Source organism: Papio anubis, unplaced genomic scaffold (genome assembly GCF_008728515.1).
Source record: "Papio anubis isolate 15944 unplaced genomic scaffold, Panubis1.0 scaffold130, whole genome shotgun sequence".
Lineage (NCBI taxonomy): Eukaryota > Metazoa > Chordata > Mammalia > Primates > Cercopithecidae > Papio > Papio anubis.
Window position 1 is genome coordinate 75,802 of NW_022161248.1, and position 72,089 is coordinate 147,890.

At 38.7% G+C, this 72,089-nt stretch overlaps 1 long non-coding RNA gene across 1 annotated transcript; it reads right to left on the reverse strand.

Moving 5' to 3' along the window:
• Positions 1–2,868: 2,868 nt before the first annotated feature.
• Positions 2,869–51,778, reverse strand: LOC116272579. Its single transcript, XR_004181228.1, has 3 exons — positions 49,445–51,778; positions 45,873–46,007; positions 2,869–3,483 (listed from the first exon to the last, which is right to left on the reverse strand). It is a non-coding gene; the product is annotated as an uncharacterized LOC116272579 (long non-coding RNA).
• Positions 51,779–72,089: the final 20,311 nt, after the last annotated feature.

Genomic DNA, 72,089 nt, shown 5'->3' on the forward strand with positions numbered 1-72,089 from the left:
TAGCAATGTCACAATCACAACTGTTAGGCCAGATGTAGTATGTTCAGTAGAGAATTTCAACATAGCCTTTGGTCCAAAATCTACTGCTATGGATTTAATGAATGCTTTCTTCTGGATATGCAATAATAGGGAGAATTAAAAGTAGCATGTCATAATATGAAGAGGATATCAGTATATGTTTAGTGTATTGCTGTAAGGCTATAATGTAGTCCAGAGACCTTGATCATCTTGACATTCCACAGAACATCACATTGGTCCACTGTACTGATAATACCATGTTAAGTGGACTGGTGAACTAGAAGTGGAGTGTACACTAGCTGCCCTAGTAAGAAGTATGCATGCCCAAAGTTGGGAGATGGGAAAAAAAGGAGATGTAACAGTCTGCCCCATCAGTGAAGTTTTCAGGTGTCCAGTAGTTAAGGACGTGCCAGGGCATTCATTCTAATGTAAAAGACAAGTTGTTGTACCTCTCACTTTCTGTCATTTGTGATGAGGCACAACACTTGTATCTCATTCTGGATTTTGGAGGAAGCATATGCTATACTTGGGAATCTTTCTGCAACCCATTCATGGGTTGACTCAGAAGACCTCAAACAAGGTCCAGGGCAAAAATAGGGTTTTGCAGCAGCTTTAGACTCAACAAGCTGCAGTTTCAGTGGTGGCTAACGGTTTGGATAGATAAAGATAATGTAGGGAGTTTCTGGAAAGTCATTAAAAATGAGCTGTGGGCAGATCCATAGAGTTCTGGAGAAGGCCATGCCTTCTTCAGCAGAGAATTACGATGTTTGCAAAACAGCTCCTGTCATTTAAGTGTTTCCTACCGGAGACTGCACACGTCATCATGGAGCACCAAGCGCCTCTATGAACTGAGATGCTCTTTATGGTCTGGATATCACCAGGTCCATTGAACCAAGTAGTAGAGCAGCCACAACAGCAAATCACTGTACAATGAAAGGAGTTTATTGGGGACAAGGTTCCAGGATCTCCTAAAGAATGAGTAAATTACAAAATCAGATGGCCCAGATCCCTGTATTAACTACTTAAGTTACATTGATGCCTCTCCCTCACTCATCATACCTTTGACCAATGAGATTTTTTCCACAATTGACTAATGAAGGTCTAAAGGGTTCTTCCAATTCACTAATGAGTCTGAGCAATATGTTGGTGCTAGTTGTAAATGGGCAGCCGCTACATGACAGCACCATGCAGGTTGGACCTGAATTGATGGCGAAGAAAAGGGGTAAAGGGAAACCCTCTAGTGGGCAGAGCTGTGTACAGTAGACTTGCCATAATTTCATATGGAGGAAGAGGCAGCTTGAGGGATAGATATACACTGACCCGAGAGCGGTGGTGAATGGAGGCTTGAGGAGGAGACGGAGAATAACAAGACCAGAGAATCATTGACTACGAGGTCTGGTAAACATACATAATTTATGGCAAAGGAGATGACAAATGGACTCAATTATAGGCTTCACTGGTTTTATCATGTGCACCATCATCCCGAAATCTCTAGATGGGTCTGTGAGAATGGGCACAAATTGTACAGATATTTGGATTTCGTATTAATGCCTACCATAAAAAAAAATCAACTGCAGAAAAATCTATCAACAGCCAGCCAGGTAGTCAGAGTGTTTTATCCTATGGGTACCAATCAGTCTTTTTTTTTTTGTCTTTTCTAGTGATTCTGCAATGGACTAACAGAGTATCCATATGGTAGCAGGAATGGAAGCTTTGTATGGACCCAAATGGGCTCCCTTCATCAAGGATTGTGTAGCTATTGCTACCAATAAAGGCCAATCAACCAGCAGTGATCAACACAGAGCCGCCAGCAATATGACACCATCCTTGGGAAGACCACCAAGACACTCTGTGTCTTATTTATTATTTTAGATCTTTTCCTCTCTGGAGAGGGTAGTGATTTACCTTTGAAGTGACTATTCCTGGTGTGGATTTATCCACAGTGCCTTCACAATCTGAGGGCTTACAGAATATCTAGTCTATTTGCATCAGATCCTATACAACACTGCCTCAGACCAACATACATAATTTATGGCAAAGGAGATGACAAATGGACTCAATCATAGGCTTCACTGGTTTTATCATGTACACCATCATCCCGAAATCTCCAGATCTCCCCACTACTTCTGAATTTGGATGAAGAATTACCCTATAGGACAGGGGTCAGCAAACTATGACCTGTGCCTTGAATCCAGTCTGCTGCTTGTTTTAGTAAAGTTTGACTGGAATACAATCATGCCCATTTATTTATGTATTGTATATATTTGCTTTGGCAGTATAATGTCAGAATTGAGCAGTTATGAAAGGAACTGCATGGACTGCAAATTTACTAAAATTGACTATCCAGCACTTTACAGAAAAAGTTTCTTGACCTCTGATTTAGAACATGAGCTCTTGTTTGCTAAGGGGCTTCCAAAGGGGCTGTGTGATATGACCAAAAGTGTGAAGATGAGTTAATTTTTTGTAGGGCAAACTTTGACTAATGGATACAGGAGATGAGAAAGAGCAAGCAATTCAATTCTCTTTTCTTCCCTCCTTCCCTGAAGTATGCTCCACCTCAGCTTACCTCATAAAGAAAGGTTTAAATAGCTGCTTTAAAGTTTTTACCTGATAATTTCAACATCTGCGTCACCTCAGAGTTCGCATCTTTTTCTTGGGGGGTGGGGGCGGGGAGTCTCGCTCTATTGCCCAGGCTGGAGTGCAGTGGTACGAGTCCCACTCACTGCAACCTCCACCTCCCAGGTTCAAGCGATTCTCCTGCCTCAGTCTCCAGAGTAACTGGGATTACAGGAGTGCGCCATCACGCCAGCTAATTTTTGTATTTTTAGTACAGACAGGGATTCACCATTTTGACCAGGCTGGTCTCAAACTCTTGACCTCAGGTGATCCACCCACGTCGCCTCCCAAAGTGCTGTGATTGCAGGTATCAGTCACCCCGCATGGCCAACGTCTGTCTTTTACTTGAGCACAGGTCAGATTTTCCAGGTTTTAGTATGTCTAGTAATTTGGATTTTGCCTGGACATTTTGTATATTACACTGTGAAGCTCTGGGTCTTATTAAAATCCTCTGGAGAAAATAGATTTTCGGTTTTTGTTTGTTTGTTGTTTTTTAAGCAGATAATAAACCTGTCTTGTCTTCTGTGAACAGTGGTTCCAAAGTCCGTTCCATATTCAAAGTCTATTTGGATGTGCTTCTCACATATGTCACAGAAAGGGTGAGTCTTGGATGTGGTCAGTGAATTATATGGTAGTTCACTTCTCAAAGCTTGTGCTTCTTTGGGTGCACACATGCAGTTTGGGGTGAACCTGGGACTTGTATCAATTCATATGTGGAATTGGGGGATCTCTTTCTCCCATTCTCCTTTTTGCAATATTGTTTCCACTCTTTGGTTCTGTGGGGTGTATTTTTCCAATTCACTGGCTGGAAAGACGAGGTTTCTCTTGAAGTTGTGGCCACTATTACTACTACTCTCATGGAGAAATGAAGAGAACAAAAAGAAAGAAAAATATCAGGAATTTATCTTACATTCTTTGCACCACAGGGACCCATTTTCCTAATTCTTCTATTCAGAGAGATGGATGAATACTTACAGTATCAGGTTATATCTATATCCCTTCACTCCCACCCCAGATTCCTTTTGCATATTTTTCTGTCCAGATCAACTAGAGGCTCATTTGCTTTTTGGAAGAGAGATTACACAGGTCATGGAGGAGGGCACAGAAAGTCTACAGGATGGGAAACGAACTGGGGCGGATTAAATAGTCTTGTTCTGTGGAGTACAACCTGGAAATTCCTCCCAGTTGCCCTGGTATTTCCAAAATGATTAGTGTCTGAATGAAAAATTAGTCAGGGTATGAAACATGTGGATAACAAAATTTTTATTTGACACAATCTTTTCAGAATAACTAACAGACTACTAAGAAGAGAGGAGATCTCCGAAGGATAGCTCAGGTGAACCTGGGGTATCATATGCAATGAAATTGTAGAAATAAAGGCAGTTCCCCACCCTAAAAATGCTGCACAGCTGAGTGATCATTTACAAAGGCCTGAAAAGTAGATTCCCTCTACTCAACCAGAAGTACTTTCTTCTGAGGGCTTGAAATCTGAAATCATGGCCTGTTTTTCAGTTCTCTGCTCTCAGGAGGCCACTGCAAAGAGTTGAGTTCCCCTATGGCCATTGCTGACACTCTCTGCTACAGTCATGGGCATGCCTAGCCTTGGCCTTCTGTCTCACTCACACCTACAGTGAAGTGCAAGCAGAACTCAACGTTGGGTTGAAGAGGGCCAAGGGCATGTGCCTTGCAGCAAGCAGACCCAAACTGTGGCTGTTTACTGTTCAGGGAGGCTTGAGCTAGGCCCCTCTCTTCCTAAGCCCTTATCTGTATTGCCTATAAAGTGGGAATAATGACAGCCATATTGAAGGGCTGTGGGAAAAAACAAGATAGTGCGTAAAACTAAAACTTCCTCACCTCTAACTGATCTCCCCCTCTAGGCTCCAAATAAGACTTGAATTAGACATTATATTATTCAAAAGTGAGATTTATATCCCCAAATGTTAACTAAACTCTGCCTATAAAATATAGCATGGTAAACACGCTTAGATCTCCCTTATTGAACAGATAAGAATGATTAATAATCAACATGCATTATTTATGTAAAATGTAACTGGGTGTTTCAAAAATTGTGAAGCTCACTATCTAAAGTAGGTTAGCATTCCCTGTCTCTACTTTATGATATAAATTGTTGGCATACTAATCTCTTTTTTCATAGGAAAATTCTAAATTGAAAGGACTGGAATTAATTACATCTTACTTTCTTATTCTAAGTATTGGTTTACTTTGTGTTATTCAGTTTTTAAAGTCAAGTCATGACTTTTATACAGTTTTTCTTGTACCATGCATAGAGACCAACATCATGTTTTGCACTTAGCAGGCACCTAATAACTATTGATCAAATTGATTAATGATGAGTGACACACTCTGAGATATGATTTCTCCTTAGACTGAAGTAAGAAGATCCAGTCAATGCAAACATTGACATCAAGAAGGGAGAAAAAAGGAGAAGCTAAAAAGTATTGGTTAATTAATTAATTTGCATATCTCTTAAATTTTGGTCACTTGGAAATTTAAAATTACTGAGCATAATTGTTAATGTGCAATGGAATTTGATCATTGAGATTCCTCAGCTGCATTTATAATTCTACTGTCTTCTAGCTGAGCAGCTCAAGACTAAATCTGTGGTTTACAATTATTAGAGAAATGTAGTATAAGGAGAGTAAATGGCCTTTGAGACAACAAGTCATTTATCACTATGTACATCTTTTAGGTGTACTTTCCTTTATGATAGCACACTGTCAGGGAAGATGATTCTGAAACTTTGTTGAGAAGACAGGGAACATTTGCCAGCAATGAGGGCTATTACTAGGTAGGTGATACGGGAATTGAAAGAAGAGACAGAGAAGGACGTGCATATTCATTGAAGGCCTGCTCTGCTTCAGTAGCTTTAGATGCATTATTTCATGTACTCCTCTCCATAGCAGTACTATGAGACAATAATAAGTGATGTTTATTGAGGGCTTCCTCCAGGCCCACCATTGTATCTTCTGCCTGAGCACCTAGGCTTTCTGACACATTGTCTGAAATCTAGGTAGAAGCTTCCAACCCCCTCCTTTACTCTTGCATGCCATGTGCCTGCAGGCTTAACACCACATAGAAGTCACCAAGCCTGATGGCTTGTGACCTCCAGCAAAGTGTCCTGAGTTGCACCTGAGCCTCTCTGAGCTGAAGCTATACTTGGAGCAGCCAGAATGCAAGGAGCAGCATCCTCAGGCTAAGCAAGACAGCAGTGTCCTGGGCCTGGCCTCTAAAACCATACTTTTCTCTTAAGTTTCTGGCCCTATGATGGAAGGGACTATTCAGAAGACTACTAAAATGTCTTGGGGCATTTTTCCCATTGTCTTAGATATTAGCACTTGACTCTATTTTAGTCATGCTAATCTCTCTAGCAAGTGGTTGCTCCCCAGCCTGCTTGCATTCCTCTCCTGAAAGGGACTTTTCTTTCTCTGGCACTTGGGTACTTTTTAAATGTAACTTCCAACTTTAGGTCTTTTATATGCTCTCACACCTGATCCAAGGCTTTTAGAAGCAGCCAGGCCATATCTTGAACACTTTGCTGCTTAGAAATTTCTTGCACCCAATACCCTAAGTCATCAGTCTTAAGTTCAAACTTCCACAGATCCCTTGGACATGAACAGAATGCAGCTAAGTTTTTTGCTATGGTGTAACATGGGTGACGTTTATTCCAGTTTCCAATAAGTTTCTCATTTCCATCTGAGACCTCCATCTAGCCTTCACTGTCCCTATCTCTATTGCTATTTTGGCCACAACCATGTAACCAGTCTCCAAGAAGTTCCAAACTTTCCCATATCTTTCTGTCTTTTTTGAGCCCTCCAAACTCCTCCAACCTCTGCCCATTCCCCTATTCCAAAGCCATTTCCACATCTTCAAGTATCTTTATGGCAACACCACACTCCTTGGTATTAATACAATTTTTGTTGTTAGTCCATTTTTCCATTGTTTTAAAGGAATACCTGAGGCTGGGTAATTTATAAAGACTAGAGGTTTAATTGGCTTATGGTTCTGCAGAGTATATAGGAGGCATAGTGCTGGCATCTGCTCAGCTTCTGGTGAGGCTATAACCAGTACTCCCATCTTTCTAAAAGATAGTTTAATTATTTTTTCTCTCTCTTTTCTCTTTCCTCCTATCCCCCACTTCCTACTGAGATAATATGGTTTGGATCTGTGTCCTCACCCAAATCTCATGTCAAATTATAATCCCTAATGTTGGAAGTGGGGCCTGGTGGGTGGTGACTGGATCATGGGGATGGATTCTTCATGAATAATTTATTATAGCACCATTCCCTTGGTGCTGTCCTCATGATAAAATTCTCACAAGACCTGGTTGTTTAAAAGTGTGTAGAACTTCCCCCCGCCATTCTTGCTCCTGCTCCTGCCATATGAGACACCTTGCTTTCCCTTTGTCTTCTGCCATGATTGGAAGCTTCCTATGGCCTTCCTAGAAGCCCAAGCCACTATGCTTCCTATACAGCCTATAGAATAGTGAGGCAATCAAACCTCTTTTCTTTATAAATTTCCCAGTCTCAGATATTTCTTTATAGTAGTACAAGAATGGGTAAATACAGAAAATTGGTACCAAGGAATGGGGCATTGCTATGAAGATATCTAAAAATGTGGAAGCAGCTTTGGAACTGGGTAACAGGCAGAGGTTGGAAGACTGTGGAAGGCTCAGAAGAAGAGAGAAAGATGAGGGAAATTTTGGAATTTCTTAGAGACTGCTTGAGTAGTTATGACCAAAATGCTGGCAGTTCTATGGACAGAGAAGGCCAGGCTGATGAGGTCTCAGATGGAGATGAGGAACTTATTGGGGACTGGAGCAAAGGTGACATGTGTTATGCCTTAGCAAAGAACTTGGCTGCATTGTGCCCCTACCCTAAAATCTGTGGAACTTTGAACTTGAAAATAATGACTTAACGGTATCTGGTGGAAGAAATTTATAAGCAGCAAAGCATTCAAGAAGTGACCTGGCTGATTCTAACAACTATGTTCATCTGTATGAGCAAATAAATGACCTAAAGTTGGAACTTATATTTAAAGGAGAAGCAGAGCATAAAAGTTTGAAAAATTTGCAGCCTGGCCATGTGGTAGAAAGAAAAGTCCATTTTCAGGGGAGAAATTCAAGCAGGCTGCAGAAATATGTATAATTAAAAAGGAGCCAAAAGCTAATAACCAAGATAATGAAAAGGGCTTGAAGACATTTAAGACCTTAAGACCTTCACGGCAGCACCTCTCATCATAGGCGCAGAGTTCTAGGAGGACAGAATGCTTTCTTGGGCCAGGCCCAGAGCCCCACTGCCCTGTGCATCCTCAGGACACTGCTCCCTGAATCCTGATTTTTCCAGCTGTGGCTCAAAGAGGCCCAGGTACAGTTTGGAGAACAGGTTAATACATGAGCTCTTTAGAAATGCAATCATAACTTTTTACCTCTTCTTTACCAGACAGCCTGCAGGAGAAGCTCATTATGCTTAGAAACTCCAGGGCAGAACTTTCTCCCACCAGGAGATTGCCTCAAGAAACAGTCAATTTACAACCCAAAGTATGCCTGCTATGAAACTTTCTTCCACCTGGAGAGTTTTGGCCACTTTTACAACCTAGTTCTGCCCACAAAGATGCCAGCAGTGGCTAGCTCGATCACCCAGTGGGATACAGCATCAAAATGAGTTCATGATCCCCCACCTGCATTTCCCTCCTCTGAGTGCCATTTGTGCCATATGCCTTTTAAAATACCTGCTTTCTGCTCCAAAAGCAAAAGTGTATAATTTTTCCCCTAAGCTAGCTTTGGAACAAAAAGGCACTTTCTTTATACTAGACTTTTCTTTTGTTAATTGGGTGAGAACTCACTTATTACCATGAGGAGGGCATCAAACAATTCATGAAGGATCAGCCCCCATGACCGAAACACTTCCCACCAGGCCCTATCTCTAACACTGGAAACTACATTTCAACATGAGATTTGGAGGGGACAAGTATCCAAGCCACATCACTATTTTATTAAGTTCTAAAATTAAAATTTATGATTTACTTTATTACTTTGTTATTAGTGGGCACTCAAGTTGTTTTCATGTCTTTGCTCTTATAGTGAATGCTAAAATAACCCCTCACATGTATCATGTGTCTTTAAATCTAAGTACTAGTGTACCTGTTGAATGTATTGTTGGGTCAAAGAGTAAAGGCAGGCACTTATAATTCTAGGGGACACTGCCATGTTGACCTCCGTGTGTGTGAATTTGTCCTCTCACTAGCAGAGTTTAAGGGTGCCTGTCTTTACATAGCCTCGCTGACACTTTTTATTGAACTTTTGGATCTTTGTCAATCTGATAGATGAAAAATTGATGTCAGGTATTTTTAGTTGTATGTCTTATAATTAACGAGGTCGAGCATCTTTTTATATGTTTGAGAAAAATTTATACTAAATATTTCCTTTCTAGTGCATTATCATTTGTATTCTGTTCATTTTCTACTTGTGCTTTTTTATATGTTAGGGAGTTAGTGTCTTGTGATTTGAGTTGCAAAAAGCTTTTCCTAGTTTGTCTTTTAGCTTTTGACCTTAAGCACAGCATATTTCCCATGGAGAAATTTTTCTACTTTTTTTTTAAGAGTCAAATTTACTAGTCGTTTCTTTGATCACTTCCAAATTTGAGTCCTAATTAGAGAGACTGTCACAACTCTAATATTATGAGATAATTCTCCCATGTTTTCATTTAGAACTCTTCTGTTGTCTTTTTTTTTTTTTTTTTTTCATTTAAACCTTTGATCCTCTTGGAGACAATCCCACTGTTTGGATTGAAGCATACATCCAATTTTATATATATCTCTAGATAGATCTCCAATTTTGCCAGTATCATTTATTGAATCATTTCATGATTGACTTAAGATAAGTTTTTAATCATATACTGTATTGAAATATCTATATATGTCTGTATATATGTCTTTTTTGGATTTTTTAGTCTACTCCTTCAGCCTACTCATATATTATTACCATACTGTTTTAATAATAGAGGATTTTTAATATGTTTTAATGTCTACTATGGCTAATTCCCTGTGTCTCACCATTGGTTTTTTTTTTTTTCAGAGTATTTCTGGTTATTCTGATTTATGTTTCCATGTGACTTCAGAATGACACTATCTAGTTTTTGTTAAAATAGGCTTTTGGGTATTTTCCTTGGGACTGCATCACAACTATAAATGAACATGAAAAATTCACATCATTGTCATGCTATGTGTTTGTATTTCCATTTTTAAAAAGTTGTTTTAGGCTTCAGAATTATTATAAACATTTTATTATGAGTCCTACATATTTTTATTCACTTAATTCCTGTCTTGGTTGCTATAGTGATGTGGTCTTTTCTTACATTATATCATCTATGTGATTATTGCATATATGTGCATATGTATGGGTACGTATGAAAGCTAATGTTTCTATCTATTATTTCTATACCCCTAATACTTTTCTGAATTCTTATTGATTGTAATAGCTTTTCAGTTAGTTTTCTTGTTTTCCAAGTATGCAGTCATAGCCTCTGTAAATAATATTTTTTCCTTTCTCTTTTCTACTCTTTTCATAACTCTAAGAATTGTGATTCCTTTCTCTTCCCCAATTGTGTTGTCTGTGACATGTCAAGTTCTATTTCTGACTACAATGGGACTATTTTAGTGCTTCCCATTAAAGATAATGCTAGTTTTGGGGTTATGACTGAATTACTTGATGTTGCTATAGATTTGATTTGTCTAACATTATTTTATTGCAATTTTAAAAAATTAAGAATGAATGTTGTATTTTGTCTGGTGACATCATTTAATACATTTCCCCCCATGCTTATATAATCTCAAACACAGAGGGTTTGTCATTGACTTATAGAAATTGTTTTGTGTTATATACACTTACCTTTATCTTATTGCTCACTATATAATACTTTGTGGATTATTTTCCAAATTAGATCTAGCTCATTGTTTTAATGGCTGCATAATAGTCCATGGTTTGGATGTAGGCCATTTATTCAGCCATTCCGCTAGGATAAGCATTCATTTTTTTTTCATTTTTTCCCTCTTCTATAAACAAATCTGAAGTAATTATCCTTGTATTGTAGTTTTATGTGATTGGCCCTTTTATTTCTAAGGACTATATTCCCAGGGATGGGAGTGCTGAACTGAAGGTTGTGTATAATTTTATTTTAATAGCCACTTTGCTATACTGTTCAAAATCCCACAGCTGGAACTGGCACTCAGTGAGCATTCTCTAACTCCAAAGCTCATTAAACCAAACTGCTGCCCAAATCAGAACCATGGTTAAAGCAAATCATATAAAATCACTGTGCTCATAGTGAGGTTCCTGCTACGCTTCACCTAGTGGACAGCGTATAAACATCAGATTACAGATTATTGCCTAACAAGAATCTTCACCTCACAAGCATTTGTCTCTGTGAATCTTTGAAGTTAGGTAGGCCTTGGTTTCTGCAATCTTGGACAAGCTATTTTGTCTTTCTGCGAATCCGTTCTCTCATCTGATAAATGGGAATAAAAATAGTGCCAACTTTGCACAGTTGCATCTAAGGTCTATTGCCTCTAAAGCCCAGAGCAAGGTATCTGGAACAAATTTTCTTACAATACATAAAATAGCAATTCATTTGAAGTTACCAGGCTCAGGTAAAATTTTTGCTATTACTTTGAAGTTGTCCAGGGTCCAGGCTGACAGGATGTCGGGGATAGAAAGTTAGCTGTCGCAGGGCACCTGGACCCTTGGTCCTGAAGAGGCCTTCACAGCTGTGACCAGGGTGAGCATCCACAGGCTAGAGGGGCCACACAGCACTCTCCTCAGGGCAGCCTCTGCCAATTCATGATTCACAATGGCCAGAAAACCAGTGCGGAAGGTTGAGAAGAAGGGCTGAGTGGGTAAGGGAAAAGGGGGAGGGGGTTTGGTGGTGAAGAAAAGAGGACAGTAGGGAAGGGGAGGAGACGGAAGAGGAGGAGAGGAGGGCAGAGGGGAGAGGGGAGGAGAGGGGAGGGGAGGGGAGGGGAGGGGAGGGGAGGGGAAGGGAGGGCCAAAGGCATTGTGTTAGTTTCCTATTGCTCCTTTGACAAATTACCACAAACCTAGTGGCTTGAAACAGCACAAATTTATTATAGTACATTTCTGGAGGTTGGAAGTTTAAAATCAGTCTTTTTGGGCTAAAGTAACATGTTGACAGGGCTGGTTCCTTTTGGAGGCTCAAGAAGTGAACCTATTTTCTTGCCTTTTCCTGCTTCTAGAGGCTGCCCATATTTCTTGGCTCATGGCCCCTCCCTCCATCTTCACAGTGCATCACTCCAACCTTTGGTTGTATTGTCACATTACATTTTCCTTCGGCGATTCTCTTTCCTCCCTCTTTGAAGACCCTTGTGATTTCATTGAATCCACTTGAATAATCCAAGATAACTCTAACATCAAGGCCTGAGTCCTTAATCACATCTATGAAGTCCCTTTTGCCACTTAGGTAACATATTCACACGTTCAGCAGATCAGGACACGGGCATCTTTTGAGGGGCACATCACTCTGTCTACCACAGACATGATGTGTGTAACCTGTGGCACCAATGCATCCCCTTTCTGCTCTTTGGAGGTCATCTTAACACTGAAGGTACCTGGTTTGTTCATCTGCCTTCTTTCTGCTTCCCTAAGAACCTCCTTCTTGCTTAGTTGCGTCCTGCTCTCCTGCTCACAGAGAAAAGACAGGATCTATTTTATTGCACACGGGATGGGAAAAGTATATATTAGACTTGGTAGTTTTTACTGGTCATGCCTGTACTAGAGGAAGAGTATGCTTCGTAAGCCAAAGGGCTGAAAACTGTGGTCAACAGAATTTACCACCTGCTATACTTCAGGGCTGTCTTCTTGGCTGCATCTGATGATTCCTAAGACATTGATTGGACTTCCTGTTTTGTCTCACTCGATTCCCACCATCTTTCTCCTTGTGTGATTGTTTCTTATCTCTGTCGTGACGTGGCCTTTTCTCTGTGCATTTGTATCCCCAGTGTCTCTCTCTGTATGTCCTAATCTCTTATAAGGACACCAGCCAGATTGGATTACAGCCCACACAAAAGGCCTCATTTTGACTTAATCACCCTGTTAAAGACCCTACCTCCAATATAGTCACATTCTAAGGTACTGGGAGTTAAGGCTTCAGCATATGAATTTTAGTGGACAGGCGGGGGTGCTGCTGTGGGGAGCACAAGTCAGTGTATAATAACTTTCATGGACCTTTCTCCTCCCCTGCTTAAAGTCAGGCCACATGCAATGCATGCCAACCCTGGTATCTTTAACTACCACCTGCCTCCATCTCTCCTGGTTGCCCAGTGGAACCATGGACAACCCAGCTGAGGTCAGCTGCAAAACACAAGGACCTAGTAAAATCAAATTAGGTAAACCCATAGGACTTATTCATCAGGCTAAGCCATTGTAGGTCTTGAATAATATAATTTGGCATTTGTTAGTATAACATTTTGGTTCCTGCAAAGATAAGTCCCACCTTCTTAAAGTAAGTATAAACACTTTAAAACACAAGTAACAGCCTAAGATCTAAAGGATACATAATGGCAGAAGGTCCCATGATTTCGACCCCCATAGGGCAGCTACATCAGGTGACAGTTCTAGAGAACTGAGACCCTGCCTTCCAGCCTCGGGCTGCAGTCAACAATGTAGTAAAGGGAAGTCTCAGAACCACTTTGCAGTTCAGGGTGTCCACCAGTAGAAGAGGGATAACCACATTTTGCAGATAGTATAAAGTAAAAGCTTGGGAAGTTCTTGGGATCTGAAGTAAATGTGTAACCATAATATTTCATTAAAAGCATGTTATTGTTGCCCAGATTTTATCCTGTGTTAGTCGTGTCTCAATCCACACAGTGCCAAGTGCCTTGCTATTGTAACAGAGAAAGCCTAGAAGGCAATCATTCTTGTGAGCCCCTAATGCTAGAAGTGGCCACATATAAGTCCTGGGTCATTTTTATTTTCAACTCCTTAAAACAGAAACATTAAGGAGGCCAGAAAAAGGGAGATAAAAATAAAACAAAGCTTTTCAAATCATAAAAGAAAAGGAACTTGGGTTTTGAGTGTGTTTCTAGAAGAACAAAAACAAGGCATAGATTCATTGAATCTGCCTCAAGTATTTCCTGTAGTGCAATAAAGCAACCCCAGGTGTGACCCCCAGATGCAGGTACTGCGAGCTGAGAAGCTCCGAGGCAAGGGAGGGAGGGCATCTGTCTCCATAACAATCTACAGACTTTAAACACACAGAGAGAGCTGTGCAGTTACCCTGAGGCAGTGGGGTGGGTGGGGAGGGTAGAGTTAGTGCCCATGCCCTGTCCTTCACCTGAAGGAGTGTGGCTTCTCTGTGGCTCTCTGTGTTTTGGAACTTGTTTGAGTCATTGAGATCAGCTGGGTGCAAGTGAGTTTTGTTTTTGTTTTACTGGGGAGAGAAAAGATTAGAGTGGGAAAAGGGAGAAAAGGAGTGCCAGAGAAAGATCGCTCATGGCCCAGCCCTCGACACATGTTGAAAACATCTTATAGGCTGATTTTAATTAGAACTCTTTATCTGGAGGGAGAAACTGAATAGTTTCCAAAAACCATAACCTTTTTTAAATGACATTCTTTTCATGAGCCTTTCCCAAACAAGTTTCTATGCATTTACTATCAGTCTAAAGACATTTCCTGTTTCCCCTTTTCTCAGTTTAAATTTTGGCATTTTCGTATTTTCTTCATTCCTGTTTCCCATGGCCCTTTACTATGCAAAAAGGGTGTGTACCTGTGCATATGTGCAAGAAATGAAGGAAAATTAATAAACTAGCAAGAGAATTGGAGTGCAAGTTATGAAAAAAGAGTGAAGAGCTAAATTTATATAACCTAGAAAAAGAGAAGGCTCTAGAGGAACATGATAAAGTTACACTTCACAGAAGCAATATAAATGAAGGGAGGGAATTATTCACAGTCTCAGAAGATGGCAGGACAGAAGGGCTGGCCCTAAGCCAAGGCGGGGAAATGGAATCATGAAGGATGATAAAGGCGAAGACCCAGAGGGAGCGCCTGCTGTGGGGCCCGCGACCCCACCCTTCCAGTTCATTTCCGACGGACACAGGGATCCAGCAACATCAAGGTCAGCTGAGCAGTTCCACATGGAGCTTTCCCATCCACAGCTCCCTCCTGGTCTGGTAGAATCTCCCGCACTGCTGTGGACAGTGGGGTGAGGGAAAAAGGATATGTTTTTCCCCAACATGGACAAACTTCTTCTGAAAGTAACTTTAAAGAACCAAACTTCCCTTCCTAAACACAGAAATAATTTCAAGCATAACACTCTAGTGACTTGTGTTCCTTTTAAAATTCTATCTTGCTCTGTTTAATTTTTGATCAATTGGAGCTATTTTAATGCTTGTGAAGTCTTTCGTCTGGCCTAAAAATGAGGACGATCCCTTTTACTCTGGGCATAATAGCACAGACATTTGGTGACAGATTAACAGGGCTCCACGCCGTCAATATCTACAGTGCATTGAGTGATGAATAGAAGGCCAGAGGTTGAGGTTTTACTTCTTACTCTGCCATTGTATTTGTTTAGAAGGCTATTAATATACAACAAATTTCCACAAAGGTAACAGCTTAAAACAACACACTTTTATTATCTCCCAGTTTCTACGGGTCAGGAATCTGGGTATGGCTGGGTAGGGTCATCTGCTTCAGAATTTCTCCACTGCTGCCATCGAGGTATTGGCCCAGGGTTTCTTAGAAGGCTGTTAGAAAGGCGTAGGGTGAGCCACAGGCATCTCGTGGTTTGACTGGGGCAGAATTCACTTGCAAGTCATTCAGTGGTTGTTGGCAGGATTCAGTTCCTCTTGGGGTGTTAGACTGAGGACCTCAGTTCCTTGATAGCTGTTGGCCAAAGGCCACCCTCAGTTCCTTGCTTTGTGGGCCTCTCTAACATGAGAGCTTGGTTCATCAAAGTCAGCAAGCCAGGAGGGCAAACGATTGAATAGAGTGTGTCAGCAAGACAGAAGTTATGGTTTTTTCTTTTTTCCTTTTTTTTTTTATTTTCTTGAGACAGAATCTTGCTCTGTCGCCAAGCTGGAATGCAGGGGTGTAATTTCGGCTCACTGCAACCTCTGCCTCCTGGGTTCAAGCAATTCTTCTGCCTCAGCCTCCCACGCAGCTGGGACTACAGGCGCCTGCTACCACACCTGGCTAATTTTTGTATTTTTAGTAGAGATAGGGTGTCACCATATTGGCCAGGCTGGTCTTGAACTCCTGACCTTGTGATCTGCCTGGCTCAGCCTCCCAAAGTGCTGGGATTACACGCGTGAGCCACTGTGCCTGGCCCAGAAGTTACAGTTTTTTATAAGTTGATCTTGGAAGTAGCTTTCCTTTATTTTTGCTGTCTTCTATAAACGTATAGAAGCAAGTCATTAGATCCAGACCCCATAGAAAAAGCAGGAATTACACAGGGAGTGGATAACAGGATGTGGGGACAACTGGAAGCCATTTTAGAAGGCCGCCTACAGCATTAACCAGATAAGTGGCCTTGGGCCTTAGCTCTTTCATGTGTTTAATATAATAATAAAAAGAAAAGTTTAAAGGTGGTTTAACTGATCATGGTGCAAATTTGACGGCCTGCCAGAGACTTGTAGGTCACATTAATTTGTAAAATGAATCACATGTGAGATAATAGGCAGGGTTATGGGGACTCCAGTGAGCTATACCTGTTCTGCTGGACCTATAGTATTCAAAATCAAATCTCTTAAAAATACATGGGCCTATCAAAGGTAATCTCAGTCCAGATTGGACCTGCAGATCACCAGTGTGACACCATTCAAGCTAACATGTTGTTACAGATGATGACACATAGTAGGGACTCTACATATTTTTGTTTCCTTCCATTCTCCTATCAGCTGCATCACTTTCCATTTGGCCAAAGCAAAGTGCACAGGCCGTTCTGTAGGTCATCATTCCCAACTCCTGTGAGGAATCAATGACATTAAGAAGAATGTTTCGTTAAAACTCAGAACTGGTTCTTGCTAAAACAAGTGAATGTTGGTTACCAGAGGGAAGCTAAGCTGGCTCCAGGTTCTTCTAGTCAACACCTAGCCCTACTTATACCCTTCACACCAAAATAAAAAGAATGGCATTCACTAAAGTAGATTATGTTGAGTCAAAGCAATACTTTTTGATAATAGAAATGATGGGCATATAATCATTTCTTCAACTAACATTTCTTGAGCTCCCACTGTGCCACCAAGATGAATAAGATATGGTTCCTCAAATTCTCCCAGTGTCTTGAGGACACATTGACAACATGCTCTGATGACTGCCAGAGAGAAGGGTATGCAGGTGATAAGACCACAGGGGAAGGGACAACAGGGTCTATGTGGGATTAGTTATGGCTTTGCAAAAGATACAGTGATGGGCCTCGCTCTCTCAGGGGTATGATCCATGACTCCCAGTTCTGTTTTTGATGGTCAAAATGTTTTACAATGAGATTATCTCACTAATCCTCCTAACCCGCTGGGACTGCAGGAAGAACACAGGTGCTATATTACTCTGCCTGATAGCCGAATGAGAATCCTATAACATAAAACAGGAGTTCCCCTAAAGACTACTCCAGTGCCTAACAAGATCACTAACAAGGTAGGGGTATAATCCAGTCTATGGCAACAATTGGATTTCTGAGCTCTGCTGAGCCAGAGAGAGGACCTGATTTGAAAAAATATTATTATGATTATTATTATTATTATTTTGGAGATGCAGTCTTGCTCTGTCGCCCAGGCTGGAGTGCAGTGGCACAATCTCAGCTAACTGCAACCTTCGTCTCCTGGGTTCAAGCGATTCTTCTTGGCTCAGCCTCCCAAGTCACTGGGATTACAGGTGCCCACCACCATGCCCAGCTAAGTTTTGTAGGAAATCATATTATACATGGCATTTACACATTGATATTTTGGGATTAGCTATCTACATTATTATCATTGATGTGACTAGTAAAATAAACAATTATAACAACCCTATACTTTGTCTTTGTATAGTGTTTTAAAAACTTCTCACTTGATAGCAGCATAGAAGTCTGAGTTTAGAAAGAAAATGCATCCTATTCTTTCATCAAGCCCTAAATGGCCCGGATTCAAAGTTTTTAGAGAAATCAACTAAATATTATTGAAGTGCCAAGTCCAGGTGAAAGACAAAGTTTTTATGTAGGATGTATAATTATTTAATATTAGGTCTAAGAGATTCACATTTTTTCTTATAGTATGCTATTACAAAAATTAAGAAAACAGTGATTTTTACTCTTTAACTTACCCAAACTGTCCATAATTCAGTTGTTTATTTGCAAAGCTGTACTTTGCCATTAGATATCTGGATATTTCCAAAAAGAGCATTTACATATCAAAAATTACAGAGGAAACTGCTTCAGTTCCCCACTTACTTTATGTCTATCAGTGCATCCAAAGGGCTGTCTTTTTTTGTGATCAGAGAGAAGGAAAAGGTGCATTTACTCATCTGGGAGGTGTATAATCAGTCACTCTCTCCATCAGCCCCCAAAAGCAGTTCAAACAGCATCTATTTAGATTGAAGACCAATTAAATAATTATCAAAAGCATCAAAAAGACAGGAAGGCTAAGACTCAGAGGAGCACATGGAGTCTGGTAAAAAAACATAGTTGCTGTTGTGAATTTTTACCTCACCATTTATTAGAACACGTACTGCCAGTGACCTCTGCATATCAAACAGGTCCATGAGCAGCTTCTTTTGAGTGTATGGACCTCCCTGAGCACAAAAATGTTTCCTGGTTTTTGCAGACTTAGAAGGAGATGCGTTTTTTGTTTTGTTTTGTTTCCAGCTAAGCTGCCAGGCCATTTGGCTTTGCAGAAATGAGCCCTTTGGTTCAGGATTGAGTGAAGCCTGCATTCTGGTCACTATGCATGAGGAGTTTTCTCCTTTGAACCCTGCCCAGCACACCCACTTGGCCAGCCTGATGTGTATCTGTACTCTTCAGAATGTGCCAGTAGAGTGCTAAACTCAGATCCTTGTTTTCCATGGATAATTTGCTTCTTCTCTGACTCCTTTTCATTGTTTCTGCCTTGTTCCAAGAGGCAAACCCAGGAGAAAGTAAACCAGCACCTTCTGAAAATACACCCAAACTGGCTGCCTGGAAGCCATGCACCTGGCTGGTGATCTTCCTAAGGGCTGCCCCCGAGGGCTGGCCATTGTCTTGCTGCTGCCCCTGTACTCAGGCAGGAGTAAGACAATGTGCAGCCGTCCTGCTGCAAACAAGCCCTATGCATTCACCCTTGCTAGAGAAACAAATGTCAGCAAATGGCCTATTCAGAGTGGGTTTGGAACTCATCATCTGTCTCTGAAAACCAGAATCTCTGAGGTGGCCTAACACAAAAGGATGCAAATGACAAAGGGTCAACAGCAGATGCTGAATAATGGAGTGGGAACAAATCGCATTCATGGGCTTCGTGTTTTTTGTGTCTCCTTCAGATGGTGCCTCATTCTTCCCACATCATTTTCAATTTCAACCATTCCTATTTTCATCACCAAGGGAGTCACTTGAGGGGCATCTGGATGGATTTCTGCTTGAGGTTTTCTGCCTTTGGATTGAAGTGGGCCTCTCTGCCCTTCAGTTTTGTTTTGTTTTTTTCTTGCAAAACAGTGACATATGTCTGCAAAAGCTTTGTAACAGCCACTTCCTCCTGCCCTGTGTGGCAGAGATGGCTATATTTTCATGCTGAGTGGAAGTGATACATTGATATAAAGTTTGTAAAGCAATTTAAAATCTGGAATGAAGAAACTATAGGCTTGCCAGAGTTTTTGCTGACATTGAGCTTAAAGATAAACTATTGGATCTATAATTTTTATTAAAACCAGGCCATTCTTTGGTGTCAAAAATCAAGGAGGAAACATGTATACAAATACACACCTACGACTCTCACCTTTCTACAGGTAAGGAGGAAGCAAAGGCTACTAGCAAGGAGCTCCCTCTTCATCTGTGATGTAGAACTCAGATGAGTAGAACTTGAGCAGTTTAAACGAAACAGTAGATATAACAACATTGAAGATAGCCAAACAATCAATACACAAACAGGTGTTCTTCTTTCATGTGTAATGATAATACGGGTCATAACAAAAATAACATTTACGTAACGAAGATTGTGCCAAGGACTATTCTAAGGACCTTATAAGTATTATCTAATTTGATCCTCTTAATTACTATGAGGTAGGTGCTCTAATTATTCTATTCCTCATATGAGGAAATTAAGCAGGCACAAGGAACTTGAATAAATTGCTCAAGGACACAAGATAAGTATGGGGCAGCTGGGGATAGGATCCCAGGAAAACTTGCTCCAAACCCAGCTCACCACCAGAGGACTTCATCAGTTCTAAGTAGTAAAAGGTGCCAACTAACAGAAGACTGAAAATAGCAAGAGCCAGTATGATTACAGGTTTACTTTTCTCTCTAGTAATAAATGTCTGGAAGTAGCAAGTCCAGGGCTGATACAGCAAATCCTATCACAGGAATCAGATTCCCTCTTACCTTTCTGTACCCCTATCCTTGCTTAGTGCCTACCTTCAAACCTTAACTTCACTTTAAGGTACAAAGTACTTTTAGAACCTTGGCCATTGTATCCAATTCCAGGACCTAAGGAGGAGGGAGGAGAAGGGCAAACATGTACCTGAGCTTGGGTCTCTTTCCACTTTAAGGAGAGTTCCTGAAGCCCCACCCAACCACTTCCACTTCCATCTCATCGGCTGGACCTTAGTTGTATGGTCACCCCTATCTACAAGAGAGATTAGGATACACAACTTTTAAGCGGAATACATTGTCACTCTGAATAAAATTAAATTTTCATTTTCTAAAAGAAGAGGAGAGTAGATATCGGTAGGTAGTCTGCAGGGGATACCAAAGACCTCAGTTGGGCTTAACCCAAGATGTGGATACAGCAGTCATAGAGCAAGACAAGTGAGCCTTCATCCTTACTGCCTACTTGACTCCTTCACCGTCTTGTTATCATGGGAGCCAAGGAGCCTATTGGGAATACTTCATACCAGCCTGAAACTGAACTTCAGGCATACACCACCTGGCACGTCACCCAGCCTGGGCAGAGTTAGGTAAACAGATCCTCAGAAGTCTGTTAGAAAATGTCAGGGTTGGGCTGGGTGTGGTGGCTCGTGCCTATAATCCCAGCACTTTGGGAGGCCAAGGTGGGTGAATCACCTGAGGTCAGGAGTTCGAGACCAGCCTGGCCAACATTGTGAAACCCCGTCTCCACTAAAAATACAAAAAATTAGTTGGGCATGGTGATGGGCACCTGTAATCCCAGCTACTCAGGAGGCCAAGGCAGAAGAATTGCTTGAACCCAGGAGGAGGAGGTTGCAATGAGCCAAGATCGCGCCATTGCACTTCAGCCTGTGCAACAAGAGTGAAACTTTGTCTCCAAAAAAATAAATTAATTAAATAAATAAATAAATAAATAAATAAATAAATAAATAAGTCAGGGTCCTTGAGAGAGAATTCACCATGAGGAAGAAAATTTTGCATGTGAGTGTGAGGTAAGCATGACTCTGGGTAAATCTTGGCAGCTGGTATTAAGATCCACCCTGACTCACCTACCTGTGTGTTAGTCCACGCTTTGCATAGAAACTCAAGTGGCTATATTATTAAACTCAGTAACATGTCTGGACATAAACAGTTTTGCCGTGGCACTCCCTCTGAGTGTGACAGAGTGAATAAGGCATTCTTATTATTGTGATTTCATCTGTTGAATTAGTGAGGTGACTTGAGGATTAAGCACATGACAGCCAGGTCTGGTGTGTTGGCTCATGGCCATAATGCCAACACTTTTGGAGGCCAAGGAAAGAGGATCACTTGAGACCAGGAGTTCAAGGTTGCAGTGAGCTATAGTTGCACCACTGCACTATAACCTGGATGACACAGGGACACCCTGTCTCTTAAGAAAAAAAAAAACGGCAGTTAAGGATATCCACAGGATGTCTACCTCATTGCAGCTGACAAGAAAGGCAACATGGTAAAGATAAAAGGGACAGAGGACAATGTTGAGTGACGTATGTAGGATAATCCTGGATACTCTTCCAAGTTACTGGTACGGGGTTCTTTTCATGGGGCTGGAAATTCTGTATGTTGTGGTCTGGATACTAGGGTTTGTAACATTCAGATTTAACTATAATATGATATTTGTTCATAAACATATTGAGAGCTGGGGTTATTTGGGTTACTTTAAGGTCACACAGGTTTCAGCTGAGTTCTGTGGGTAGCTCAAACACTAATCCCTGAGCCGGGAAAACACAACTTGAAACTAACGTAACTTCCTCACTTTCTCTCTTCTAAATTCCCCTGCTCAATTTCATTCAAATGCAAATGGAAAGCTCTCCATAAAAAACACACGAGAAGAGAGAAAAGAAAGAAGAAAAGCAAGACAAGAAGAATACAGTAAAACAAGAAAGAAGGGAAGGATATAGTGAGGGAGATGAAGGAAGAGAGAGAAGAAAAGGTGTGAGGAGGAGGGAAAGAAAGCCAGATTGTTAAACTCTTAATCATTGTTAGTAGAATGAGTGGTGATGGTAATAATAATAAAAATAATGGTGATGTTCGCTTTTATTTTCAGGATGGGAAATTACGTACCTTGGGAGAAGATGGGCTTGTGACAATTGTTAGAAAATACACTCTCATTCTCACACCTCAGTAAGATTGGACTATTTATTAGGCAGTACAGCTTTTACGGTTTTCATTTTGAGAATATTCTACATTAGAGTTATGCTGATGATGAGCATTGTGGCTGAAGAGAGCTAAATCAAGAGAACAGGCTGGGCGTGGTGGCTCACACCTGTAATCCCAACACTTTGGGAGGCCGAGACTGGCGGATCAGAAGGTCAGGAGATCGAGACCATCCTGGCTAACACGGTGAAACCCCGTTTCCACTAAAAATACAAAAAATTAGCCGGGCATGGTAGCGGGCGCCTGTAGTCCCAGCTACTCGGGAGGTTGAGGCAGGAGAATGGGTGAACCCAGGAGGCGGAGCTCGCAGTGAGCCAAGATCGCGCCACTGCACTCCAGCCTGGGTGACAGAGCAAGACTCCGTCTGAAAAAAATAAATAAATAAATAAATAAAAATAAAAAATAAATAAATAAATAAAAGAGAACAGTCCTGGCTCGTAGGTTCCACCTCCTTTCTCTGTGGAGCACTATCCTCCTCCTTGGAGCACTTTCCACAGAGGAGGGAGGTGGGGCCTAAGAGCCAGGACTGTTCTCTTATCCACTACCTTATCCACTTGTCAGTGAATAAGGAGAGCAGTCCTTATCCACTATCCTTCCCTTGCTTAGCTGACAAGGATGATGTGAGGGTTAAATTAGAAGACAATGCGTAAAGCGCTTTATAAACTCAAAAGTTTTGTAAGGATATAAGTTGTTGTATTTAGCAAAGATTTTTAAGACCTAGTACAATCAAGCCAAACTCCTTAAAGTTAGAATTCATCTGACAATCAGTTTTGCTTAAGGATTTTGTAAGCATTGCTGAGCTCTACCAACATAAAGGGACAAAGCTTGATTCCTATATTCTGAGAGAAATGTAGCATTTGGAGAGGCAGAAGGCAGTCTTATGGATTTCAAGCCTGACAAGTGGGTCCCAAAATAATACCCCCTGGCCATGTTAGGATCTATCATTTTAGAGGCTCAACCATATTGTATGGGACACCCCCAAAACATTCATACAGACACACATACACATACATGCATAGATTTGATTTTGAGAATGGAAAATTAAGTTATCTAAATCAAAACTTTAGTTAAAGCAATTTAATTTACAAAAATTCTTTAAAATATCAAACAGGTCATATGATAAAAATGAACTACAGTCTAAGTGAAAAATAGAACTTGGGAAATTAAGAAGAACCTGAATGAGTTTCATACACTATGTTCTCTGACACATTGCAATTAATCTAGAAATCAATAGCAAAAAGAAAATTAGAAAGTCCTTATTAACATACAAACTAGGAAATCTATTTCCAAATAATCTATAGGTCAGAGAACAAATTATAAAAATGAAAATAGAAAATACTTTTAATTGAGCAATGAAAATGACTTTATTGACTTTCTGTAAGGGGACAAATGTAGCAGCATTTGGAGATTTATAATTGTAAATGCTTCTTTTAGAAAAAAATAAAGACTGCAAGCTAATGAAATAAAATTTATCTGAAGACATCAGAATAAAAGCTAAATAAACTCAAAGAAAGAAATAATGATAAGATTAGAAATACTTTAACAGTTAACACAAAATAAAAAGAATCCATAAAGTTAAAAGCTGGTTTTTTGAAAAGATTAATAAAATTGAGAAATTTCAGGCAAGACTGATCATAAAGAAAAAAAACACAAGTCATGAGTATCAGAAATGAAAAAATAAATATTTAAAAGGTGTAGTAAATATTTAAAAATGTGATAAGTATATACTTATGCAAATAAGTATATAATTTATATAAGTAAATAACTATGTAAATTGGAAACATTTAATAAAATGATTAAATTCTTTAAAAATGTAATTTATCATTACTGTCTTATGGAGAAATAGAAAAGCTGAAAAATTCTACAACCATTAATAAAATGGAATCAGAAGTCCTATATCTTCTTACCAAGAAAACCATTGGTGGGTTCCACCTCAAGTCTTAAAAGAATAAGTTTTAAAATATAATAGAAATTCTTTTTCATAAGAGAATAGAAAAAGAAGGAACATACTCTAGGGGTAATTCATGCTATGCCTCAGTGCTTCTCCATCTTGGAATTATACCATCTGGAATGCAAATGGCCTACAAGAGAAAATGTGGAGAAGGTGCAACCACTCTTATAGGACGTAGGCTATAAGCGCATGTTCTTTGTACTCATATTTCTATTTCAACTGCAATGGAAGTTGAAAAATACTGTCTTATATATAGAAGATGTCAAAATGGTATGGTATAAACATAACATGTCTTCGTCGCATGATACTCACATTTTATGAATATAACTCTCTTACTAAAGCTTTACAAGGACAGTAATAAGAAAGGAGCACTATTGGCCAATCTCCCTCATTAATATAGGTGCCAAAATCCTAAACAAAATACTAGCAAACTGAATCTAGTAATATATAAAAAAGATAACGCATTAGGACTAAATTGGGTTTATTCCAGAAAAGCAAGGTAAGTTTAAATATTGGTTTGGAATTAATGTAATTAGCCACACGAAGATATTAATTTTAAAAATCAAATAATCATATCAATGAATAAAGAAAAAGCTCATAACAAATGCAATATCACTTGTGATTTTAAAAAAAATCTTTTAGCAAATGAGTAGTAAGAAAGGAACTACCTAATTCAGACAGAGTATATAAAACGCCATTCAGCAGATACCATGCTTAATTGTAAAATGTTATATGCTTTCCCTTTGAAATCAGAAGCAAGAAAGTAATTATTATGACTGCTTCTAATTGTTATTTCAAATTGTACTGAAGATCCTAGTCAGTGCAGTAAGTCAGAGAAAAGAGTGTTAACAGTTGAAAACAAATCTCCCACCATTTGTGGGTGTTATAATCTTTATCTTTAAAATAAAGTGATACGTAGAAAATTTCTAGAATTAATTTGAGAGTCTGGCAAGTGTTTAGATACACAATTTAATACAGAATCATTTATAGTCCTATAAATCAGCATCCAAGAGAAAGTTTTTAAAAATAAACTTCAGAATAAATTAACAAAATACATGTAGCACCTATAATGAGAAAGGAATTAAGCCTTATTGAAAAATTTTAAAGATGATAATAAATGTAGACATACTATGATTGTGGAGTGAATGACTCAACACTGTAAATATTGTCAAGTCTCCCCAAACTGATTTATAAATTTAATAGAGCTTGTGGAAGTTGGCAGGTCAATTATAAAATTTATACGCAAGTACAAATGGCTAAAAATAGACAAATAGACTCTTGAAGAAGAACAATGGAAGGTGTTTTTCTTCAAGAATGGGAAGAATTGTTGTATTAGTTTTTACAACTTATTTTATATTTATTAAGTGTATTGGTGTGGAGATATACACACCAATAATATTGGTATGGTGATTCTGTGCCAATGGGATGAAATAGACAACCTAGAAAGCACATCCATGCATACATGGTCCCTATGTATATGAAAGAGGGGCCCTGAAGAAAAATAGGAAAGAAAGTATTGTCAGTAAATTCTGTTGGGACAAACGGGTGCAATATTGAAAAAAGAAATTATTGGATCTCTATGTCCTAACATACACAAAATAAATTCTAGTCGAAGACCTAGTATGAAAGTCAAAGCTATAATGCTTTAACGAGATAATATAGGAAAGTGTCCTCAGGGTAGGGGAGAACTTAAGACACAGTAAAGCACTAATCATAAAATAAAAGACTGATAAATTTGACTACCTTAAAAATCAAGAACTTTTCTTCATCAAAAGGCAATATAAAAGGAGTGAAAAGAAAAGCCATAGAATGAGAGAAGTGATTTGCCTTACATATAACTTACAAAGGACTAGTATCCAGAATTTATAAAGAACTAGAAATCAATAAGAAAAACATAAATTGTTAGGAAAAAGGGTAAGAATTTCAGAAAATAAGAAAATTCAAGTGGGCAATAGGCATATGAAAAAGTCCTCAATCTGTAGTTACGAAAACACAAGTTAAATCACAGTGAGATAACTTTACCTCCAGGCATCCTTAACAAACTGGCAAATAAAACCTCATATATTTGATAGTATCACTGTTGATGAGAATGTGGACCAACAGTTGGAGTATAAGTCTATAAAACCTTTTGGAGACAAGAGAGAGAGTGCTGTCAATAAGATGGTTTACTAGAGATGCCTGGGATTTGTGCCTCTCACAAGAAAGCACCAAGGCAATGAATAAACAGCTAAGCTTTGACTGGAGTGTTGAAGGGAGAAGGCTGGAGTGCATCAGGTGAGTAGAGACACACCTGTGGTGATCAGAAGTCCGGGACGGCAGTATGGAGGCATCTGAACTGTGTGGCCCCATCTCTCTCACCTACATCAAATCTGCCTAGAGTTAGGAGGAACTTTCCTTTGGGAGGTGTGGAGGAAGGTAAGCAGAAGATCTCCGCCAGCCCCTATTACCACCACAAACACCTACAGTCCTTACAACAGAAGAATCCCAGTCTCCCAGTTTGAAGAGGTGCTAAGGATTCATACAGCTGCATTGCCCTGGATTGGGAGTACAAGGTTTAACTTCTCTACCCTGCCATCTATTCCCTGTGAGCCATGCTGCTGCAGCATGGTGCTATCTTGAGACTAGAGCCACCTCTGGGGTATGCCCTGCTCTAGAGACCAGTAGCCACTGCACTTCTCCAGCACTGGAATTCCGTCTTCATTCTACTGTGCCCATACCAGTAGCTGAACACCACAATCCCAGCAGTGTGGAGTCTGGGCCCAAGATTGAATATGAGGCTGATCCTACACAGCAAAGAAACCAACTCCTGCTACCCTTACTTCCAGCCAGAGGAACAGACTGGCAATCCTGCCCAGAGTAAGCCTACCTTTGGGCTAGCCTGAGCAAGAGAGACTCTCAAGCCTCCAAGCAGTTGACATGCTCCCAGGTCAGCAGAATGGCAATGCACCTGGGCCCAGAGCCTGAGAAACAGCCCTGAGGTACCCCAACCCCTGCAGACAGGCCTATGACCAGTTCATCAGCCCTGTATCTACAATCAGTCTGAGAAACAGATCTGTGGGCTTCCGCTAACAGGAACTCCCTTAGGCTGGCCAAGGAGCTGTGCACACACACCCTGGGACTGAGAAATAACTCCACAGGCTGCCCCTAGTGGTCAAGGCCCCAGGCCAACCAAGCAGTGGTACACCAGCATCCTGGACTCATGAAACAGCTCGGTGGGCCACCACCCACAGACAAACCCCCTAGGCCAGCCAAGCAGTCATGCAGCTGTGTCCTGGGCTTTAGAAACAGTCTCATAGGTTGCCCCCAGCAGACATGCCCCCAGGTTGGTTAAGCAGAGGTATGCCTGCATACTACGCCTAAGGAGCAGTCCCATAGGCCGTTCCTGGTGCGCATTCCCTCAGGATGGCCAAACAACCATGGACCTATGCTCCCAGTCAGAATAACATGCCCATGACCACAACTCCAGAGAGCCAGACCCCAAATTGGCTGATGCATCATGTGCAAACCTGTGCACCTAACCTGAGAAACAGCCTGGTGAGCCTATCCTTGGAAAACTCACACCACTTCCACCACAAATGCTCTCGGACTAGGCCACTGAGAAGCTCACAAACATCACTAGTGTGGATTACAACTAAAGACACTACTTGAAGACTACACTACTGAGTCTACCTAAAACCAACACCAACACATGCCACCAAACTGACACTCCAAGACCCATTCATCTGAGTAAGTCATTCCATATGAAACCTCTGCAAAATTTGAAGAGGTGACTTTTCTCCCAGATGTGTAGAAATCAACGTAGGAATATGTCAACCATGAAGAAGCAAGGAAGCATGTAACCTTCAAAGGAAAACAATAATGCTCCAGTAATAGATCTCAATCATAAGAAAATATATGAAATTCCAGAAAAAGAATTCAAAATAATAATCTTAAGGAAGCTCAGTGAGATACAAAAGAATTCAGATAAACAATTCAATTAAATCAAGAAAATAATTCATGATTTGAATGAGAAATTTAGCAAAGAGATAGATATCATAAAAAAGAACAAACTAAAATCCTAGAGCTGAAGAATTTAATGAATAAAATTAAAAAATACAATCAAGCACCTCAACAACAGATTATACCAAGCAGAAGAATTTCTCAGCTTGCAGACAGGTTTGAAATAACCCAGAGAAAAATAAGTAAATAAATAAATAAAAAGAATGAAGAAAGCCTATGAGATTTATGCATCACTGTTTAGCAAATAAATATTCATACTATGAGTATTCCAGAAGAAGAAGAGAAGAAATAAAGGTGAGAAAGACGTATTTAATGAAATAATAGCAGAAAACTTCCCGAGGTTTAGAGAGAGATAGACATCCGGGTCTAGGGAGCTCAAAAAACTCCAAATAAATTCAACCCAAAGAGGTCATATCTGGGAAACATTATAGTCAAATTATCAAAAGTCAAAAAGAAACAAGGAATTTTGATCCAGTAAGGCCAGATTTTTTTTAACTAAAAAAAAAAAAAAAAAAAGAAAAGAAAGAATATAAAGAAACAAAGATTTTTAAAGAGCAGCAAGAGAAAAGCTTCAGGTTACAAATAAAAGAATCCTCATTAAACTAACAGAGGACTTCTCAGCAGAAACCTTAAAGGCCAGGAGAAAATAGGATAATATATTCAAAGTACTGAAATAAATAAACTACCAGGCAAGAGTATTATACTTAGCAAAACTATCCTTCAGAAATGAAGAACAAAATCTTTTGCAGACAAGCAAAAACTGAGGGAATTCATCACCACTGAACCAGCCTTATGGAAAATGCTCAAGGTAGTCTTATATCTGGAAGTACAAACACTATCATGAAAACATGCAAAACTGTAAAATTCACTGGTAGAGCTGACACACAAAGGAGAAAGAGAATCTAACCTTATCACTACAGAAAAGACCCAATAACAAAAGTAAACAATAAGAGGAAGTAAGGAGCAAGCAATTAATAAAATATCCAGAAAATAATCAATAAAATGACAGAATTAAGTGCTCATCTATCAAATTTTGAATGAAAATTTGAAGATATAGTGGGCTGAGTGGATTAAAAAAGAAGAACCAACTATATGCTGTCTACAAGAGACTTATTCCACCTGTAAAGACACATAAACTGCAAATGAAGGAATAGAAAAAGATATTCCATACATATGAACACCAAAAACAAGAAGTAGCTATCCTTATAGCAGATAAAACAGACCTCAAGTTAAAAGCTGGAAAAAGACAAATAAAGACATTATATGATAATACAGTGATAAATTCAACAAGAGAATATTTCAATTATAAATATGTATACAACCAACACTGGATTGCCCAGGTATATAAAGCAAATATTATTAGATCTAAAGGGAGAGATAGACCTCAATACAATAATAGTTGGGGACTTCAACACCCCAACAGATCATCTAGACAGACAATCAATAAGAAACATTGAACTGAAACTGCACTATAGACCAAATAAACCTAACAGACCTTTACAGAACATTTCACCCAATAGCTGAAAAATACATATTCTTTTCATCAGCACATGGAACATTCTTCAGGATTGACCATATGTTAGGACAAAAAACAAGTCTCAAAAAAATTTTCAAAATCAAAACCATATGAAGTATCTTATCTGAACACAATGAAATAAAACTAGACATCTGTAACAAGAGAAACATTCAAAACTACATGAATATGTGGACATTAAACAACAAGCTCCTGAGTGATCAGTAAGTGAAAGAAGAAATTGAGAATAAAAGTTAAAAATTCCTTGAAACAAATGAGAATAGAAACACAATATACCAAAATCTATGGGGCCAAAGCAAAAGCATTATTAACAGGCAGGCTTTTAGCATTTAATGTCTACATCGAAAACCTAGAAATATTTCAAATAAACAGCCTAATGAAGCATCTTGACTAACTAGGAAAGCAGGAACAAAACAAACCTAAAGTTAGTAGAAGAAAAGAAATAATGATGATTAAAGGCACAGAAATAAAATTGAGACTAAAAATTGCAAAAGATCAATAAAACAATAAACTGTTTTTTAAAAACAGATAAACAAAGTCAACAAACCATTAGTTAGACTAAGAAAAATTAAGGAAGACTTAAAAATCAGTAACAAAAATGAGATGGCATACTGAATGGCAAAATGAATACTACAGAAATACAAAGAATCATTAGAGAGTACTATGAATGTACATGCCAATAAATTTGAAAATCTAGAGAAAATGGGTAAAGTCCTAGACACATACAACATATGAAAATTGAACTAAGAAGAAATAGGAAACCTGAATAGACCAATCACAATTAACAACATTGAGTCAGTAATAAAGTCTTCCAACAAAGAAACATTCGTGAATGGATGGTTTCACCACTGAATTCTACTGAAACCTTAAAAAAGAATTAATACCAGTTCTCAAACTACTCGAAAAAATTGCAGCAGAGTGATTTTTTTCCTAAACTTATTCTATGAGGCCATCCTAACTTTAACACCAAAAGAAGACAATGACACAACAACCGAAAAAGGTCTAATATACCTGCCAAACATAGATACAAAAATCCTCAACAAAATAATAGCAAACCAAATCCAACAACATGTCAGAACAATAATAACCATGATCAAATGAGATTTATCCCAGGAATGCAAGGATAATTCAACATTTGCAAATCAAAAAACATCATACATTACACCAATAGAATAAGGAACAAAACCCATAATCATCTCAATAAATACAGAAAAAGCCTTTGATAATATTTAATATCACTTTATGACAAAAACAGATAATAAATTACATACAGAAGAAAAGTACCTCGATATAATAAAATTCATATATGATAAATTCACAGCTAATATAATGAAAGGAGAAAAATGGAAAACTTTTCCTCTAAGAACTGAAAAAAGACTTATTGCCCACTCTCACCACTCTTGATGAACACAGTGCTGGAAGTCCTAACCAGAGCAATTAGGCAAGAAAAAGAAATAAAAGATATCCAAATTGAAAAGGAAAAAATCAAATTGTACCTGTCTGCAAATAACATGATCTTATATATAGAAAAATGGAAAGACTTTACCAAAAAACTCTTAGAAAAGATAAATGAATTCAAGAAAGTTGCAGGATACAAAACTATCATACAAAAATTTGTAGCATTTCTATACATGAACCACAAAATGGCTGAAAAAGAAATCAAGAAGGCAATTCCATTTACAATAAGTATAGAAACAATAAAATACTTGGGAATAAATTTAACCAGGAAGGTGAAAGACCTCAACAAGAAAAACTACAAAACACTGATGAAAGAAGTTGAAGAGCATATAAAGAAAATACTCGTAAACGGAATCCAGCAGCACATCAAAAAGCTAATCCATCATGATCAAGTAGGCTTTATCCCTGGGATACAAGGTTGGTTCAACATATGTAAATCAATAAATGTGATTCGTCACATAAATAGAACTAAAGACAAAAACCACATGATTATCTCAACTGATACAAAAAAGGCTTTTGATAAAATTCAACATCTCTTCCTGTTAAAAACTCTCAATAAATTAGGTATTGAAGGAATGTACCTCAAAATAAAAGCCATCTATGACAAACCCACAGCCAACATTATGCTTACTGAGCAAAAGCTGGAAGCATTCCCCTTTAAAACTGACATAAGACAAGGATGCCCTCTCTTACCACTCCTATTCAACATAGTATTGGAAGTCCTGGCCAGAGCAATAGGCAGGAGAAAGAGGGCATCCGAAGAGAAAAAGAGGAAGAAAGAGGAAGTCAAACTATCCCTGTTTGCTGATGACATGATCCTATATCTAGAAAACCTCATAGTCTCAGCTCAAAAGATCCTTTAGCCGATAAACAACTTTAGCAAAGTCTCAGGATACAAAATCAATATACAAAAATCACTAGCATTTCTATACACCAAAAACAGCCAAGCTGAGAGCCAAATCAGGAATACAATCCTACTCACAATTGCCAAGAAAAGAATAAAATACCTAGGAATACAGCTCGCCAGGGAGGTAAAAGATCTCTACAATGAAAATTACAAAACATTGTTCAAAGAAATCAGCGATGACACAAACAAACAGAAAAACATTCCATGCTCATGGATAGGAAGAATCAGTATCATTAAAATGGTCATACTGCCCAAAGTATTTACAGATTTAATGCTATACCTATCAAACTATCAATGACATTCTTCACAGAACTAGAAAAAACTATTTTAAAATTCATACGGAACTGATAAAGATCCTGAATAGTCAAGGCAATCCTAAACAAAAGAAGAAAGCTGGAGGCGTCACGTTACCTGACTTCAAACTATTAATATACAGCAGGGCTACAGTAATCAAAATACCATGGTACTGGTAAAAACAAAACAAAATGAAACAAAACAAAAAACAAAAAACAAAAACAGATGTCTAGACCAATGGAACAGAATGAAGAGCCCAGAAATAAGGCCACACATCTACAAAAATCTGATCTTTGATAAAGATGACAAAAAAAAAAAAAGGCAGTGGGGGAAGGGCTCCCTATTCAATCAATGGCACTGGGATAACTGGCTAGCCATATGAAGATGATTGAAACTGGACCCTTTCCTTACACTATATACAAAAATCAACTCAAGATGGATTCAAGACTTAAATGTAAAACTCAAAACTATTAAAAATCCTGAATGACAACATAGGCAATACCATTCTGGACATGGGAACTGGCAAAGACTTCGTGACAAAGAGGTCAAAAGCAATCACAACAAAACCAAAAATCAACAAATGGTATTGAATTAAACCAAAGAGCTTCTGCACAGCAAAAGAAACTACCCACAGAGTAAACAGACAACCTACAGATTGGGAGAAAATATTTGCAAACTAGGCATCTGACAAAGGTCTAATATCCAGCATCTGTAAGAAACTTAAACAGATTTACAAGAAAAAAAAAACACAAAAACCCAGCCGTATTAAAAAGTAGGCATAGGACATGAACAGACACTTTTCAAAAGAAGACATACATGTGGCCAAAAACATATGAAAAAAGTTCAATATCACCGATTTTTAGATAAATGCAAATGAAAACCACAATGAGATACTATCTCACATCAGTCAGAATGGCTGTTATTAAAAAGTCAAGAAATAACAGATACTGACAAGTTTGCAGAGAAAAGGGAATGCGCAAACACTGTTGGTGGGAGTCTAAATTAGTTCAACCATAGTGAAAAGTAGTGTGGTGATACTTCAAAGAGCTAAAAACAGAACTACCATTCTACCCAACAATCTCACTCCTGGGTATATACTCAATGAATATACATTATTGTATCATAAAGACACATGAACACATATGTTCAATTCAGCACTACTCAAAATAGCAAAGACATGGAATCAACCTAAATGTCCACCAACAGCAGATTGGATAAAGAGAATGTGGTATATATACACGATGGAATACTATGCAACCACAAAAAAGAACGAGATCATGTCCTTTGTAGGAGCATGGATGGAGCTAGAGACTATTTCCTTAGCAAACTAATTCAGGAACAAAAAAATCAAATACATGTGTTTTCATTTAAAGTAGGAACTGAATGATGAGAACACATGGACATAAAAAGGGGAACAACAGACATTGGGGCCTACTTGAAGGTAGAGGGTGGGAAGAGGGAGAGGATCAGAAAAAATAACTATTGGGTACTAGGCTTTGTACCTGGGTGATGAAATAGTCTGTTCAACAAACCCCTGTGACATAAATTTACCTATACAACAAACCTGCACTTGTACTCCTGAATCTAAAATAAAAGCTTAAAATATAAAATAAATAAATAAATAAATAATAACATAAAAGAAATTGAAGAGGATAGAAGCAAGTAGAAGGACATCTCTTGTTCATGAATCAGAAGAATTAATGTTAAAGTGACCACACTACTCAAAGCAATCTACAGATTCAATGCCATCCCTATCCAAATACCAATGACATCTTTCACAGCAATAGAAAAACATAATTCTAAAATTTGTATGGAATCACAAGACCCTGAATAGCCAAAGCAATCCTGAGCAAAAAGAACAAAGCTGGAGGTACCATACTTCCACACCTCAAAATATACAATAAAGTTGTAGTAATCAAAACAGCATAGTACTAGACTAAAAACAGACACATACAATAATAGAATAGAACAGAGAGCCCAGAGATAAATTTATGCACCTCCAGCCAACTGATTCTTGATAAGAGCACCAAGAACACACATTGTAGAAAGGACAGTCTCTTCAATAAACACTGCTGGGAAAACTGGATGTCTATATGCAGAAGAATAAAACTAGAACCCCAGCTCTCACCCTTTACAAAAATCAACTTAAGATGTGAAACAACAAAGACGTGAAACAATAAAACTACTGGAAGAAAACATAGGGAAAATGCTTCAGGACAGTAGTCTGGGGAAATGTTTTATGAATAAGGCCCCAAAATCATAGGCAACAAAGGCAAAAGTAAACCAATGGGATTTTATCAAACTAAAACCTCTGCACAGCAAAGAAAACAATCAACAATCAACAAAGACAACCTACAGAATGGGAGAAAATATTTGCAGACTATTCATTCGACAGGGTGTTGATATCCAGAATATACAAGGAACTCAAACATCTCAACAGGAAAAAAATCCCAAACAATACAATTTAAAAATGGACAAATGATCTGAACAAACGTTTCTCAAAAGAAGACATACAAATGGCCAATAAGTATATTAAAAATGCTCAACATCACTCATCATAAGAAAAGTGCAATCAAAACTACTACGAAAGAACATCTCACCCCAGTGATGTTTATTATCAAAAAGACAAAAAATAACAAATGCTGCCCAGGGTGCGGAGAAAGGCAAATATTACACACTGTTGATGGAAATGCTAACTAATACAATTACTGTGGACAATATGGATATCAGTATGGTGGTTCCTCGAAAACCTACAAATAATTCTACCATATAATCTAGTAATCTCACCACTTAGAATTTATCCATAGGAAAGAAAATCATTATATTGAAGAGATATCTGCACTCCCATGTTTATTGCAGCACTACTCATAATAGCCAAGTTATGGAATCAACTTAGATGTCTAACAAGAGAAAAATGGATAAAGAAAATACGGTGTATATATATGCAATAAAATACTATTCAGTCATAAAAAATGAATGAAATCCTGCCATTCACATCAACATGGATGGAGCTAGAGGATATCATATTAAGTGGAATAAGTCAGGAACAGAAAGATAAACACTGAATATTCTCACTCCTATGTGGAAGCTAAAATAAGTTGATCCCAGAAGTAAAGAGTAAAGTAGAGGATACTAGAGGCTGGGAAGGGTAAGGAGAAGGGAGGGATAGGGAGAGATTTGTTAAAGCAGGGGTTGCCAACCTTTTTGGCACCAGGTACTGGTTTTGGGGAAAACTGTTTTCCACAGACTGTGGGTGGGGGATGGTTTCAGGATGAAGCTGTTCCACCTCAGATCATCAGGCATTAGATTCTCATAAGGTGCACACAACCAAGATTCCTTACATGCACAGTTCACAATAGAGTTTGTGCTTCTATGGGAATCTAATACCGCCACTAATCTGACAGGGAGTGGAGGTCAGTTGGTAATGCTTGCTCACCCACTGCTCACCTCCTGTGTGAAGCCCGGTTCCTAACAGGCCACGGATTGGTACTCGTCAGTGGTCCAGGGGGTGGGGACCCCTATTTAAGGACAGAAAATGACAACTAGATAGAAAGAATGTGTTCTATGCCACTGTAGGATGACTATAGTCAACAATAATATATGTTTTCAAATAGCCAGGATAGGAGGATATTGCGTATTTCCAACAGAAATAAATGATCAATGTTTGAGCTGATGGATACACTAATTGTCCTGATCTGATCACCATACATTACATGTATCAAAACGTCATTATGTACCCCATGAATATGTACAACTATTGTCAATTAAAACAAACAAACAAGCCAATAAACAAAAACCTTTTGGAAACGAACCTGGAATGGTCTACTAAAGTTGAAGATAACACATACCCTATGACCTAGAAAGTCTATTCTTACATATATACCCAACATAAACCCATATACATGTGCAACAGGACACTTGGACAAGTAATCTATTATCATTCTTTCTTACAGTAAAAAGAAAAGGCAAATCTAAACTATACTGTTTAACAACATGTAGGAGAAAAAGAAAACAAGGACCACAAAAGGCAGGATAGTGGTTACTGATGGCGAAGAGAGACGGACGGGGTTATCAGCAGGAAAGGCATATGGAAGACTTCCAGGTTGCTGCCAGCATTCCTTTTTCTCATATAGGTTGGGGTCAGCATATCAGTCAGGGTTCTCCAGATAAATGTAAATAATAGAAAATCTATCTATCTATCTATCTATCTATCTATCTATCTATCATCTATCATCTATCTATCTAGATATGGAGAGAGATTTATTATGAGGAAATGGCTCACACATTTATGGAGACTGAGAAGTTCCACAATATGCTGTCTGCAAGCTGGAAACCTAGGAAAGCCAGTGATGCAATTCCAGTTTTGATCAGAAGGCCTAAGAAGCAAGGAAACTAATGGTATAAGCATCAGTTCAAGGATAAGTGAAGATGGATGTCCCGTCTCAAGCAGGCAGGCAGGAAGAAAAAGGAAAAAATTCCTCCTTCCTCTGCCTTTTCTGTTCTATTCAGGCTCTCAGGAGACTGGATGATGGCCACTCCCATTGGAGAGACCATCTACTCCTCTGAGTCCACTGATTCAAATGCCAATCTCATCTGGAAACACCCTCACAGATACACCCAGAAACAATGTTTAATCTGGACACTCTGTGGCACGGTGAAGTTGACACATAAAATTAACCATCACAGTCAGCAAACTTCTTCTGAAAAGGGTGAGGCGGTAGTTATTTTAGGTTTCATAGGCCATATGGTTTCTGTCACAACTACTCAACTCTGCCATAATAGCCTGAAAGTAGACATAGACATTATGCAAAAGTATTGGCACGGGTGTATTCCAATAACATTCACTTACAAAAAATGGCGGTAGGGTGCCTTCAGCCCATGGACCATATTTGTCATCCCCTGTTACAGGTAATGTCATGCGTGTGTGCTGTATGCAATTTGTATATGTCATATGTCACAAAAAGAAATGAAGGACTCAGAAACAAGGAAGAAATTTAGCCCAAGTGCTACGTTTGAGGGTTGTAGAGTCAGAAAGCCAGGGTGTGACTTGTGCCTTATCTACTCACAAGGTACTGGGCCTTGGGCATAATGCACACCTGTGAACTAGAGTAGTGGTAGCACCCATCTGTTTTGAGGATTAACTGATGGATAAGGTTAGGTGTTTAGTAAAACTCCTAGCACATATTAGCTCAAGATTTTTTTTTTCCTCTCAGATAAGAGGGTCTTTAAAGTATGTTCAACCATACTTACCAATACTTTAAGGACGTACTTGTTTCTTGCTGTAGGCAAAAATTAGCTCCTACGGAAGAAATTTATGGAAGAATAGAAAATATACATAATCCCTTCTATACATAATGTGGAAAAATCACAAGTAAACATAGTATGCTGCCTACTATTTCTTGGAAAGCACTTTTTCCTTAGCATACTTTGGGTGCTAAGCAAAGGACTTGCAAAAAAAATTAAAATGCATTCCATATGTAAATTATAAGAGGAGAAAAGAGTGTGAAGGGAAAAGTTCACTCCTGATTCTGAAACCAGAATGACTATGCTTTATTTCTCAGTGAAGTCTTATTGAAGGGGTAAAACCTGACCATTTACAAAAGGGTAGGCTTTCAGAGTAGGCGGAATAATGGTCCCTGGGGTTTCCACATCCTAATTCCCTGAAGCTGTGAATATGTTGTCTTACGTGGTAAAAGCTGTAATTAAGCTAAGGATCTTGAAATGGGGAGAATAGTCTGGATTACTCAGGTGTTTTTAATGTAATCATAAGGCTCTTTATAGGTAAAAGAGTGACGCAGAAAGGTCAGAGTGAGAGAGAAATTTGAAGATGCTATCCTGCTGGCTTTAAAGATGGAGAAAGGGGCTCCAAGCCAAGGAACATAAGGTCTTTAGAAGCTGGAAAAGTCAAGAAATGGATTCTCTCCTACAGCCTGCATAAGAAACACAGTTCTGCAGTCATCTTAACATTAGCCCAGTAAAAATCATTTCAGACTTCTGACCTTCAAAGCTCTAACATAAACATGTGCTGTTTTAAGTCACTAAGTTTATGGTAATTTCTTACAGCAGCAATGAGAAACTAACAGAACTGTATAATGGATAGAGTGTTCAGTTGGGCTAAACGTAGCTCCTTAAACTGCCCTGCCATTTTATTATGTATTTTTATAATTTATCCAAAAAGTACTTATTAATGACCTCCTGAGTAACAGGAACTAGAGTTATAAAGATGAATAAACTTAGCCCCAGTCCCTAAACAGCCCACAGTATAGCAGAGTTGGAAAACTGTCTAGTGTTTCTGCACATCTTGTGAGCAGAGGTACCGGTTGCCTTTGTTCAAGACTCTCATTTCAAGAATGTCTGTCTGTTTAACGAACAACTTTGAATTGTGAAGACAGTATCTCCCTCCAGAGCAAAGGGCAGACATGCTTACAGTTCAATGGGAAAGATTCAGGATCCCTAAGCTCAAGGTTCCTCTCTCGTCAGGCAGCCTTGACAAGACTTGTGTGAATTATCATCTTGTCCTCTTTGTGTCATCCTGTGGAAACTGGGATTGGAAAATCATCTCAAGAGATTGCTGACACTCTGGCTGCTGCTATTGCTGAGTAACGAATTGTCTATTTTTCTCTAACTCAGCTATTTTGTGTCTTCTTTTAGCATCCATGAGCTGTAGTAGGTTAACTTGTTGGCTTGCAAATGGAAAAATCTCGCATCCTTCACAGTTCTTAACAAATAGTAAACAAAACAATGCACACATCTTTATCAACATCCTGGGTCAGGGTCTCCTAAAAAGGTCTATAATAGAAATGAAAAAGAAAGAGGTACTATGTGTATTAGGTACTTTGTATATATTCTTATTAAGTTTTCATACTACTCTGTAAGATTTATTTTAACAGCCGTCTAGATATCCTGTTTACTTATGATTCAGATAAGAATGAACCACCACACTCCAATTGTCTCTGCCATTACATGTCCTTAAGAAAATCCAGGGCACCTAGCAGATTCGAGAGCAGTGGTTTTCAAAGGAAGTAATTTGCCCCTGATATGGTTTGGATGTTCCTCCCCTCCAAATCTCATGTAATGCAATCCCCCGTGTTGGAGAGGGGCTTGGTGGGTGGTGTTTGGATCATGGCAGCTGATACCTCATGAATGGCTTAGCCATCCCCTTGGTGATGAGTGAATTATTGCTTTAGTAGTTCATATGAGATCTGGTTGTTTAAAAGAGTATGGCATTTCCTCCCTCCCTCTCTTGCTTCTGCTCTAGCCATGTAATATGCTGACCCCCCCCTTTGCCTTCCACCATGATTGTAAGCTTCCGGAGGCCCTCACCAGGTACAATGCTGGTGCCATGCTTCCTGTACAGCCTGCAGAGCCATAAGCCAATTAAACCTCTTTTCTCTATAAACTACCCAATCTCAGGTATTCCTTTATAGTGACACAAAAAAGACAAATACACTCTCCATTTGGCAATGACTGAAGACATTTTTGACAGTCACAACTTAAGGTAGGGGTATTAGTGGTATCTAAGGTGTCAGGAATATGGCTAACCATCCTACAATGACTATGACAGCCCCCATAAATACTCTTCTAGTCTAAAATGCCAGTAATACTGAGGTTAAGAAACTCTGCCCTGGAGTATAATCATCTCTGACTTCCACTTCTGCCTCCATTGATATCTTTTGCTCTGTTTTTTATCCACTAATGTATTTATCTCATCTTGGCATGTATACAAATTTCCATCTCTCCCTCGCTAAAATAAAGTCACCACCAATGTAAGCCTATTGCGTGCGGGAGAAATTTTACTAAAGATTTATAGGTATGAGGTGGGAGGTTACAGAATCATATCAAAAGCAAATAAATAGAAGAACATATTAGACAGCCTTGCTGTTAATGTCCTACTAGTCCCTGCACTTCTGGACTCGGGCTTTCTCACTGCCCATAATAATGGTTGCCCATGTCAACTCATTCAATGCCTTAGGCTTTCACCATCTTACTGGTTCCAGTCTTCATATCATCCCTTTCCTAGATTGTACCTAGGAACTCCAGGTTCCTCTCTCTATTATGTAGCAACTATTCAATTCTCTCAATTCTCTACATCTAAACTCAGGTTGAAGCCTTTCTTTAGTTTGTCTAGCGGTTTTCAAATTCGAGCATGCATCAGTCATACACAGCTTGTGGGCAGAGGCAGATTTGATTCTGTAGATGTGGTTGAAAATGTGCATATCTTAGGCTGGTCGTGGTGGCTCATGCCTGTAATCCCAGCACTTTGGGAGGCCGAGGCGGGTGGATCACTAGGTCAAACAATCAAGACCATCCTGGCCAACATGGTGAAACCCCGTCTCTACTAAAAATACAAAAATTTAGCCGGGTGTGGTGGCGGGCGCCTGTAATCCCAGCTACTTGGGAAGCTACTTGGGAGGCTGAGGCAGAAGAATCGCTTGAACCCGGGAGGCGGAGGTTGCAGTGACCTGAGATTGCGCCACTGCACTCCAACCTGGGCAAAAAAAAAAAAAAAAAAAAGAATTTGCGTATCTTAAACATTTCCAGGTAATGTTAATTCCTCTGGTCTGGGAAAACACTTTTAGAACCACCATATAAAAAACAAGAAACAAAAAAACATAACAAAAAAAAATCAACTAAACACACAAACCCATCCAAACAATAGAGCCATTATTTCTGTAGCAGGATAAAAAAAAACCCGCAGAAACCTTGACATGAATGCCTTTCTCTTACTTTGATTCATGCACTTCAGAAGACAGTAGTAATTCTGTATAGCATTTGCCACCCTTCTCAGTTACACACAGAAGAGGAATTGGGGGCTCAGAGAGGTTAAGTAACTAGAAAACTATGACCCAGAGCCCAGGTCTGTTGGATTCTGAAACTCCTGCTTGTGTAAGTGGTTAAATGGGATGTGAGAAACATTCCCTTCTTAGGATCATGTGCAATTTGTTCAATGGTACGAAGCAGCTTTTGTGGTAGAATTCACAAATATATCTCAGGAGTTTATTTAAAAATAGTTCAAATACAGTAATAGGGGTGTGAACCTTCACTGCAATGTTTCATTATAAGTAATTTCTCAGGAAAATTATGATAACAATGCCTTCAAATAAATGGCACTTGACAAGAAGCTGTGAAGCTGTCCTCAATGACAACTAGTAAATCTATATATGCTATAGCATATAGAATATCTGTAATTAGTAGATCTATGGATGTTAGTGTGTGGAGGAAACCTGGCCTGAAATGATTGATGCCCCTACAAAACCTTTGGGAACTGAGGCATAATTACCCTCACAATGAAGACTGAAGGAGTTGCAAGATGTCGAGACTTCAGTTGTATTTTTCAGAGAAAAGATCCTACTGATGCTCCTTCCTCTTGTTCCCCAAAGAAACAAAGGTTAAGTTTATGTTTACTACTGGAGCTTTAAGTTTACTACTTGGGTAGCACAGTCTAATCCTGGCTGGGAATGCTGCTGGTGAGATCTCATCTTGACAAATCAGAACACAGTACTTCTTGGAAAGTACTGGTTTCAGAACTGCCTGAGATGTTGCTTGGGATTTGTTTTGTCTTTATTTCTGACAGATTGCTATATAAAATCAAGCTTATACACTGTTGACTGCTAGGATAAAAAGCAATTCCTGTGATCATGAAAAAGTCTGTCTGCTGGGCAGAAAGTAAAACAAACAGCACAGAGGTGCTTGACGATCACAGATGATGGCCAATAAGTGATCATTTGTATGAAGTACAGAATGCAGTGTTATTTGATGAACACGATGTTCTGCATGCATCTGGCCATTATTTAGGAGGTGTTTGCTCAGATATGACTTCAGATGTACACTATATGCTACATAGAGTCAAACACACTGGCTTTGGTAAGGCCTGAAATATAAATTAAACAAAAACACAACGACTAATAACAGTGATGCTCCAAACAGGCTTTCTTCTTCTTTGGAAATTTCTTACGGTCTGGCTTATTTCGGTGAACACTCTAACCACATTTTCAACTAATTGGTAAAACCCAGAGCAGAGGAGAGGATTATATATGAGTTTCCACGGACAAGAAAAGTCAGAGAGAGGAAGTAGGGGAAAAAAAGGCATGAAAAGATAAAAATTGAGAAAAGTTCAGGGCAGGGGTGGGGGCATATAATTTTCCTGGGCTTGCCATAACACAGTACCACAAACTGGGTGGCTTCAGCAACAGAAACTGTCTCACAGTTCTGGCAGCTAGAAGTCTGAAATCCAGGTGTCAGCAGGGGAGGTTCTATCCTAGGGCTGTGAAGCAGAATCTGTTCCATGCCTCTCCTCTAACTTCTTGTGGACCTGGCCATCTCTTGCCCCTTACATGGTGTTTTTACTGTGTCTATACATTGTATTCCCTCTGTGCATATCTCTGTGTCCAAATTTTCCCTTTTAATAAGGATGCCAGTCACACTGGATTACAGCCTATCCTAAAGACTTTATTTCAACTTGATTTGCTTTGTGATGACCCTATCTCCATATAAGGTCACATTCTGAGAGACTGGGGGTTAGGACTCCAGCATATCCTTTTTTTTCTGGGAAAGTGGTAGAGAATAGAATTCAACCTATCACAGGAAGAACGAGAGAACTGTGGGTAGGCACAACACTGAAGTCACACAGCACCTTTGTGTACTGCCCAGTCTGCACAACTGAATACTACAGCCCTACCAAAATGGTTCTTTGAGCTCCACATCCCTGGTGTCTTCTAAGACAGAATTCTCCTTTTTAAAAGCTGATACAATAAATGGAAATGCCACGAAGATTTTGCTAGGTTTTGGGTTACTAAAATTATTGACCTCTGCAGATTTTTGTTTTGCTTTGTATGTAGCCATAGGGGACACCATTAAATGAGATGAACAGTACTATTTACCCATCAGTCTCGTTTTCAAAAGTAAAAAAATAAGGCCAAATGACAGATTTTTAATATTCATAGGTCCTGTCATCTCCTATATGGTAGACATGTGCATTAGGTCATTCTTACATTGTTATAAAACCTAAGACTGGGTAATTTTTTTTTTTTATGAAAGAGGCTTAATTGGCTCACAGTTCTGCAGGCTGTATAGGAAGCATAGTGGCATTTGCTTCTGGCGAGGCCTCAGAAAGCCTCCAGTCACGGTGGAAGGCAAGGGAGAGCAGGCACATCACACAGTGAAAGCAGGAGCAAGAAAATGAGGGAGGAGGAGCTACACACTTTTAAATGACCAGGTCTCATGAAAACTCATTCACTACTGTGAAGACAGTACCAAGACGGATGGTGCTGAACTATTCATGAGAAATCCACCCCCATAATCCAATCACCTCCCACCAGGCCTAACACTGGAAATTATATTTCAATATGAGATTTGGGCAGGGACACAGATCCGAACTACATTAACATGTAAAATGAAAAGAAGTCCAGGATTCCAAATTAACTCTTCTTGGCTCCCTGCTTTTCAACTACATTGCAAAAATGGGGAGAATTTTATAGAAAAATAAATATTTGTTTTTAGAATGTATTTGAAATAATTAAAAGGGCCCATAACCTGAGTGAAAGCCCAGACTGAAATGGCAGAGCTACACGACAGAAAATAATCTTCCTCTCTAGGTTCCAAAGGAAGCACATGTGAAAGAGTGCAAAGGAGCCAGCTGAGACTAAACTGGGTTTGTCAAGCTTTTCTTGTGTTTGTTTCTTGTGTTTTCTTGTGGTTGTTTTCAATGTCTTTGTAAAAATTACTAAAGTCATACATTTTTGTTGCCAAACATCAAACAGAACACTCATGTCAATGAAAAAAAAGCAATTTTTCTTCCTCTCTCACTTTTAATCCATCTTCCCAGAAAAAGATCACTTTCCCAGGTTAGTCTAAATACTTCTAAACATTTCCCTGCAAAATCTATATACTATATAGGTATGCAATTTTGTGTTTTACAAAGCGAGATCATGATATATGTATCATTTTCTCATGCCCATTTTAGAAAGTATGGCTAACACCCTAAGACAGAAGTAAGAGTAAAAACCTATCCGTCCCTTACACTATGTCCCAAAGAAAACCCAGTAGTGGTGGGTATGTTTTCTCATTGTCTCTTCTCCGTTCACACACATTTGTTTTGTTTGACTTAATCTTGATCCTCTCAAGTGCTATCCTTTTTTTCTTGTTGTACCAGTAATATATGCTCATAGGAAAAATAAAATTTAGAACATAAGCAAAAGAAGAAAATAAAAATCATCTCAAGATCTACCTTTCCTAAGCTTTAGTCATTGTTTACATTTTTGTATATGCCACAAAGACATTTTTCAACTCCTTCAATTTAAACAGAAAAGGATAAATACCACCAACAAATCTCAATAGATTTGTTAAAAGTTCAATCCAGTTTGGGCTACGTATACAAGACATCTACACGTGGCTTTATTTTTGTCTTGACTCAAGTGGGGAGAAAGAGTAGAGGAGTTTTCACAACTTAATATTATCACAGAATCAGCATTTAGGGAAAGTTGTCATTTTCTTCCCATCTCTTCACTTCCAGCTCCATCATCCCCTTTCCCCCTCCAAGAGCTTTTCAGAGAATGTGACATCTGCTGCCTTTTCATCCCTCAGAGTTGTTATTTAGATATATTTTGTTTGTTTTATAAATCAGATTAAAGCAAAACGTACTTAAAACACTTCCAGGTCAGAAGTGCAGTTTCTTGATTGAGAGCAGGGTGCTTGTCCTCGCTGACATTTAAAAGGCAGATCTCTGTTAAGCCTCTCTTAACACCCAGAATTACAATCTTGAATTTTCCACACACATCTTGTCAGGAAAATGTTTTAGTGGCATTAAATAATTACTACTGCTTTACACCAACATTTTTCTGGCTATCAATATTTGTTACTTAAACACTTTGGGAAAATAAAGAAAATATAGGAATGAAAATCAAAGTCATCCATAATTCCACTTCCTTGTGATAATCATTGTTACTTAACATTTTAGTGTGTTTTCGGTCAAACTTGTTTTTATGTGTATACACACACACACACACACACACACACACACATTATAATCAAATCTATACATGATTTCAATGGCTATGTGGACTTTTATGTTATAGCAACGACTATTGTGAATGCTATTGTTTAAATAAAAAATTTAAAACTCAGCCACATTTAAAAAATCTCTCACCAAATATTAACACATCTTTCATCAGTTTATTCCTATCCTGATTACCTTGATTCAATTATTCTTATGATCCTCATCTTGACTTGTAGCCAAAACCCTAGAGCCCCCAAGTAGGGTTTCAAAGACTCAATAGACTGTCCTTTCCATCTTTCAGATGCAGACTTTGATTTTTTGCTTTTTGTCTTACTCACAGTTTTGGGAGGTTTGTTTTGTTTTTCTTCTGCTTTTTAGCAACACCAGCCAATCAAAGATGTGTTTGCCTTTACCGGGGTCCCATTAAACTTCTAGTTCCAAAATGGACTGCCTCACTGCCACCGCCTGCAAGGCTGCAGAAAATAGGGAAAGTCACTTATCTTTATCTCTCAATTACCTATTTAATCTCAACAAATTTTATTGCGCTCTATGAACCACAGGCTTTCTGTTGGCGTTGGGCTACAGCAGCAAATAAGGTCCCTACTAGCCTGGTGCCTCCTGTCCAAAAGGTTGTTCTGCTTATTCCACTGGAAGCTGTTTAAAAGCAAGATCTATGTCTGTCCCATCTGGCCATCCATCAGCTCCTGGCAAAGTTCCTCTGTCACAGTAGTAACTTAATTCAACAGCAATTGGCCAAATGAGGGAGTGAAAAGCATATTGCTTAAGAAAATAAATCAGTTGGGCCCGGTACAATGGCTCACGCCTGTAATCCCTGCACTTTGGGAGGCCGAGGCGGGTGGATCACAAGGTCAAGAGTTTGAGACCAGCCTGGCCAACATAGTGAAATCCGTTTCTACTAAGAATACAAAAATTAGCCGGGTATTGTTGCGCGTGACTGTAATCCCAGCTACTCCGGAGGCTGAGGCAGGAGAATCTCTTGAACCCAGGAGGCGGAGGTTGCAGTGAGCTGAGACTGCAGTCCAGCCTGGGTGACAGAGCAAGACTCCGTCTCAAAAGAAAATAAATCAGTTTTGCCACAATCTTCATAGATTTATTTCTTTGAATGAGGGCAAATCAGTTCTGGTAAAAATACAAATCTCTCTAGAAGGAGTAACATATGAAAAACCTTTCAGCCATTAACAGGTTAGTGAGAAGACATTTTCCAGCCAACTGACTTCCAAATTTGAAATGGGAGAGAAAAAGGAGAGAACACCTGCTTCAGATCATGAAGGGGTGCTTGGGACAAATATAGGAGTAATTTGGGAAACCCAGGGATCAAAAGGTGGTGCCTATGAGGGTCAAAATGAGGGACAAGAGAACTTAGAGAATCAATTTTACAAATTTCACTATTGTATTATATTCAAAATTCTTACAAAAAGACAGAAACCAGAAAATATGAGGTATGTTTTCAAAGAGCTTCCAGCAGTAACTAAGGAAGTGACAAATCACATGCCTGGATCCATTTGGGATCTGGGAGACAAAGACAAAGTGAAGTTTCTTCCCCTTCAATCCCACTGCAAAGATCCTGCCCTGCAAACAGGTATCCTCATATTGTAATATATTTTCAGATTTACAGAAAGTAACCTAGTGGGAAATTGTCTTTTAAGCAATATTTAACTGCTTGAAGTCTTGGTTTTATGACCGCCAGAATGTTGGCAAACTGAGAAATGTGATCAATGGGGTAGAAGCCACAGCTTGGAGGTAAGCTGAAATGTGATGGCCTTGTAAATAGTCCCTGTAATTTCTCCTTCATTGAGATCCTATTTGTTAATCATTCATGTAAATGTTAATGGAAAACATGCAGAATCAATTAGCAAGTACTGGCATTCATTTAAAAATCTATAAAGATACTTTTACTATAGTGACAAAAACACACAATTCACAATTACAGACCCTAAATATATATAGTTTTTACATTTGGAACTGAATTGATGTGAGAACTAAGAGTATTTTAAAAAACTAGATAGAACAAATTTCAGGCAGTATCTGGTAAATTTCCAGAGGATTTATTGACTTGCCAACTTAAAACTGGAGTTTCTTAGGTTTTACGTTCCTTTTGGAAGTTTTTGATGGTCTTTGGCTGGTTTGTAGCCTTTTGTTTCAAGTGGCCTTATCTCAGTGTCCAAAGCAAGAAAACAGATAATGAAAGAAAAGCAACATCTAGAATTTTCTAGAAGGCATATATGCGTGTAAATTCATTCACGTAGGTATGACAGACAAGCAACACAAATAGTTTTGTATTGCATTTATTAAAATAACTTAGTATAGTTTAAGTAGGGTATCTATTTAGAGCATTAGACTAACTTTCTAAAATTCGAATTTAATTACTTCGCTTCCCTACTTTAAAAATAGGAATTCCCATTGAATTTGGATTAAAGTTTAAATAAATGGCATACTATATCCATCATAATCTGTTATTCAGCCTTATTTCCTAGTCATCCACCATCCTCATGATGAGCCCTGGGTGCCTTTCTTTTCCTGGCACAAAGTGCACTTCCTTCAGAAAGTCTACTCTGAATTTTCATATTGGGCCTAGGGCCTCTTCTCTCTACTCCCCCATTACCCTCTGTATAGCTGTCTTATTCATTAATATTACTAATTATACTATAATAATAGTAATTAATATTATTCAATAGTGATCTGGTTCCATGTCAGTCTTTTTCTCCAAACTGTCTGTTCTCCAAGTATGTGGACACTGTGGCTCTAGGATGTAGCCTCACAGAGCATAAGTTCAAAATAATAACTTGTTAAACATAACTGCATTTATTAAAACACTTATTGTATATACGTGGATGAACACTACCCAAGTGGAGTGGATGCTAAGATGATTTTCCCGACACTGGGCAAATTCTCATTTGGATAGGCCACCTGTCAACATGTACACCTGAGCTAGAATAAAGAAGGACTGGGGACAGGGCAGAACTGGAACTGACAGGTGCCATGTTTTTCTGTTTCTTTTCTTGCGTCTTGCCCTTTTATCTCTCCTTCTGCTCCCTCAACATTTTTCATCTCAGCACACATGCACTCTCAGGTACCCACCATGGTAAAATGGTCAACTGCCCATTAGACCAACTCTTGGCTTGAAAGTGGGAAGGATTTAAAGTCTGACTAGCTTGTATGCAGAGCTGGCTTAGATTAGGGGGCACAGATTTAAATACCTTCAAGAGCTAAGGAGGAGAGGTAACTATGTGAAGAGTATTTGTATTAGTCCATTTTCAAGCCGCTGATAAAGACATACCTGAGACTGGGCAATTTACAAAAGAAAGAGGTTTAATTGAGCTTACAGTTCCACGTGGCCACAAAGGCTTCACGATCATAGCAGAATGCAAGGAGGAGCAAGTCACATCTTACATGGGTGGTGGCAGGCAAAGAGAGAACTTGTACGTGTAAACTCCCATTTTTAAACCCATCAGATCTTGTGAGACTCATTCACTATCATGAGAACAGCGCAGGAAAAACCCATCCCCATCATTCAATCACCTCCCACTGTGGGAGTTACAATTCAAGATGAGATTTGGGTGGGGACACAGCCAAACCATATCAGCATTGAACTCAGATTAAAAAAACAAAAATGTTTGCAAATCAAGCCAAATAGGACTGACTGTATTTTACCGGCTGGCTGCTAATTTGGGACCTCTGGCTTTAACTATTAGTGAAGCTCGAACAGTGGACTCAGGAGCCAATGGCTGGGAATTCACATCACAAATGTAAAGAATTTTAAGGCAGAATGCATTGAAAGAAAGAAAAATGATGCCCTGGCATAAATATGGTTGAAAAGATATGCCTCCTGCCTATCAAATGACCTTAGATTGAAGGTGGTGGTGAAACACACACACACACAGATACATACCATCTCAAAGACCAAGGCTTCTGGGCCCACATGCTTGTAGATCCAATCATGCTGGTTCTCTATTTTGTTAATTCTTGATTGTCTATGTTTTTTTTTATAGGGCATCATCTGTAAGCTGAATGGGCTAGATATTGGGATGGAGAAATGAATAGAAATGATTACTGTCCTCAAGGACTTAATGGAATTATAAAGGAAGACAGACATTTATATTTTAAAATGTACTAAAATGTTTGAGGGAATAGTAAGGTCTACAGAAGAGTGTCATTTCCACCTTAAGAAGCCTCCCTGAGGTGATAAGCCTTCTGCTGAATTTTTACAGATGAATGAAATTTACTAAGGAGATGGGGAAGGGGGTTGGCAGGAAGGCACACAGAGAGAGAAGTTTGAACACAGTTGCTTAAGCATGAAAATGCCTTAGAAGAATGTGGGGGAACTATTAGCAGTTCTGCAGAGCATTAGAAATACAGAGAATGATAAAAACTAGAAAAGCAAACAGAAACCAGATAATGCAGGCCTTAGAGGTCAGGCTATGGATTTTGAACTCTATTCTATTTTTTAAAATGAGAGTATTTGAAAGTGTGGCAGTATAATTTTATGACTATTAATTTGCGTTTTCCATTTATACCTACCCAATCCACTGCAGTCTCCTTTCAAGAAGACAGCCTGAGCTTTTCTCTTTCCTTGCCCTGGAGCTTTGGCAGGGCCAAAGGAGAAGCTGCTGAAAGAACAACGTTCTTTGTGCATGTGTTCAAAGACTCTGTCTTTGGGGGAGATTGTGTTCAGTATCCTGGCTGGGGAGAGGAGAGAGAAGAATGCCTGGGAGCGAGAGACAGGAGAGAGAGAGGTTTCTTCAGGTAGAGAAGGGACTAAGGTTGGCAGTTCACCAAAGAGTCAGGGATGCAAACCTGGTGACCTAGATAGTGAGAACTCAGAGAGGTGATTCAGAGAAGCCTGCCCCAGGCACTGCTGCTTCTTGCTAGGCAAATGCCTCAGTTGGCACAGTAGCTGTAGAGATGTCAACACGTCAGATGCCATGTAGGTTTGGAAAGTGAGGCTATCAGTGGCATCTATGACAGCACATTAGAAGCTACGTTCATTTTTTATGGGCACCATGTAAGGTTTCTGGACTACTCTAGGCAGAGGGAAGAACTCCCATTAAGTACTGTGATTGAATTTTCTGCCAGCTATAAAAATTGGGTCTTAGAGTTAGATTTAATTGGATTTTAAAAAATGTGATATCTTTAAAATCTGTAGGATAAAATTTATGTATTCACCACAAAGTCTTTTATAAGGGAAAATGACATGATTGGGCTTGAGTTGTGAAAGGATAATGTTTGAGAAAATTCACCTGGCATCCATGAACTTTATTGCAATTTGGGAATAAGATTTTTCCAGAAACTGAAAAAGGTGGACAAGGGACCAAAGATAAAATCCATAAAAGAAACGGAACATTAGTCTTTAAGAAAAGTCAGCCCTTCCCAGATGGAAGAAGTATATTCTAAAGTTTGTGCTTAGTGAATGAGAGCTCAGAAATGGAGACCAGGTTTGGTCCCACTCTCAACAGCTAAGGAAATGATGACACTAGTGCAGCTTTCTCCACATTAGTTCAATCTTGCAGATATCTGTGTCTAGTAAAACATATTTTTAAAAGTCTTACATGTGATAATGGATCTATAAAAAGCACCACAGTGTCCTAACCTATTTTCTGCTGCTATCACAGAATATCATAGACTGGGTAATTTATAAGAAAAAAAAGTTTACTTAATTCACATCTAAAGGCTACGAAGTTTAAGACCATGGTGCCTGCATCTGGTAAGGGCCTTCCTGCTGCATCATAAGATGGCAGAGAGCATGAGCAAGACAGCCAATAAGAGCTCACTTTTATAACAATGTCACTCCTGTGATAACAAAGCCATTCCTGTGATAATGACATTAATCCACTTGTGAGGGCAGAGCCCTCATTAATCCACTAATCCATTCATGAGGGCAAAGAGATTAAGATTCCAATACATGAACTTTTAGGGGACACATTTGAACAATAACACTTAGTATTATTGGATCCAATCCATGCTTTCAGGGATAAAGTACTGTCATTCCTATTTTAGAGCTAAAAATATGAAATCCCAAAGAGATTAAAATTTTTAATTAAATTATTTTTCAATAAATATGGACTGAGCTCCACCATATTCCAGACACTCTGATAAGAGCTTTGAGGAATTCTAATCATGGGAAACAAATATATAAGTATTTATTATATATATTGATAAGTGGTATAGCATGTTTTGCACTTTTCCTTTGCAGTGTCTGTTTCCCACGTAACCCCATATCTCTGAGAACTTTTCACTCTCTGCCTGGCACTGACCCCCTGGCAGACATACTTTTGTGGATTTAATGCACATTCTTCTTTTTAATTGACAGTCTGGTACCATTGAACTGAAGAGGGCTGAAAGGCAGCCTTTCTTCTGGGGAATTTAGAATTGGGCTTTCTGAGAAATAGCTAGCCCTGAGCCATCCCTCAGTCAAAGACAGTTCTTAGTTAATGATATATTTCTATGAATTTCATAAAAACTTTTAAATTTAATAGCATAAAGTTGTGCAGAATAACTTATCTTTTTAATATCTGTAGCATCCATGCATGTGACTTCATTCCTAGTAGTATTGGTTATTTGTGCCTTTATCTCTTTTTTTTCCAGTAGATTGCCCTTGCCAGAGATTTGTTAATTACATTAGCTTTAAAATAAAACAACATTTAAGTTACCCTCTTTTATTTGTTTTGCCCTATTTAATTAAATTTACTCTTATCTTTATGATTTCATTTCCTTCTGTTTCCTTTGGTTTATTTTACAGTTCTTCTTTCCTGAAGTTTTGAGATGGATACTGTTGATTAAATTTTGTCCTACCCTTCTATCATTACAAGGCTACACAAATTTCTAGGTACTGTTAAAATTGCCTATTGTATGGTTTGAAACTGTTTTGTTAGAATTAAGTTGAAAAGGTTTCTAATTTCCCTTATAGTTCTGCTTTGAACCTTGGGCTATTGAGAAGAATATTTCCTAATTTACAAATATATAGAAAAATTTCCAGATATCTTTTTGTTACTGACTTCTAGTTTTATTTCACTCTGGTCAGAGAATACAGTTTTAAATACTCAGAAATTTGTGAAGATGTGCCCAGACTATGGTCAATTTTTGTGAATGTTACATGGTTGTTTATAAAAAATAAAGGTATTCTGCAATTCTTGAGTATGATATTCTATAAACATGCATTAAGTCAAATTTCTTAACCATGTTGATCTTCTATGTAGTTAGGGCTTTGCTTTTTGCTTTTTTATTTTTGTCCTTTTTGTTCTGCGAATTCCCAAATGAGGTGTAATGTTAAAAACCTCCCAATATGATCCCAGATTTGCTTATTTCTCTTTAGATTTTTTTTTTTTCTGTTGGGAACAGGCCCCCCAAAATCTGGTTGTAAGCTGACCCCCAAACTGGCCATAAGCAAAATCTCTACAGCACTGTGACATGTTCATGATGGCCATGATCCCACACTGGAAGGTTGTGGGTTTACTGGAATGAGGGCAAGGAAGACCTGGCCCACCTAGGGCGGAAAACCGCTTAAAGGCATTCTTAAACTGCAAACAATAGCATAAGCGATCTGTGCCTTAAGGACATGCTCCTGTTGCAGATAACTAGCCAAACCTTTCGGCCCATCCCTTTATTTCCCATAAGGAATACTTTTAGTTAATATATAATCTATAGAGACAATGCGTATCACTGGCTTGCTGTCAGTAAGTACATGGGTAAATCTCTGTTCAAGGCTCTCAGCTCTGAAGGCTGTGAGACCCCTAATTTCCCACTCCACATCTCTGCATTCCTCTAGCACCACTGGGTTAGGTTCTCCCTGACTGAGCTTGTCTCAGCATTTTTCCTTTATTTATTTTGAGATTATATTCTTACATGTACACACATTTTAAAATGTTACATCTTTCTGGTAAATTGAGCCTTTATTTTTATAAAGTGATCTTTAATTAACATAATGCTTTTTGATTTAAAGATAATTTTGTCTAATATGAATATACTTATACACTTTTTTCTGATTGTTGTTTATATGACATATATTTTCTATTCTTTAACTTTTTAATCTTTCTATATCCTTTTATTTTGGATGCATCTCATAAACAATACATACTTGGATTTTATTTTTTAGTAATCCAGTATGACAATCTTTCTCTTTTAACTAGAGTAATTGGTTCATTTACAATTAATATAATTAGTCACATACTCAGATTTGTGTACCATCTTATTGTGTGTAATTTATCTTCATCTGTTTTGTTTCTTTTTGTCTTCATTTCTGCCTTCTTTTGTATTAATTAAGCATTTTTGTTCTTATTTCCTTTTGTTCCTGCACTTGCTTCAAAGTTAGACACTCTAATCTACTCATTTAATGTGTAGGCTACAATGTACAACATACATATCTATTTACCTTATCAAAATTAAATTTAATCAATACCTTTACCATTTCCCTTACAATATCTTAGAACTTATTAATTCAAGTACTACCATCTCCCAAGTAAAATGTTATTTTATATAGTCAATATTTTTTGAATATTTTACATATTACTACTTTCTTTTCTATTCTTTCCTTCTTGCACATAATACTTTCCATTTTAGATCACTCTTTTCAGACTAATGAGCATCCTTTAAAACGTCCTTTAGTGAATATCTATTAGTGACAAACTTTCACAATTTTTGTTAGAATTAAGTTGAAAAGGTTTCTAAATCTTTTCAACCCATACAGGATGCAATTTTAACAGTACCCAGAAATTTATAGTCTTGTATGCTTGCATGAGAAGAAGATAAAGCGTACTAATCCTCAGCAGTATCCATCTCAAAACTTCAGAAGAAGAACCCAAACAACCTACTAAAATAGAAGAAATGAAATCATAAAGATAAAGAGAACGAATGGAATAGAAACAAAAACAAAATGAAGATGAAAAGTCCAAATGTTGTTTGGCCTAAAGCCAATATAATTCACCAAATCTCTGGCAAAGGGCAATCTGGAAAAGTATATATAAACAAAAATAACCAATATTAGAATGGAGAGGTCACCACCATGAAGTGCTACATATTAAAAAGATAAGTTATTCTTGCACAACTTTATGTGATTAATTTAAAAGTTTTACAGTCTATAGAAATATATCATTAACTAGAACTGTCTTTGACTCGAGAGAGACCAGCTCAGACTGACTATTTCCTCAAGCCCAATTCTAACCACACCTGAAGAGAGAATTTAACTGGCCACTCCTTCAGTTCAATGGATGATGCCAGACACAATCAATTAAAGAAGAATGCTGCATTAAATCACAAAAATGTATCTGGTGGACTTAAAATCGATCGGAGAGTGAAAAAATTTTGTTCCTTTTACTATTGAAAGACATTTTGGATTGGTATAGAATTCTAAGATTGGACATTATTATTTTTCTGCACCTTAGGGACATTACTCCACTGTATTCTAACTTTGATTTTTATTGTTCAGAGTCAGCTGTCAGTCTGTTACTCCTAGAGGGTAATGTATAGTTTTTCTCTGGATGTTTTCAGATCTTATCTTTGTCTTTAGTATCTTACAGTATTTCTTTCCATGCTGTGCCTTAGTGTAGATTTATTTTTATGCATTCTGTTTGGAACTCACTGGGCTTCTCAAAAACAAAAACAAACTATAGATTAGGCATTCCATCAATTGTGGAAAGTATCCCATCATTATACTTTGAAATATTGTTACTACCAGATTCTCTTTCCTTTCTTCCATGAAATAGAATTAAAAATATTTTTTATATATTTTAAGCTTTCTTAAGTATTTCTTCAAGTCTTTTAATCTCACCTTCCTTTTCCTATTTTATATTCTCTCTATGCTTCATCATGGATTTTTTTTTCAGATTTATCTTCTAGTCAATTAACTCTCTCTTCAGCTATAACTAATTTACTGTTTAACCTGCTGACTACGTTTTAAAATTTCACGTATTATATTTTTCATTTCTAAAATTCAGTTTGGTTCTTTTGAATATCTTCTTGGTTATTCTTTATAGGTTTTTTTTTTTTTTTGTCCCCTGTAGGTAGTTTTAATTTTATCTCTTATAATTTAATCAGAGTAGGCCTATTTATTTACATTGTGTCTGTTAATGCCAACATCTGAAATATTTAAACATCTTTTGCTATTATTGCTGTTCTTCTTTCTCATGAAGCATTATTTCCTTATGTGCTTAAATTTTTGTGTGTTTGTTGCATACTTTCCTTGAAAAACTCATTTACAGGAATTCTTCTAAAGTTGTGATGTTGTGATAAAGGCACACTTTTCTCAGAGAATTTGCTTTTCTTTTGCTATGAATCCATAAATCCTACCAATTTGAGATCCTTTTTTTAAGAGGAAGATAATGGTTGTGATTTCTTTGGACAACCTGGGGATTTTCATTTGGGCTTCAAATCTGCATAAAGTAGTTTACTTCTTACCTGTTCTTATTTGAAAGTATAGTCATTGGGGGTGTTCTGGCATTATAGGAGATTACACATTAGACTTCTTAACTTGAGAAGGTCTGGCCATTATCTTCTATCCCTATTGTATGTTATCTCAAAATGCTTAGACTCAAGTTTATCATATGTGGAAAGTGACATCAGCAAAATGGCAGAATATTTTCTCTGGCTCCAGTCCAGAGAAATTGAACTAGCAACTAACCAGACAAGAGTACCTTCATGAATATCCCTGAATGTGAGAGGGAGGCTGAGACACCCACTTGGACCACAGAACTGAGAAAGTACATCCAAAAAGTAAGAGTTTTCACTTTGACCACATCGTCTTTCCCTCAAGCCAGCACAGCATCACCCAGCACATCAGTCTTGGGCCCATGGTTTCTACAGTGGGAAAAAAAGGAGTTGGAAGTAGAAATTCAGTTTCCTCATGATTCTGCCCCCATGAGAAACGTTGAAAATTTTGTTAAGGGTAGACCAGGTGGGCTCAGTTAAAAAACAAAGAATAAGGGTAAGGCCCACAGCAACCAATGTGCAAATCTTGGCAGTGGCTCTGCATTATGGCACAAGAAGGCATTCCACTAGAAAAACTAGTCAATAGCATCACTCTACAAGAAGCACAGTTGACAAGTCTGCCAGACTCCAGTCCCTACTTAGCTTTTCCACCCAGCCCTGGTGCTCTGCGTAAACCTTCTCTAGATTGGGGGCAAGTACATATTCATGAGTATCTGTGGAAGGGAACATCTGGCCATGCCCAACTCCAGTGGCTGAGCAGCAATCCTACATACCTCTGGTGCTTTTCTTAAGCCTTCCTCAGGCAAGGAGGCAAGTGCAGATCCTGGAATATCTGTAGAGGGGTGCATCTGGCCCTGAACAACCCTAGTAGCTGAGTAGCAACCTCACTCAGCCCCAGTGCTCTCATTAAATCATCCCTAGGCTAGGAGGCAAGGGCAGATTAGTGACTATCTGTGGAGGGAAGCTTCTTGCTTTACCCAACCTCTGGCCCAGCACATCCCAAGTGGCCAAGGGGCAACACCATCAAGCTTCATTGCTCTCTTTAAGCCTTCCCCAGACAGGGAACCATGTGCAGGACCTGGAATATCTGCAGAGGAAATCATCTGACCCCACATAGTTTCAGCAGCTACATAGTGCCCCAGCAAGTATTGGCACCCTGCTTTAGACTTCCCCAGGCCAGAAGGCAAGTACAGGTCAGCAATTATCCGCAAATAAAAGTATCTGATCTTGTCCAACTCCAGCTGCAAGCAGTAACCACACAAAGCCACAGTGTTCTGCTTAAAGCTTCTCCAGGCCAGGAGACAAGTACGCATATATATGCACATCTGTGGAGCAAAGCCTCTGGCCCAGTACCTCCCAAGTGGCTGAGCAGTAATTTTTTTTTTCTTTTTGTTTAGTTGTCTATGTACTCATCACTAATCTCTACTCTTAAGCAGTAGTCTAAATCTACTCTTGATACATTCAGACACATAAGATACTAATTTCATTTTCTTGAGTAAACATTCCCTAGAGACTTCCAACTCTTTCAATCTGGACAGATTGTCCTTACTGCTCAATTGTCCTTTCAGGAGCTCTCTTTACCATTACCCAGTAAACTCTATTTTCCCTCAATCCTGTATGAATCTTCTGTTTCCTAATCTTGTGTTCCTCATTTTGGTGGAGTACATCTTCCATTAATTTTCTGAGAAAAAGGGCAATTAGGTACGTATTTTGAGACCTTGAATGTCTAAAAATATTTTGAACCTAACCTCATATTTGATTCATAGTTTGAGAGGACAAATAATTTATAGGTTATTAAAATTTATTTTTCAAATATTTGTGGCATTTTTTCCTTTGTGTTCAATTCCTATAAAGGCTCATATATTTTTGTTTCATTCTTACTCTTAAGGAGTAACACTTTGGGTTCCAACAGAAAATCTGGAGTGATTACTGCAATCTCTCATCTTTGGTGAACTATAACTTTTGTCTCTTGTGACCACACGAAACTGCTAAAAACTCTACACAGCTTCTCAGCCTCTCAGCTACTTATATGTACTTACGTTTTCAACCTTTTAGCTACTATTTTCTTTTTTATCCTTTTTTTTTAAATTACACTTTAAGTTCTGGGATTCGTATGCAGAATGTGCAGGTTTGTTACATAGGTATACATGTGCCATGGTGGTTTGCTGCACCCATCAACCTGTCATCTACATTAGGTATTTATCCTAATGTTATCCTCCCTTAGCCTCTCACCCTCTAACAGGCCCCAGTGTGTGATTTTCCCCTCCCTATGTATGTGTGTTCTCATTGTTCCACTCCCACTTATGAGCGAGAACATGTAGTGTTTGGTTTTCTGTTCCTATGTTAGTTTGCTGAGAATGATGGTTTCTAGCTTCATCCATGTCCCTGCAAAGAATATCAACTCATCCTTTTTTTATGGCTGCATAGTATTCCATGGTGTATATGTGCCACATTTTCTTTACCTATCTAACATTGATGGGCATTTGGGTTGGTTCCAAGTCTTTGCTATTGTGGATAGTACTGCAATAAACATGCATGTGCATGTGTCTTTATAGTAGAATGATTCATAATCCTTTGGGTATACACCCAGTAATGGGATGCTGGGTCAAATGGTATTTCTGGTTCTAGATCTTAGAGGAATTGCCACACTGTCTTCCACAATGGTTGAACTAATTTACACTCCCAACAGCGTAAAAGCATTCCTATTTCTCCACATCCTCTCCAGCATCTGTTTCCTGACTTTTTAATTATCGCCATTCTAACTGGCATGAGATGGTATCTCATTCTGGTTGTGATTTGCATTTCTCTAATGACCAGTGATGATGAGCTTTTTTTCATGTGTTTGTTGGCTGCATAAATGTCTTCTTTTGAAGAGTGTCAGTTCATATCCTTCGCCCACCCTGTGATGGGGTTGTTTTTGTTTTTGTTTTGTTTTTTGTAAATTTAAGTTCTCTGTAGATTCTTGATATTAGCTCTTTGTCAGATGGATAGATTGCAAAATTTTTCTCCCATTCTATAGGTTGACTTGGATGATAGTCTTTTTTGCTGTGCAGAAATTCTCTAGTTTAATTAGATCCCATCTGTCAATTTTGACTTTTGTTGCCATTGCTTTTGCTGTTTTAGTTATGAAGTCTTTGCCCATGCCTATGTCCTGAATAGAATTGCCTAGGTTTTCTTCTAGGGTTTTTATGGTTTTAGGTATTATGTTTAAATATTTAATCCATTTTGAATTAATATTTGTATAAGGTATAAGTAAGGGGTCCAGTTTCAGTTTTCTGCATATGGCTAACCAGTTTTCCCCATACCATTTATTAAATAGGGAATCTTTTCCCCATGGCTTGCTTTTGTCAGGTTTGTCAAAGATCAAATGGTCGTAGATGTGTGGTGTTATTTCTGAGGCCGCTTTTCTGTTCCATTGGTCTATATATATGTTTTGGTACCATGCTATTTTGGTTACTGTAGCCTTGTAGTATAGTTTGAAGTCAGGTAGCATGATGCCTCCAGTTTTGTTCTTTCTGCTTATGGTTGTCTTGGCTATATGGACTCTTTTTTGGTTCCATATGAAATTTAAAGTAGATTTTTCTAATTCTGCGAAGAAAGTCAATGGTAGCTTGACAGGAATAGCATTCAATCTATAAATTACTTTGGTCAGTACGTACATTTTCACAGTATTGATTCTTCCTATCCATCAGCATGGAATATTTTTCCATTTGTTTTTGTCCTCTCTTAATTCCTTGAGCAGGGGTCTGTAGTTCTCCTTCACATCTGTCACATCCCTTGCAAGTTGCATTCCTAAGTATTTTATTCTCTTTGTAGCAATTGTGAATGGGAGTTTGCTCATGATTTGGCTCTTTGTTTGTCTATTATTGGTGTGTAGGAATGCTTGTGATTTTTGCACATTGATTTTGTATCCTGAGATTTGCTGAAGTTGCTTATCAGCTTAAGGAGATTTTGGGCTGAGATGGTGAGATTTTCTAAAAATACAATCATGTCATCTGCAAACAGAGACAATTTGGCTTCCTCTCTTTCTATTTGAATACCTTTCTTTCTTTCTCTTGCCTGATTGCCCTGGCCAGAACTTCCAATACTATGTTGAGTAGGAGTGGTACTCAACCTCATCTCATGCCAGTTTTCAAAGGGAATGTTTCCAGCTTTTGCCCATTCAATATGATATTGGCTGTGGGTTTGTCATAAATAGCTCTTATTATTTTGAGATATATTCCATCAACACCTAGTTTATTGAGTGTTTATAGCATGAAGGAGTGTTAAATTTTATCAAAAAGCTTTACTGCATCTATTGAGATAATCACGTGGTTTTTGCCAGTGGCTCTGTTTACGTGATGGATTACATTTATTGATTTGCATATGTTGAACCAGCCTTGCATCCCATGCACGAAGCCGACTTGATCATGGTAGATAAGTTTGTTAATGTGCTGCCGGATTCGGTTTGCCAGTATTTTACTGAGGATTTTTGCATTGATGTTTGTCAGGGATATTGGCCTGAAATTTAGTTGCTGTTGTTGTTGTGTCTCTGCCAAGTTTTGGTATCAGGATGATGCTGGCCTCATAAAATGAGATAGAGAGGATTCCCTCTTTTTCTATTGTTTGGAATAGAAGAAATGGTACCAGCTCCTCTTTGTACCTCTGGTAGAATTCGGCTGTGAATCCATCTAGTCCTGGGCTTTTTTTGGTTGGTAGGATATTAATTACTGTCTCAATTTCAGAACTTGTTATTGGTCTTTTCGGGGATTCAACTTCTTCCTGGCTTAGTCTTGGGAGGATGTATGTGTCCAAGAATTTACCCATTTCTTCTAGATTTTCTAGTTTATTTGCATAGAGGTATTTATAGTATTCTCTGATGGTAGTTTGTATTTCTGCGGGATCAGTGGTGATATCCCCTTTATCAATTTTTTATTGTGTCTATTTGATTCTTCTTTCTTTTCTTCTTTATTATTCTGGCTAGTGGTCTATATACTTTGTTAATGTTTTCAAAAAACCAGTTTCTGGATTCATGGATATTTTAAGGGATTTTCATGTCTCTATCTCCTTCAATTCTGCTCTGATCTTAGTTATTTCTTGTCTTCTGCTAGCTTTTGAATTTCTTTGCTCTTGCTTCTCTAGTTTTTTTTTTTTTTTTTTTTTTTTTGAGATGGAGTCTCGCTCTGTCAACCAGGCTGGAGTGCAGTGGTGTGAATTTGGCTCACTGCAAGCTCTGCCTCCCGGGTTCACATCATTCTCCTACCTCAGCCTCCTGAGTAGGTGGGACAACAGGCACCTGTCATCATGTCTGGCTAAATTTTTTTTTTTTTTTTTATCTTTTAGTATAGACAGGGTTTCACCGTGTTAGCCAGGATGGTCTCTATCTCCTGACCTCATGATCTGCCTGCCTCAGCCTCCCAAAGTGCTGGGATTACAGGCAGGAGCCACCGTACCCGGCCTTCTCTAGTTCTTTTAATTGTGAGGTTAGGGTGTCAAAAAAATAGATCTTTTCTGCTTTCTCTTTTGGGCATTTAGTGCTATAAATTTCCCTCTAAACACTGCTTTAGCTGTGTTCCAGAGATGCTGGTACATTTTGTCTTTGTTCTCATTGGTTTCAAATAACTTATTTATTTCTGCCTTAAATTCGTTATGTACCCAGTAGTCATTCAGGAGCAGGTTGTTCCAGTTTTATGTAGTTGTGTCGTTTTGAGTGAGTTTCTTAATCCTGAGTTCTAATTTGATTGCACTGTGGTCTGAGAGACTCTTTGTTATGATTTTCATTCTTTTGCATTTGCTGAGGAGTGTTTTACTTCCAATTATGTGGTTAGTTTTAGAATAAGTGTGATGTGGTGCTGAGAAGAATGTATATTCTGTTGATTTGGGTTGGAGAGTTCTATAGATGTCTATTAGGTCTGCTTGGTCCAGAGCTGAGTTTAAGTCATGAATATCCTTGTTAATTTTCTGTGTCATTGATCTGTCCAATATTGACAGTGGGGTGTTAAAGTTTCCCACTATGATTGTGTGGGAGTCTAAGTCTCTTTGCAGGTCTCTAAGAACTTGCTTTATGAATCTGGATGCTCCTGTACTGGGTGCATATATATTTAGGATAGTTAGCTCTTCTTGTTACATTGATCCCTTTACCATTATATAATGCCCTTCTTTGTCTTTTTTGATCTTTGTTGATTTAAAGTCTGTTTTATCAGAGACTAGGATTGCAACCCCTGCTTTTTTTTCTTTCCATTTGCTTGCTAAATCTTCCTCTATCCCTTTATTTTGAGCTTATGTGTGTTTTTACATGTGAGATGGGTCTCCTGAATATAGCAAACCAAAGGGTCTTAACTCTTTATCCAATTTGCCAGTCTGTGCCTTTTAATGGGGGCATTTAGTGCATTTACATTTAAGATTAATATTGTTGTGTGTGAATTTGATCCTGCCATTATGGTGCTAGCTGGTTATTTTGGCCATTAACTGATGTAGTTTCTTCATAGTGTCAATGGTCTTTACATTTTGGTTTGTTTTTGCAGTGGCTGGGGGGGTACCGGTTTTTCCTTTCTATATTTAGTACTTCCTTCAGAAGCTCTTGTAAGGCAGGCCTAGTGGTGACAAAATCTCTCAGCATTTGCTTGTCTATAAAGGCTTTTATTTCCCTTCACTTATGAAGCTTACTTTGGCTGGATATGAAATTCTGGGTTGAAAATTGTTTTCTTTAAGAATGTTGAATATTGGCCCCCACTCTATTCTGGCCTGAGGGTTTCTGCAGAGAGATCCACTGTTAGTCTGATGGGCTTCCCTGTGTGGGTAACCCAACCTTTCTCCCTGGCTACCGATAACATTTTTTCCTTCATTTCAACCTTTGTGAATCTGATGATTATGTCTTAAGGTTGCTTTTCACGAGGAGTATCTTTGTGGCATTCTCTGTATTTCCTGAATTTGAATATTGGCCTGTCTTGCTAGGTTGGGGAAGTTCTCCTGGATAACATCCTGAAGAGTGTTTTCCAACTTGCTTCCATTCTCCCCATCACTTTCAGATACACCAGTCGATTGTAGGTTTTTGTTCTTTTCACATAGTCCCATATTTCTTGGAAGCTTTGTTCATTTCATTCTTTTTTCTCTAATCTGGTCTTCATATTTTAAATTGATCTTCAGTCTCTGGTATCATTTCTTCTGTTTGATTGATTTGGCTATTGATACTTGCGTATGCTTCCTGAAGTTTTTGTGCTGTGTTTTTCAGCTCCATCAGGTCATTTATGTCCTTTTCTAAACTGGTTATTCTAGTTAGCAATTCCTCTAACCTTTTATCAAGATTGTTAGTTTACTTGCATTAGGTTACAACATGCTCCTTTAGCTCGGAGGAGTTTGTTATTACCCACCTCCTCAAGCCTATTTCTGTCAATTCATCAAACTCATTCTCTGTCTAATTTTGTTTCCTTGCTGGCAAGGAGTTATGATCCTTTGGAGAAGAAGAGGTATTCTGTTTTTTGGCATTTTCAGGATTTTTGCACTGGCTTTTCCTCATTTTTGTGGATTTATCTACCTTTGGTCTTTTCTCTTAGTGATCTTTGGATGGAGTTTTTGCGTGGTCATCCTATTTGTTGATGTTGATGCTATTACTTTCTATTTGTTAGTTTTTCTTCTAGCAGTCAGGCCCCTCTTTTGCAGGTCTGCTGGAGTTTTCTGGGAGTACACTCCAGACCCTGTTTGCCTGGGTATCACCAGAAGAGGCTGCAGAACAGCAAAGATTACTGCCTGTTCCTTCCTCTGGAAGGTTCGTCCCAGAGGTCACCCATCAGATGCCAGCTGGAGCTCTCCTGTATGAGGTGTCTGTTGACTCCTGCTGGGAGGTGTCTCCCCGTCAGGAGGCATGGGTGTCAGAGACCCACTTGAGGAGGCAGTCTGTCCCTTAGCAGAGTTCGAGCACTGTGCTGGGAGATCCGCTGCTGTCTTCAGAGCTGGCAGGCAGGAATGTTTAAGTCTGTTGAAGCTGCACCCACAGCCACCCTTTCCCCCAGGTGCTCTGTCCCAGGGAGATGGGAGTTTTATCTGTAAGCCCCTGACTGGGGCTACTGCCTTTCTTTCAGAGATGCCCTGCCCAGAGAGGAGGAATCCAGAGAGCATTTTTTTTTTGATGGAGTCTCACTCAGTTGCCCACACTGGAGTGCAGTGGTGCAATCTCAGCTCACTGCAACCTCTACCTCCCAGGTCCAAGCGATTCTCCCAACTCAGTCTCCCAAGTTGCTGGGATTACAGACACCTGCCATCATACCTGGTTAATTTTTGTATTTTTGTAGAAACGGGGTTTCACCATGTTGGCCAGGCTGGTCTTAAACCCCTGACCTCAGGTGATCTGCCTGCCTCAGCCTCCCAAACTGCTGGAATTATAGGCATGAACCACTGTCCGCAGCTGAGCAGTGATCTTGAGATCTTGCCTAGTCTCAGAGCTTAGCACAGGGCTTTGTCCATCCATAGATTCCAAACAGCAGTATTATCCAGTGAGAGAAGACAATCTGTAACTCTGCTCAGAGGCAATCACAAAACTTAGCTAATAGCTCTCCCTAAATACAGAGTCCAGCCAGTGATCTCATCAGACTCTAGAGCACAGCCAGGGTTTCCATTTGACCTCAAAGCAGTCAGTAGTCCAGCCCAACTAGAGAATCTGACAGCAAGGTGCCTGTCAGGACTTGCCACCAGCTGGGCCATCCAGAATCCCAGCCTAGACTAAATAGTGAAGGTCTATTACTACCAAAGAAAATTAGCAAAGGCTGGAAGAGGCAGCCATTTCTTCAAATGTGTAGACACTAGTGTAAGGTTTACAAAGATTCAGAGAAATATGACACCAAAAAAAGAAACTAATAAATCTCTAACAATGGACCCTGAATGAATGGAGATCTATAAAATGACTGACAAGGAATTTAGAATGATTATCTTAAAGAAGTTTGGTGAACTAAAAGAAAATATTGATAGAAAATTAAATCTAATTTGAAAAACAATTTATGAAGAAAAGTGAGAAGTTTGAAAAAGAAATAAAAATCATTTTTAAAAATCAAATAGAATGCTAGAGATAAAAAGTACAATAACTGAACTAAAAAAAATTGAAAGAAGCTTCAACAGCAGACATGATCCAGCAGAAGACATTATTGTGAGTTTGAAGACAGGTCATTTGAAATTATATAATCAGAAAAGCAGAAAGAATGAAAAAAAGAAAGCCTTCATGAATTATGGGTCACCATGAAAAGAATGAATATTTGCTTAAGATTTTCAGAAGGAGAAAAGAGAAAACAGGGCCCAGAAAGCATATTTAAGTAAAAAGTGGCTGAAATTTTCCCAAATCTGGGGAAAGATGACAACATTCAGGTATAGGAAGCTCAGAGGTCTCTAATCAAATTCAACCCAAAGGGAAGTTCACCAAGACACATCATAATTAAATGATCAAAAATCAAAAACAAAAAAATTCTGAAAGCAATACGAGATAAGAAAAATATCAGATTCAAGGGAATCCCAATACACCTATCAGCAGATTTCTCAGCAGAAATCTTGCAAGTCAGGAGAGAGTGGGATGACATATACAAAGGGCAGAAGGAAAAACATGCCAACTAAGATTACTTTGCCTGGAAAAGCTGTCCTTCAAAAATGAGGAAGAAATAAAAACTTTCCCATATAAACAGAAACAATGTCAGTTCATCACCACCAGACCTGTCTTATGGGAATAGTTAGAGGGATTCCTTTAGCCTGAAACAAAAGTCCAAAGTGATTTTCAGAACACTAGTACTGTAAGGGTGACATATGAATAATTTTTATCCCTATTACCAGTGTTGAAAAACAAAACTATCAAAAACAACAGTAGCTACAATAAATGGTTAAAATATACAAATTATAAAAATATATACATATTGACACATCATAAAAGCGGGGGAGGGAGTAAAAGTGTAGCATTTTTGTATGATTAAAGTTAAGCTGTTATCAGCCTTACATAGCCTGTTATAATAAGTATAATATATTTTCTGGATGCCTAATTGTAAACACAAAGCAAAAACCTGTAGTAGTTGCACTAAATATAAAAGGAAAGTGTTCAAAGCGTAGCACCACAGAAAATAATCAAACGACAAGGGAAGACAGCAAGAGGGAAAAGAGAAACAAACGATCCACCAAACAACCAGAAAACAAATTACAAAATGGCAGTAACAAGGTCTTACCTATCAATAACTACCTTGAATGTAAATAGATTAAATTTTCCAATAAATTAAAATTTCCAAATTTTCCAGAGTGGCTGAATGAATAAAAAGAAAGAAACAACTACATATATATTGCATACAAGAGACTCACTTTACTAGTAAGAACACACATAATCTGGAAGTGAAGGGATGAAAAAAGATATTCCAATACAAATGGAAACCAAAACAGGGCAAGGGTAGCTATACTTATATAAGACTGATGCTTATATCGGACCAAATAGATTCTAAGAAAAAAACAGTAAAAAGGGACAAAGAATGCCATTATGTAATGGTAAAGGGAAAATTTCATCAAGAAGACATAAAAACTGTAAATATATATGTACCCAACATTGGAATACCTAAATATATAGAGAAATTATTAAATTATCTGAAGGTAGAGATAGGCCACAATGCAATAATAGTAGGGTATCTCAGTACCCCACCCTCAACAATTGACAGATTATCTAGACAGAAAATAAGGAAACATTAGACTTGAAGTTTATCAGATTTGATAAATGCCCTCAAGGCAGAAGCAACTTCCTCATTTCTCTTGCATCTCTCTCAGTTCTGGGCTCCGAGCTTCCCTTAGATTTGGTCCTGATAATTATTTTTCCTTTCCTCCTTCAAATATTTTCGAAAGATGTTTTCTATATTTGATCATTCATTTTTAGTTCTCAGCATTAGAAAGGTTAGTACAGATACCAGAAAAAGTCAAATGTATTACCAGAAAAAGGAGTCTCACTTTAACTCTTGAATGGTAATGATGGCAGTAGGGGGCCATCTGCAGCAGCTGCTGCCATCACGCCTGCAGCAGCAAGGGGGCGTGGCCAGGGCTGCATACCTCATGGAGCTGATGGGAGCTGGGCACAAGTGGGAGCCCCGCCCCTTCCAAGTTGGGGTGGGATGTCCCCTGGGGCCGCTGCAGTCACCCAAACCATGGCTGCAGAGCCGGACCTCCCACTCCAGGGAGCAGGCAAGAGCCCTGCCCTCTGAGCGGGGCTGCAGTCGTCCAAGTCATGGCTGCAGGTCCAAGTCTCGCTGTGCTATTGGGGGACCAGGAGCAGGAAGGAGCCCTGCCTCTCCAGGTGCAGATGCAGCTCCCCAAACTATGGCTGCAGACCTGGACATCCTTGCACTTTTGGGGGCCCAGAAGGCCCCCGTACCCTTGCAGGCTCAGAGGTGCCTGCTCCCACTGCCTGGCTTCTCCCTGCTGTCAGTACCTGCTCCATCGGAGCAAAGTCTGGCTCAGCCCAGGTGCCATGAACAGCAGCGAGAGGCAGACAGATTCCTGGATAGAAGGGGGCAGGTCCCCATGAGTCCCCCACCTTCAGGCCAGGGAGGGCCTGAAGGCTGGGGGCTGGGCTGCGTGTCCTACCAACGGAGTGGGAGCTTGTGGTGCCTTTTCTGGACACCGGTGGCTGCCCCTGGACCAATCAGTGCACACTTCCTCCCCTCTGAGGCCCATGTAAGCCCTGGGTTCAGCCAGAACTGAGCAGATGTCAAGATGACCAACAGCAGAGAGGAGCTACCCACTCTAAAGCCTTCTCTCTGCTGAGAGCTTCAGAAGCTTGCAGAGGCGTCGGGACTACCAGCTGCAGAAAGGCGCAGCCCACCCCAGGGCCTCCTCTGTGCTAAGAGCTAAACATTCGTCAGGACACCCTGGCCGTGGAAAGGAACTACTCACTGCGGTCTCCTCTGAACTATTCTATAACTTAATAAAGCTCCTCCTCATCTTGCTCACCCTCCACTTGTCCGAGTGCCTCATTCTTCCTGGTCATAGTACAAGAACTTGGGACCTGTCAAATAGCAGGACTAAAAGAGTTGTAACACAAACAGGGCTGAAACATGCCCTTTCCTCACCATGTTGGGGGCAAAGAGAAGGAGAAAGAGCTGCGACCCTTTGGGGAGCCCAGACCTAGGAGCTCCCTGAGCCAGGGATGTGACTCTCTTTTTGTAGCCCTGCAGTTCCCAGCATCTCCAAGCTTCCAAGCACCACTGCATTCCCCAGTGCCAACTGGCAAAAATTCTTGCAATGCACCTGGTTCTGCTGCAGCCTCACAGAGAGCCAGTGCCCGTGCCTGCACGTGGAGCTGCCCACATGGCAGCAGCCAGTGTGTCTGACAGTGCACAGTGGCTGGACCTCATGCTTGCTCACATACCCCTTGCCACTCTGCCACCTGGTTCACCCTTGGTAGAATGGGATCCAGGCCAGTGGCGTAAGCTGAGTGGGCAGAACGATCCCAGCAGGCCCAAGCAAAGGACGGGCAAAGGCATTGCTGGCCACAGAGGTTTCCGGCCAGAAAAGTAACACCCAAAGATTCTGTAACAGTAATTTAGCTGTTATTCCTTAAAGGTGATTTTTTGTGGTCTTTGAAATCATGGGATAACCATTATTTCCTTAAAAAATGTCAGATATTACTTTAATGTTTGTTTATTATTTATTTATTGAATTATATTGTTGCTATGTCTAGTATATTGAAGTTTTAAGGTTCATTACTGCATTCTATGCTTAGTTGTTCTTAAGATTATCTTTAAAAGTACATTAAAACACAGCTTTAGCTGTATCTCCTTAGTTTTGATGTGTCCACTTTTCATTATAACCCAGTTAAAACATTTTCTAAAATTCACTGATTTTTTTAACCTATGTAATATTTAGAAGCATATTGCTTAATAACAAAAGATTTAGGTACAATAAAGTTATCTTTCATGATGGATTTCTAGCCTACTTTCACTGTGATAAGAAAACATTATTTAAATTGTTAAAATGTGTCAATGCTCACTTCATGGAGAAGCATAAAGTTAAATCTGGTAAACGGTTCATACGTGTTTGAAAATAATATATTCTATGGTTGTTGGATACAGTATTTTATACATGCTCAAGTTTGTTAGACTTGTTGTTCGTATGTTCATTAATCTAAACTAATTTATCTCTGCTTGTTCTATCAGCTATTGAGAAATGTCATGGACAGTTTCTATTGATGGCTGTAACAATCCTCATCTCTTGGTATTCAAGTCCTTCTGTGATCGTCTCCCACTAACTGCGGATTGGATCAGTGACTTGCTTCTAAGGAATAGAATATGGTAAGTGATAGGATGTTAAAAGATTAGGCTATTAAAAGACTCATGCCTTTTGCTGGGCTTTTGCTTGCTCATTTTGATGGACGTCGGCTGCCATACGGTAAGCTTCTTTTTGTGGGGGTTCTTATGGCAAAGAACTGAAAAAGGCTTTTGATCATGAACCAGGGAAAAAATAAGATCCTAACTCCAGTATTATTCAAGGAGCTGAATACTGCAATAACCACATTGGAAGCAGATATTTCCCAAGCTGAGCCTTGAGATAAGATTGCCCTGTGAGAGACCTTAAGTCAGAGGATCCAACTAAGCTACTTCAAGATTCATGATCTACTGAAACTGAGATAATCAGTGTTTATTGTTTTAAGCAGCTATGTCTTGGGACAATTTGTTCTGCAGCAATAGATAATTAATACCAAAGAGATTCAATTATAGAGTTTTTGGTTTCTTCTTTTATTTCTGTTTTTTTAAATAATTTAATTGTGGTAAATATTCACAGCATAAAATTTCCCATCTTAACCATTTTTAGTGTACAGTTCAGTGGTGTTAGGTACGTTCACATTGTTGTATAACCAATCTCGAGAACTCTTGTTATCTTGCAGAACTGAACTCTATACCCATTAAACAATAATTCTCCAGTACCTTTCCCACCAGCCCCTGGTAACTTTTATCATAGAGATACAAAGAGTTGTATTCACAGATATACAAAGTAGCGATTCTACTTTGTATCTCTAAGAATTTGACTATACTAGGTACCTCTTACAAGTTGAACCATACAACATTTATCTTTTTGTGACTGGTTTACTTTACTTAGCATAATGTCCTCAGGGTTCATCCATGCTGTAACATATATCGGAGTTCTTTTCCTTTTTAAGACTGAATAATATTCCATTGTATATAAATACCACATTTTTATGGATATATACTTGTATACACCACATTCATCTGTTGATAGACTCTTGGGTTTTTTCCACATTCTCATTTTTGTGAATAATACTGAGATGAACATGGATGTAGAAATGTCTTTTCAAGATCCTGCTTTCAATTCTTTTGGGTATATACTCAGAAGTAGAATGGTAGTATCATATGTTAATCCTGTATTTAATTCTTGAGGAACCACTATACTGATTTCCACAGTGGCTGCACCATTTTACATTTTTACCAACAGTACACAAGGGGTCCAGTTTCCCCACATCCTCACCAATGCTTGCTATTTTGCGAGTGTTTTGTTTTATAGTAACGATGCTAGTGAGTGTGAGCTAAATTCTGTTACTTTTTTGCTTTATAAATTTTGAAAAAAAAATTTTTTTGAGACAGACTTTTGCTCTTATTGCCCAGGCTGGAGTACAATGGCATGATCTTGGCTCACTGTATCCTCTGTCTCCTGGGTTCAAGTGATTCTCCTGCCTCAGCCTCCCAGGTAGCTGGGATTACAGGCATGTGCCACCACACCCAGCTAATTTTTTATATTTTTAGTAGAGACAGGGTTTCTCCATGTTGGTCAGGCTGGTCTTGAACTCCTGACCTCAGGTGATCCACCTGTCTTGGCCTCCCAAAGTGCTGGGATTACAGGAGTGAGCCACTGTGCCTGGCCTTGAAATTCTTAATAAGAGCATGCACATTTAAATTGTCATGGATGACTGACTCTTTCATAAACATAAAATATCCCTCTTTCTTTTTAATAATATCTCTTGCTTTAGAGTACACTTTGTCTGATAGCTCTCTGATAGTAATAATGCTATACTAGACTTTTCATTGATATTTGCATGTATATATTTTGTATTCCTTTACTTTCAAATTCCCTGTCCTTATGTTTAATGTACAGCGGATAATTAAACATTATCCGCTGGTTGAAAAATTTAAAAAATACAATCTGATAATCTTAAACTTTTATAGTTGAATTTATTTTTATTTTTATTGGTATAGATGGGGTTTTGCTATGTTGCCCAGGCTGGTCCTGAACTCCTGGCCTCAAGTGATCCTTCCACCTCAGCCTCCCAAAGTGCTGGCATTACAGGTCTGAGCCAGCATGCCCAGCCTCCATTAATATTTAAAGCAATTATTGATATGTTTTTATTTTAATCCACCATCTTCTCTTTGTTTCTATCTGTCCATTTTATTTTAAATTTAGGTTTGTTTAATTTTATTATTTTCACAATTTCTACTTGATTCTTTTCCAAATCTGCTTTTTTAAAAGTAGTATCCTCTTCTTTCACTATGGGTTTTTTCCTTTAATTTTGTTATCATTTGAAACATATTTATTTATAATTTCTTGAAGCTTGCTATCTCAGTTTGGGGGAGTGGTTACTAATTCCCCTTCACTCTGTCATCAATTCTTTTTATGACAGATGAAGTTTTCATTATATTATTGACTTTAATGCATTTACATTCATTTCAAATTCTTGTAGTCCTTACCTGCTATTATTTTAATACTAGAAAAATGTATTATAAAAATTTCCTGAGAGCATTGCATTTTATGATTGCATATTCATAAAGCGCTAAACTCAAGCAGAGTTCTATACAAGCTTCTCTGTTCAGGTGCGAGAGTGTGACCAAGCTCTTTGTCTATCTTCCTTTCCAAAATATAATCTTTGCATTGATTATCACAGTCATTAAGTTTATGCAGAATTATTTCATCTTCCTCTTCTTTGAAGCATATGGTAGGATTGTTATTCTCCTTTTTAATTTAGGTGTGGCCATGTGACTTGCTTTGGCCAATAAAATGTGAGTAGATGATATGCCTTTGTGGTGGAAGCTTTAAGAGCTAATGTGTGCTTCACCACATTCTTTCCATTCTCCCACAGAGATTCACAGCATTCCTGGTGGTGTTGCTTCTTTAGCCTAGATCCCAGAAAGAGA